We start from the raw sequence: 72,089 nt of genomic DNA on the forward strand, positions 1-72,089 counted from the left end.
CTGCTGGCCAGAAGAAAATGAAGTAAATTCAAATAAGTAAAAAAGTCTGCACTTAGCTGCAACTGAATATAATATTTTGAGAGGGAAAATTTCCCCAGTCAAGAAGCAACGTCCTGCTTTTCAGAGGAATGGAATATCAGACACCTTGTAATGCAGTCCTTTCAAACACAAAGAGCTCCAAGGGGCAGTGAAGAATGAGTATGTTGCTATTGAAGACTGAATTAATATACTACAGTGAAACAGCAAGGCCAGTGTGAAATGAGAAAACTCCAGATTTCCCTTTTGACTGGTAATTTAAGAGATAAATAAGGGAAACAAGGATTAGAACACAGACCTCCTTTCTCCCAGTGGAGTATTGGAAGCATTAGGCTTCCAAATTATGTTTTCTTTTTTATGCTCTTTCTCTATGAATATTGATGAACCAGTGCATAGCCAGGAATGCCTCAACAAGAGTAATGAATTTACTTATATTTGGGGATAATGTCCATCCTTGGTTAATAGAAATTGTAGAATTAAACCCACTCAGGCTCAGGAAGCTGATTATTAAGAAAGGGCTTTAAGTACTAAGTTATACAGAAGGAAAGATGAAAACCAGGAATAAATCAAGAAAATTGCAGAAAATTTTATGTCTTCTTTCATAAAAAAATTCCCAGACCTACATGGTATTCATCTTTCTAAGTTTGGGTTTAAACAATGAAATGTGACATGTAATGTCCCTGTAAAGATCCTTTATATATAAAAATTGAATACACCATAATATTAAATTTGCTCACTAAATATCCAGGAATCTGGGTGGCAAATATTTATTCTGATCTAACATGAATTTTAGAAATAAAACAAAGTGGAAATATGAATGTATATGTCAAACCACTAAAACAAATAAAAACAAAACAAAACAACATCTGCAAAAAAGTATTAAAAAATTGTAAACTTACAGTACAGTAACAGTACAGAATAGTACAGAAAAAAATAAAAAGGCCATAATATTTTAAAGAAAAGAAGATGAGTACAAGTCACAGATGAGCCTTTTATGAATCAACATATCCAATATACATTTCAGGGAAAAATAAAATAAAATGAAACAGTAAGACTATTATTCAAAAAGAAGATTCTTTGCCCCCGGGCTGCAGCTCAGGCTGGGGCTCATCAACCCTTGCTCCCTGCTGACTTAAAGAGCAGAATTTCAAATAAGAGTGCACAAAGAACAAAAGATAGGAATCTCAAAGCAACTAATGAAAGAAAGCTCCGCCTCCCATCCTGAGCTATGACAAGAAATAGCAAAAATGTATGAGCACAGAAAATCCTTTTCTTCCATTTCTTTTGCAAATACTGGAGGAGAAAGAAAAATGGCAAGTCAAAGCAAGGCAAAGGCAAGAGAAGGCAAGGTAAGGAAGGCAAAGGCAAGAGAAGGCAAGGTAAGGAAGACAAAAGCAAGGCAAAGTAAGGAAAAGAAGGGAAAAGCAAGGCAAAAGCAAAGCAAGGAAAAAGATTCCTGAATGGAAACTTCAAAGAAATCAAAATTAAAGAAAATTAGGCAGAGAAAGTTTCCTTGAGTCTTCTATGCATGAATGTTGCAAGCCCTTCTCTTCTTTGTCTCTAAAGATATTTCAAAACATATTCTGAATAAGGAAATATCAGTTAAAAAGAAAAAAAAAAAAAAAAGTCTGATTGGAATCACGTTCCTGTTTCTTCTTGATTTTAAACAATGAAAGAAAAATAACAACAATAAAAAAATAAAGAACAACAAGAACCAAAATATACAGAACAAATAGCATGCAAAACTCTAAAGAGACAGGGGTCAAATCAACTCCTGTCAATACTGTGCTTACTTTTGTCAAACCATAGAATTTGACAACATGATAACCGCATTACTTTGATTTTAGAAGGAGAACATGGAAAATGAAAAAAAGTTGTTTCTGAATTCCCTGTAGTTTCATATTTGATCAAAGAGCTACAGATAAAAGACTGAAATAAAATAAAATAAAATATATAATAAAAACCCTCTGTATTTCAACTACCATATTCCGACCAAAGTTATTACTGAAAGGAAGATAGCAACTTTTTCCAATTGATAAAAGTTTTCTGAAACTGCAAGGTGTTTTTTTATTTGATTGTCACCTCTAAAAGGAGACGAGGTATATTTTTGTTTTAAATTTTATTGCCAGCTAATAGATCAGAGAAAGTCTGTGAATGACTAAACTTGAGATTTATTCAGTGTATTCAACCAATGAATTATTCAAGTTTAAAAAAGAAACATTTTTTTTTTTTTTTTCCCCAAACCCACTCCTATTGAGAATAATTGTAAACAGCATAGTATTATCTATACTTTTTTTTATACAATATGCAGGAACTCAGGTATGTTGCTTATTCTCATGTCATTTTGTCAATGATCAAAACAGAACATTCCTTCCTCATGACTCCAGCAAGACTGCTGGGAATTGAAAGTTAAAAATGCTTGAATAAATAAAATACAGAAGATTTATTCAACAATTGAATTACTTAAATGTATATGAGGAATAAGATCTGTAAGGCAAAACTTCTGTCTGCAGTTCTTCAGACTTTTTAGAACTTATTTGGTACATAATTTCCCTAACTGTTTACTGTAATATTTGATTTTTTATTTTTTTTTTTTCTATTTATTTACTTTTTCTTCTGATTCCTGGAGAAGCAGGTTTTACTGAACACTGTTTCAGTACTGTTTTCTCTTGGCTTCATAAATGTAAATCAGGAGTAACTATTGACTACAACATTTGCAGTTACTCTAGACATAGTGGTGTGAGTGACAATAGAACAGAATCTCTGTTTCTCTTTTACCAGAATTACTTCTATTGAAGTGTGTATGGAAACTACTGAATCACAGCCTGAATCTCTGATTGATCACCTGAGGCAAGCAATGAGTCAGCTGTGGGAGCAGGAGTGAAGGCAATTCACCTGTGCTGCTGGAAGGGGTGGAGTTTGGCTCCACCTCTCCTAGACCCCATTTAAGAGCTGACTTTGAAGGGGGAAGAATCTCTTTCTGGAGATCCCTTCTTTTGGAGTTTTCTAGTGAGCCCAGGATAAGGGTGAGCCTTTATCTGCTCTTTTTTGTGTAGTGATCTGCTTAGCCAAACTATCTTGTTTATATTTCTAAACTATAATATCTGTATATTCATTGATTATACAGTGTCAAATGGATGTATGCTAGTGCTTGAATTCTATTATTTAACATTGTCTTTCTGAGTAATTTCAAAACTTGTGAATGTTGCTCTTCTTAAGGAGAGTAAAATAACTGATAAAATGGCTTCAAATAGAAATTAGATTGGCTATAGCTTTTCCTCACTTTTTTCTCTTTTATTAATTGCACGTTTTTTTAATCTGCATATGAATACTGTAAAAAAAAAAAATCATGAATCAGATAACTTGAAATTCAACGGAGTAAGTCTGTGAAGTATCTCTGACAGCGATTCACCACATTACACTTACTTTCAATTTGTTTTCCTATCTTAGTTTCTTAATCTAAATAATAATAAAATATATTGGGATGAACAAAATCCTTATCAGAATTTAAGTTGATGATTATTTAAATCTGCATTGTGAGGATGCTGTTCTTGTGAGAAGTTCAGAATATGCAATTTCTGTTTTTCGGAAGACTATCTACTTTATAATGAGTTGGGTTGTTAAAGCTGTTCTTTTTTTTTTTTTTAAAAAAAAAAAAAAAAGCATAGATTTATACTTATTCTAACTCAAATGATAAGCTGATAGAATCACAGAAATACAGAATGACTTTGATTGGAAGGGACCCCAAGGATCATGAAGTTTCAACTCCCCTTCCATAGGCAGGGTCACTAATCTCCACATCTGGTAGTGGACCAGGTTGCCCAGAGCCCTGTCCAACCTGGTCATGAACAACTCCATGGACAGAGCATTCACAGCTTCTTTGGGAAGCCTGTTTCAGTACATCATCATTGTCTCTGTAAAGACCTTCCCTCTGCAAGTTCATCTGTATGACCACCTGTAAGTAATAAGCATTAGGAACAAGATTGTTAAATAATATAGTATATTGTTAAATACATATACTATATAATAGTAATTTTGTGGTCAACTTCTGAATTTCTTTCCATGGGAGTGAATGCTGGGTATTTCCTGGGGTGAGATGGTATGTCCAGTTTCCTGTAGTTATCCTTACTCAAGGTATTTATGAAGATGACAGCAGACCCATAGGAAAGTCTACCTGTTATTTTCTATATATACATTTATATGAACCAGTAATACAGCAAGAAACTCATGCATAAGTTGCTTGAAAGTAATGCTTCTGATTTATTTCCAGGGAAACTACATCAGATACAAAGAACACAATAACTCTATTTGAAAGAGCAAGTTTTCAGATATGAAACTCTATTTTTCTTGATGTAGTCATCACCACTAGATGTATATTTTCACTAGCAATGAACAAGAGCCTGCATGCAGCATACATTACAGGTGACCCTGTGGTCATAGTTTCCACTGCTGAAATGCACTAACAACCACTTCAATCTGTTGGTATCTACTGCAAATACTGTAGACTAGACATTCAGCAAATGCTGATGAATGTCAATGGGTATAATTTCTTCTACTTGAAGAACTGAAATCCACACCTTTCCATCATAAATATTTCCATGTTAGCAATCATATTTTCAGACTGCTTCTCTGCTGCCATCTGTCATGTGATGACAAATCCTAAAGGAATATTGTTTGGAAGGTTTGGCTTCTACTGCCACACCATCAATGTCTACTTCTGACATTGTGGATCAACATAATAAAATATGAGGCATTACTTTTGGAGCATCCTTCATGCTTCTTACCTACTTAATTGGGAAGGAGACATTTCAGAAAAAAAAAAAATAAAAGTTATATAGGTTTCAAGAGATCTTGAAAAAGGAACTTCAGCTGTGTGAACTTGAATAAGTTAATATTAACATAATTTCTAACATCATATGCAGACAAAATGCCACTGTGTTACATTTGATGCTACCATTTAACTATACGCAGAGTGTAAAGTCAGCTAAAAATAACAGGGAAATTAGAGATCTCAACAAGACTTTAAGTAAGATTTTTTTTTTTATGGTAGACCAGTACAGTTTACATGTACAGTGCAAACTGTTAAATTTGTTGTGTATAATGCTTCAAAGGAATGTTAAGACAACAAGTTTCACTAGAATAAGATAAAATTATCCATTTTCCCTAGGAGAATGGATGCAGTTCCAGTAGCTTGAATAGTATAATGAAGTTTGTAACCAGTCTGAAAAACTGATTGCATCTAATCTACAGTTAATCTGCATCAAACATATTTAGAAGTATTTGGATTATTTCTGAATTTTCTAATCATTGTTGCCTTCTATTGTTGTTTCAAAGAGGAAGAGGGAGATTTAAGGAAGCAACAAAGGCCATTCCTTTACTGCTACTTCTGCCTGGCTGAAATCTATGAATATAATTCAGCTTTCAAAAGGAATTAAAACATACACTGTGTTTTCTATTTGCCTTTTTACACCAGGGTTTGCATACATTGTTAAATCCAAACAAAAACATTTACAGGAAACACTTGGAAAACTTTTTGACCATGGCTTCTGTCTGCCATTACTTTCGTTTGTGACTCATCTTCTGCAAATAAATCATTCAGTCCCAACCTTAAATTCAACATAGAAGCAAATGCATTGTGCATAAATGTATCTTTGCAGTAGCCTTCTTGTAGAAGAGCTCTGCAAACTGACCTAAATAACTGTACACATGTATATTATAGATGTTTTTAAAAACTAAGCAGCTTTGTGCACAGGAAAAATACTTATTTTGAAAAAAACTATGAAGTTTTCTTAAATTCAGGATGAAAATTTGATTTCAGAATGTCATGCTGACTTAATAACTCATATGTTAGAACATGCACGTGGAAGATGAGATAAAGCAAACAAAACACCAAAGATACTGCAAACAAATACTGAGATCAGTGACCTCTAAGAGTTTCTCCTTTTTTCAACTAGAAACTAAGTAATCAGACTCTTGATAGTACATCAGAATAAATCCTAATGTTGAAACAATATTTTTAAAATAAATTTAAAATGTTTTCCAGGCAGCCCTAATAAGTTGACCTGATAACAGCAAGTCATGTGCTCATGAGATTTCCTACACAACATTGTAAAGTAAAAAGTTTCATATCAAATTCAAGAAAGCTTCTTAAGTTTGGACATTCATTGAAATTGCCTAACTTCATATTAGTTGAATTTTTCAAAATTTCTAAGATATCAGTGAAGTAGGAATAAGGCATTATTTTTCCAATGCTCATTCATTTCAAGCAATCCAGAATAAAACACAGAATGACAGAATCACAGGAGTTGGAAGGGACTTCAAGAGATCATCAAGCCCAACCCCCCTGCTAAAGTAGGTTCCCTACAATAGGTGGCAAAAGTACAGACAGTTCTTGAATATCTCCATTGAAGGAGACTCCACAACCTCTCTGTCTAGAGTAAAAACTAAAAAAGCATCATGTAAAACTATTAAGTGACTATTTCCCCAATAGGCTTTATTGTTTTATAAAATGATTTGTTTCTGTTGTACTGTTGTAACATAAGGATTGCAATATCTTTAATTAGGACACTCTTCACCTGTAGAAGGGAAGAATTTAACTCATGTAATATTAGATACCAGTCAACATCCACTGTTTATTTAAATCTTAATTATAATTATCTACTGTGTTAAGTGAAAAGAAGAAAAAAGTTTTTATTTTAATAATGCAAATTGTTTTACTACTCTTCAGTCTTTACTCATAGCAAACTGGACTTGAGTCAACTTTTGATTTCAACAAACAGTGCTTAAATTCATAGAACAATGGGGAAACAATCAGCCTTTCTAACAATTTAACATTTGTGTCCCTAAAATTTTGAAAGGCAGGAAAATAGGAATTTAGAAAGGAGATATAAATGGTACAATGAGAAATAAATCATATATCAGTGGAAGAAAAACAAAATGAAATAGAAAAACAATCTAGACGAAGTGAAAGCAATACAACAAAGAGGAAAAACTAAGTTTGTGTAAGTGTGATGGAGGAACATAACTTGTAAGAGAATTAAACCTTCAAGAATCTTATTTTCTTAAACAATTTTGAAAAACTGAGATATAAATCATTTTGTAATTAACTTACTAAGGTAGCACTCAGGAAACTTCAGTTTATTCATTACCTCTTGTCAGATTCTTAAAGCAATTAGGAGGGAAAAAAAAAAAATCTCATAGATGCTGGGATATAAAGGCCCTTTAGGCAAAATGATGACAGCAGTATTTCACTTTCTATCTCCTTTTTCTAGACCTTCAGATTCTGTTCATGTATGAAGAGCGGATTCAGTACCTCCATGATCTAACATAGGAATATTGGCAAGTTCTCTTTACTGTGAGGATGATGAGTTACTGGACTAGGTTGTCCAGTGAAGCTGTGGACACTCTCACCCTGAAGGTATTCATGGTTGGAGGAGCCCACGAAGGCTAGATGGGGCTTTGAAAAACTTGGCGTAGAGGGAGGCATCTCTGAGTATAGCAGGAAGACTGGAACTAAATGATCTTAAAGGTCCCTTCCAATCCAACCCATTCCATGATTGTGTGATTCCCGTAATGTGAAGTGGAATTATAATCACTGTGATATTCCTCTGGATTACTGATTTATTAAGTAGTGGATTAAATTCTCATTACTCAGGAAGACTGAACTGGTTGAATTTACAAGACTGTGGGATGATGAACTAAGACAAAATTTAGAAATGGTTAATTTTGCATGTCAATGAAATATGCTATCAGTTTTGTTAAAATATTAATATAGTATAATTAGTAGTATATATCTAGTTACACATCTAGATAAATGTAAAGTGTTATTAAAAAAATTTCCTGAACAATATGATGCAAGCTTGAACCAGGCTTCCCACTAAATCTCTAAGCAGAGAGTCATAATAAATATGACATACAGAGCTAGCCTTCAGACAAAAATTCTGCAGTTTTATTAATAAGCTGCTCTTGGTATATCAGCAGAATGGTTATTTAAATACTAATTAAAGAAATGTAAGTTTAAAATGCCTTTGAGTCCAGCAAAAATTTGGAGATCATTCTAATGAACAAATTGATTTGCAGAGCAAGAAAGTCATTTCCAGCTCAGCATTACAGCACAATTGTAGATCCACATCCATATGCAACTGTACAAAGCTTATTTCTTGTCTCTTTTCAGGAAATGAATGTGTGGCTCTTAGCTGCCAAAAAAATGAATACTGTTTTTATGTGAACACTGATTCTTACTTGCTGGAAACTGAGAAGCACCTCCAATAGAACACAGCTGTGTGAAAATCAAAAACAGATATTTGTTTTGTTTTGCCGGCTGCAGTAAAATACAAATTTGGCAGAAATAATAAGATTGCTCATAAATAAATAGCAACTTAAAGACAGTTGGGCAGTAATTGTTTTTGTGTTTTCAGTTGCTTCCATTTCAAGCTTTGTCATTGACTTTATCAATACATATTCTGTGTTGGATAAGATTTTGGTTAGACATGCCAAGAAATACAATTTGAATTTTACAGTTGATCACAATACTATTATACCATTTTTCAAGTGATTTTTTGAGGCCATAGTCATTGGAGGCCTGAATTTTGTACTCATGTTGAATATTTCCTTCCTGTATACTGTAAGTCAAAAGGCTAGTTAGTCTAGGTAGTAAATAAAAGATGGGAAGAGAAAACCAAGAATATCAGAACTGGAATACAAAACTTACTCCTGACACTGGCATTTGGACATAATATCACATATCTAAAACTTTATGAATGCAATGATAGTGTAATGAATTGAAATGTTCTAGTTAGTTCATTGGGTCACACTCACAGTAAGTAAGTTTGGTGGGATGAGTGTCACACAAAGGACAGACTAGTTGCTACCAAATCCTCATGTGCAGCAGAGCATAATCTTCATGAATAATGAGAGCATATATAGTAACAATAGATGAGATTTACCTCTGCTTTTAGCTGTTGTTGATTGTCTAAATTAAGCTATTCCTTAAAGTTCTCATTGCTAATAGAGAGACATAACTAAGATAAATAACTTCCTGTAGATCTCTCTCTTAAATATGTATGTATCATAAAAAAAAAGGATAAACTGAACTCCAGAATCGCACATCTCCACCACTGTCTGTAGAGCATACACTGTTGTCCAGATCACTCTAAACACTAAATCTGTCCTGAGATTCTGCTGTGTTTCCATGAGACAGCTAGTTGTTCTTTCAGATGATACAATTCAAGAATGAGAACCAAATCCTAGAATCATAAAATCTTAAGAGTGGCTTGGTTTGGAAGGAATCTTAGAGATGTCCTAGATTGAACTCCACTGCTGTATATGGGGTTGCTATCTCCAAGATCGAGTTGTTCAAAGCCCCATCCAATCTGGCATTGAATACTTCCAAGGACAGGGCAATCAACACCTCCTTTGAGCAACCAGTTTCAGTGCTTCACTACTGTCTAAGTGAAAAATTTATTTTTAAGATCTAATCTAGATCTTCCCTCCTTTAGTTTCAAGCCATTACTTTTGGTCCTATAGTCACCTTTTACAGTGAACATGCTATGTAAAAATTCACTCTCCCTTCTGCTCGCAAGTACTTTTCAAGGACTAGTAGGCTGGAATGAGATTTCCGCAGAATCTTCTCTTCTTCAGGCTGCACAATCCCAGCTCCTTCAGCCTGCCTTTGTAAGATTGGTTCTCCAGCCCTCAGAACAGGTTTGTGGCCCTCCTCTGGACTTGCTCAAACAGTTCCATGGTTTTCTTGAGGTCAGTTCCCTAGGCATGGATACAGTACTCCAGATGGGACTTCAAGAGGGCAGACTGGAACAATCATCTTCCTATTTCTGCTGCCACTTCTCCTTTGATGAAACCAAAAGGTTCATAGAATCACAAGGTAGGACAGGACCTACAAGATCATCCAATCCAGCTGTCCTTCCCCTACCATTGCTACCACAAGCCTCTAAACCATATCTCGTAGCTCCTCATCCAGATGCCTCTTGAATACTGCCAGAGATGGCAACTCCACCATCTCTCTGGGCAGGCCATTCCAGTGCCTGACCACTCTCTGAGAGAAAAAGTTTTACCTTTAAGTCTAACCTAAACCTCCCCTGGTACAACTTGTGGCCATTTCTTCAGGTCCTGTTCCTTACCTGGGATAAGAGACCAAACCCCTCCTCATCACAACCTCCCTTCAGGAAGTTGTGCCTCCTCTTCTCCAGAATAAACAATCCTAGCCCCCTCAGCCGCTCCTCATAAGATTTGTTCTCCAGACCCCTCACCAGTTTTGTTGCCCTTCTCTGGACACATTCCTGGGTTTCAATGTCTTTCTTGTAGTGAGGGGCCTAAAATGAACACAATATTTGAGGTGCAGCCTCACCAGTGCTGAGTACCGGGGCATGATTACCTCCCTGCTCCTCCTGGCCACGCTATTTCTAATGCAGGCCAGGATGCCATTGGCCTCTTGGCCACCTGGGCACACTGTCAGCTCATGTTCAGCCGAGCATCAACCAACACCCCCAGGTCCCTTTCCTCTTCACTTATCCTGTCATCCAGCCACTCATCCTGAAGCCTATAGCGCTGCATGGGGTTATTGTGGCTAAAGTTCAGGACCCGGCACTTGGCCTTGTTGAACCTCATCCCATTCACCTCAGCTTATCTAGATCCCTCTGAAGTGCCTCCCTATCCTCAGGCTGATCAACACCACCTTCCAACTTGGTGTCATCTGCAAACTTACTGAGGGTACACTCAATCTTCTCATCTAGGTCATCAATAAAGATAGTGAAGAAGATGGGCCCCAGTACCAACCCCTGGAGGACACCACTTGTAATGGGTCACCAGCTGGACTTAACTCCATTAACTACTATCCATTGTGCACAGCCTTCTAACCAGTTCCTTATCCAAAGAAGGGTATACCTGTCAAGGCCATGGGCAACCACTTTCCCCAGGGGAATACTGTGAGAGACCGCGTAAAAGGCTTTGCTGGAGTCTAGGTTGATTACATCAACAGCCTTTCATAGAATCACAGAATGACCCGGGTTGGAAGGGACCCCAAAGATCATGAATCTCCAAGCCCCCTGCCACAGGCAGGGCCACTAACCTCCACAATTAATACTAGACCAGGCTGCCCAGGGCTCCATCCAATCTGACTTTGAACACCTCTAGGGACAGGGCATCCACAACCTCTCTGGGCAGTGCCTCACCACTTGTTCTGTAAGGAATTTCCCCCTGACATCCAACCTAAATCTCCCCTCCCTCAACTTAAAACCATTTTCCCTCATCCTGCAGTTATCTACCCTTTCAAAGAGTTGATTCATCTCCCCTCAAGATATGTTAAGATTTGCAGGCAGAAAATTAGGCCAAGCTTGAACTCTTCAGGATACTTCACTCCTTGACCTGAAAGTCTGGGATAGGGAACAGAATAAACCCCCACAGTTCAGGTAGAAACAGTTAGAAACCTACTACTCCAGACTAGATCCAGCCAAGGGTACTGAGGGAGCTGGTGGAGATGAGACCCAAGCTGCTTTCCAACATCTAGCATCAATCCTGATCAACTGGGGAGGTCCCAGAAGATTGGGTGCTTGCCAGTGTGCCTCCGATCCACAAGAAGGATTGTAAGGAGAATGTGGGGAACTACAGCCCTGTCAGTCTGACCTTGGTGCCAGGGAAGGTTATGGAGCAGTTCATTTTCATAGAATCATAAAATGGCTTGTGTTGGAAGGGGCCTCAAGGATCATCAAGCTCCTTCCCCTTTGCCACAGGCAGGGCTGCTGACTTCCATATCTAATGCTAGACCAGGCTGCCCAGGGCTCCATCCAACCTGGCCTTGAACATCTCCAGGGATGGGGTATCAATAACCTCTCTGGGCCCCAGACCTGGACACAGTACTCCAGATGGGCCCTCATGAGAGTTGAGAAGGACAGTCACCTCCCTGTTCCTGCTGACCACCCCGTTTCTGATGGAACCTAGGATACCATTTGCTTTCTGAGCTGCAAAAGCACACAGCTGGCTCATGTTAAGTTTTTCATCTACCAGAACCCCCAGGTTCTTCTCTGCAGGGCTACTCTCAAGGGTTGCTCCTCTCAGTCTTTATACATGTGAGGGCTTCCTCCAGCCCAAGTGCATTGCACTTTGCACAAAACATTGCACTTGCTATATTGAACCTCATTAGATTGACATTTTGAGTGAGATCACAGGGCTTGTGTGAGACAACCAAGGGATCAGGTCCATCCAGCAGGGATTCATGAAAGGCAGATCTTGACACCAGCCTGATCTGGAATGGGATGCCCATGGAGGTGGCCAAATCACTGTTGCTAGGGGTGTTCATGCAACATTTAGATATTTTACAGAGGGAGATGGTTTAGTGGGGAAATCTTGCTTGTAGGTGGTTGGTTGGACCGTGTGATCTTGGAGATCTTTTCCAACTTTAGTGATTCTACAATTCTACTCTCTGGACTGCAAGCACACACTGCTGATTACATCTGTTGGTAGCTTTATTTTTTACATCCTTTTTATTTTCAATTGCACAAATGAAAGAAGTGTCTTTAACAGTCATCCAGAAAACCCGTTTTCCTACCAACCCGTCTTTCAGGAGCACAGCATACTTCTGAAAGGGACCTTAGTACCAGGTTTAGGAACACTGGCTTGCTTCACAGACACTTGAGGGAAAGACTCTTTGAACAGACTTTTCAAACTGACTTACCAAAGTGTTTTTATATAACCTCTTAATTTAAGAGGTCAAATAAATAAGGGATTGGGCATAAGTATCTGTTTAGAAATAATCTTAAAAAGCAAACATACAAAACCAATACTATTTTAAAATTCAATTGCTGGAAGATTTATATAAAGATGAGAAAGTAGATATTAAATCTAAATTCCATATTTTTCTGATCTTCAAATGGTTGTACATTTTAAACTGAATTGATTCAGGCTCATTAAAAAGAGATTGCATTTGTTTCCAGATTTAAAATGAGAGAAGATACCTCTACTCATACATTGCATGTTTGTCAAAGGATACACCTAAGAAGTTGGCTGAGAACAATTCATTGAATGTGTATTTCCTCCAAAGCCAGAGAATGTAAATGTAGCCAGAAAACTGTACTAGATCTCAACTCCTTTGAAGTGATCCTAGCGGTAACATGTCCATCTTACTGATTTCACTTTGTTTATTTTCCATAACCTTCCTGGAATGCCTTCCTCTATAATAATGTAACATATATAAATGATGATATCTCTGTGTAACTCACACTTCTCATGTGATGGATATCCCATCCCTGGAGACATTCAGGTCAGGCTGGACTAGTCTCTAAGCAACCTGATCTAGTTGCACATCTCCCTGTTCACTGCAGAGTAGTTTGACTAGATGAACTTTAAGGTCCCTTCTAACTCTTAGGATTCTGTGATCCTACACTTCTAAGATCCATTTTAAGTTCTCTTCTATTTGCGAGCTCCTTTCCTTTGAGAAGACTTATATTGCTGATTTTGGGAACCAGCAAGAATAGAAAAAAATGATAATTTAAATCTTTAATTAAAACTAAAACTTAAATTAAACAACAAAATATACATCCAAAAAGCTTCTATGTGATATGTAATTCACATGTTTTATGCTTCTATGCAGATTAATGAATGAGTCACTTCAGTAATCTTATTTCTCTCATGGAAGTAAGGAGATTTCCTCACTTTGCTCTGACAGGATTTTTCACTTTCTCCATAATTAAGAAATATTTTATCATGTCCAGTCTACAGAATTCTCTGTTTAATTTCATCATCTTAATTTGAATCAGTCTCTTTAGAATGCCCTAAATAAAGCCAGTCCCTCTTTGGTGTTTATTTCATTGAATGAATTACAAGCAACGATCATATAATCTCAAAGCTGTCATTTGTTCAATATATATTTAGTTTTTAGGATTCACAGAGAAAGCCCTTGTGGATAAAGGGTTCATCATCTGAGGGTTATCCTCTATTTGTTCTTTTTAGTGAGTAGCATGGCAGGAATGCGTTCCAGATTTTATCAAAGGTATCTAGTATCTTACTCTTTTCACAGGATGTTCATTCATATTTTACAGTTTCAAGAACAGCATTGATCCAGCAATCAATATGAGATGTTAGGATACTTTTTTTTTTTATCCTTATATATAGTTGCTTGAAGGGAACATTTATGTGTATAAACTGTCACCACAGATGATATTAAAAAATAATAATAATAATAATAATAATAATAATAATATATAATTAGGCCAGCGAATATGGAAATTTAAACCTAAAGAGGAATCTTTGAAGGAGTTGTTGTTGTCATTGTAGACTATGAAAGATGGCTTTATATACGAAGCTAACCCTGTGGACTATAACAAAAAAAGACAGAAAAAACAAACAAACCAAAAAGAAAGAAAGAAAGAAACAAACAACAACAACAAAACTTCAACATTGGAATCCTAGAAACAAACAAACAAACAAACAAACAAACAAACAAACAAACAAAAAAACCATGAATGCAGAGGTAAAAAAAACCTCTGCTACAACTTTCATAAATGTGTTCAACAATATTTAGAGTATCCTACGGCATCTAGAATGTTGTACTATTTACTATTTCATACCATATATACTCGAGTTCTTTTGAAAACTACCATGTTTTTTTTTTTTTTTTTTTTTTTTTTTTTTTAATGCCTGGAATTCTCCTATCTCAGAGTATCAGAATTCTCTGTTACATAAATGAATGCTAAAATGCTAATTCATAATATGTTGTTGTTGTTGTTGTTTTTAAAAAACATAATCTATCAATTAAAATAATGAGTGTTTTCTTTTGTTCATTTAGGTTTTACTTTCCCAGGGATAAATAACTTTTGCTCAAGAGATCTACTAATCTATTTATTGTGATGACTGTAAAAAGTAGAAATCTTAAAGGCAAAACACTCTGAATACCTCAGAATGATTTTAGGGAATGCAGAAGGTAGAAATCTGAGATGTTAAGGTAAATGAGCTGTATCATATATGGGGTCTCCCTTTGCATCTCAGCATGTAAGGAGGAAAATGCACTGTATGCATTTAAACTCTGTTTATAAGTAATGCAATATTTACTGGACCAGATTGAATAAACTTTTTTTTTTTTTTTTTTTTTTTTTTTTTTTTCACAGCCCTGGAGCTAAAGCACTCCTTGGAGTGGAAGCAGATGCTATTTACTGTGTTGAACTCAGTACAGGAATTTGAATTCAAGTTTCTTGTACCTGAGAAAAGTAGACTACAGTTTTACGAGTTACTTGTGTGTCTGTGACTGTTAGAGTATGATACTTTCTTCTTCTTATCTCCTATTTCAAAAAATAAGTTACAGGAACAGTAATTTAAGCTTGCTGAATAGACCATTTTAATGTCTCTGATACTGTATGTACAACTAGATAGTTGATACTATTTCTTATTTATTTATTTATTTATTACTGGTGCATATAAATGAAGTAGCATTGATCAATGATGAGATTTATTTTGTTTTTCTAAATGAAGTTATATAGTTGTAAATTGTGTCACAATCGAAGATGGGGATGAGCATCACACTTCCTCCTTCGGCCTGGCCATTATTCTAAAAATCTAGCTCAGGCAGAAAGACAGTGAGACTCCCAAAGCCTTGCTCAGAACTGTCTCACAAAACAGATAATGACCACAGATCTATATTATCTAGGGTGCTGAAAGAACTGACAGCTGAAATTTGGTTCAATAAGTGAAGACCAATTACTGACTATGAGTCAATTACCTTACTCCATAAGCAGTAAGCATTTCTACAGCCCCTTCATCTCTCCTGCATGACACTGGACTGCATGACAAGATCTTTTGATTACGGATGCCACTCGGGCTTACACCTGTTGCAGAGATCGCTTACCCCTCGTTGTCACTTAACTTAGCAAGCAGCTAAATGGCACACATTTTCTCACTCTCAGATATGGGTGTAAGAGAGAAATAGAAATGAACGTAAGTTGAGATAAAACCTATTTACTTGTCATGGTATTGTATTTTTTTTTGTTTGTTTGTTTTTGGTATTCCACATCATAACATCATGTAGTGCACTGGGAGTTAAAGTTTAATGCTCCGGTTCCAGGTACCTGTCCCTGTACATCATGGAAGTCATGGGATCTGGCCCTTCCAGGTGGGGTGGTCTCTTACTGCCTTGCAATGGATGTTGGAGAGTGCTTTCCTAGCCATAGCAAGCTTTTCAGGTTTGACTTGGTCTCAGGAACTCTCTCTCTCCTATTTTATTTGATTTATTAGTCTCAATTTCAATTAGATTGTATTATACTGTGTTATCTTGCATTCTAATTTCATAGTTAGTAAAATAAGTTTTCCTCCACAGATAGGTTTTTTTTTTTTTTTTTTTTTTTTTCCCCCTTCCTTGAGCCCAGCTACCATCTCTGTTGTGATTTTTTGTGGTTAGTATTCCACATCAGAACATCATGTGGACCAGTGGATGTTAATGAGTTAATGTTCTAGTTCTCTTTACTGCCTGTTATGGGCACTTTGAGTATCCTGATGGGAGGGGAGTGGGCAGCATCCCAAGAGGACCTGGCAGGAAGAGGGCGTGGGGTGGAATTCCAGATTGGCGGAGTGTCTGCCTCTCTCCCTCTGTCCCTTGCTCAGCCATCTCAGCTCACCACGGAGCAAAGCACGTGCTTTCTCTCATACTATTGTGGTTTGATTCGCATTTTGCACAATCTTGTCCCTCTCATTATCTTTGATTTAGTTAAAATCAGTAAATTACCGTTCCTCTTCAGATCATTGCCACTGTGTCTTCTCTTGGTTAAAGCTATCTGCTAGCTCTCTGCCCTTCCCCCTCTTCCAGAGCGCATGCGGCCCAGGGTTGGCCAGGTTGCAGCAAACCGTTAGTATCCATTCCTTTTTTTTTTTCTTCTTTTTCTTGGGGCCTGTGCCACCTCTCATGGACTTACATCTAAGGATAACCCTGTGACAATCTCCCTATCCCTTTTCCTTCCCATTTTGTGGGTTGGGAGGGGAGGGGGGGTGAGGGGCCTACTGATCCTCTCTCACAGACATTGATTGATCTAATTAACTCTGTGACATTATTAAGTCAAAAGAGGAAAATGGAAACAAATATGCAATGATAACAGAAAATATTAATGGTGCAATCACCTGCCAACCTGTACCCAGCTATAGTTGAGCAGTAGTTGACTCAATGCTGACTCAATCCAACTCCTCACAGAATCAGAGAATCACAGAATTGCCAGTGTTGGAAGGGACCTCAAGGATCATGAATCTCCAACCCCAACCCCCATGTCACAGGCAGGGCCACTAACCTCCTCATTTAATGCTAGACCAGGCTGCCCAGGGCTCCATCCAATCTGGCCTTGAACACTTCCAGGGACAGGGCATCCACAACATCTCTCGCGGGCAGCTTTTTCCAGTACCTCACCACTTGTTCTGTGAAGAATTTCCCCCTGACGTCCAACCAAAATCTCCCCTCCCTCAACTTAAAACCATTTCCCCTCATCCTGCAGTTATCTACCCTTTCAAAGAGTTGATTCCCCTGCCCTCTGTAGGCTCCATTTAGGTACTGAAAGGCTGCAATGAGGTCACCCTACAGCCTTCTTTTCTCCAAGCTGAACAAGACCAGCTCCCTCAGCCTGTCCTCATAGGAGAGGTGCTCCAGTCTCCTGATCATCTTTGTGGCCCTCCTCTGGACCCTCTCCAACAACTCCCTGTCTTTCTTGTACTGGGGGCTCCACACTTGGACACAGTATTCCAGATGGGGCCTCACAAGAGCAGAGTAGAGGGGAACAATCATCTCCCTGTCCCTGCTGGCCACCCTTCTTTTGATGTAGCCCAGGATACCATTTGCCTTCCGAGCTGCAAGGGCACACTGCTGGCTCATGTTAAGTTTTTCATCTATCAAGACCCCCAGGTCCTTCTCCACAGGGCTGCTCTCAAGGACCGCTCCTTCCAGTCCGTATGGATGCCTGGGATTCCTCCAGCCCAAGTGCAGAACTCTGCACTTTGCCGTGTTGAACGTCATCAGGTTCACTCGGGCCCACCTTTCTAGCTTCTCAAAGTCCCTCTGAATGACATCCTTTCCTTCAACTGTGCCATCCGCACCACTCAGCTTGGTGTCATCAGCAAACTTGCTGAGGGTGCACTCAATTCCATCATCGATGTCATTGATAAAGATGTTAAAGAGCACCGGTCCCAAGACAGACCCCTGGGGGACGCCGCTCGTTACCAGCCTCCACTTGGACATAGAGCCATTGATGACCACCCTCTGTCTGTGGCCTTTCAACCAGTTTCTTATCCATCGAGCGGTCCACCCATCAAATCCACATCTCTCCAATTTGGAGATAAGGATGTGGTGGGGGACCATGTCAAAGGCCTTGCTCAAGTCCAGGTAAATGACATCGGTCGCCTTTCCCTTGTCTACCAATGCCGACTCCATCACAGAAGGCCACCAGATTGGTCAAGCATGACCTTCCCATGGTGCAGCCATGCTGGCTGTCATGGATCACATGGCTATTCCTCATGTGATCAAGCATGTCATCCAGGATGATCCGTTCCATGATTTTCCCAGGCACAGAGGTGAGACTCACCAGCCTGTAGTTCCCGGGGTCCTCCTTACTCCCTTTCTTGTAAATGGGAGTGACATGACCCTTCCTCCAGTTATCCAGGACCTCACCTGACAGCCACGACTTTTCAAATATGATGGAGAGTGGCTCAGCAACCACCTCAGCCATCTCTTTCAGAAGCCTGGGATGCATGCCATCCAGCCCCATAGACTTGTACACATTCAGTGTCATGAGGAGGTCTCAGACCTGCTCTTTCCCCACAGTGGGGAGGGATCTACCACCCCAGTCCCCACCCAGAGGTTTAGGGATGCAGGGCTCAATGACATGAGAAGTACTGGAATCCTGGCCGCCAGTGAAGACCGAGGCAAAGAACTCATTCAGTACCTCAGCCTTCTTCTTCAGCTAAAGATCTGTCTAGGTACATACAGCTGTCCCTGATCCTTGTGAGGTGTTCATAAATAATTTATGAACATTTACTTTATTCTATGTAAAACAGATTCTTCCTCATTACTTAGGTATAGTTGGCAACTTCTAGTCATGCATTAAGATAATTTCATCTAAATATAGCCATCTGGAAACCAGGCATCCTGTTTCAAATAATCATCTAAGTTCCTTCTGCAGTCAGCAGAAAGAGACTTGAGTTCCAGACAACAGTTTATCCTGGTGCAATATAAATGACAGATATTTGGGATTAATTCCTCTCTAGATATACCTCTTTTTGGCTGAATAGGAAGCCCAGATAAATAACTTGGATATCCTGTTCTCATATTACTTGCTTTATGAAGAATTTCACCATGACTGAGAGGAGCAACTTATGGCAGGCAATACTTTCTCTCCTCATTTTATTAATGTGACACTAGCGATAAAAGTTAACAAGCACCTTGCTTTGTTTTTAACACATTAGCAGTTAATTACTATAGTTAAGGTCATAAATAAAGTAAAACATGAACCACTTGCAGATCTTGCAAATTCATCCTAAGTTGTGCTCGCATACATTAATTCCTATTTCAGAGCAAATCAAATGTTTGTTGGATTTTTTCATTGGCCACCAGCCCACAATTATACAAACTCAGTGTCAGAATGTGGTCTGAAAGCAATAGATAGAGTAAGCTGAAACTCACCTGACTATTTAGTAGAATGAATGATTGCATAACTTTTTTTTTTCTTTTTCTTTTTTTTTTTTCTTTTTTTTTTTCTTTTTCTTTTTCTTTTTCTTTTTCTTTTTCTTTTTCTTTTTCTTTTTCTTTTTCTTTTTCTTTTTCTTTTTCTTTTTCTTTTTCTTTTTCTTTTTCTTTTTCTTTTTCTTTTTCTTTTTCTTTTTCTTTTTCTTTACTTTGGTCTCTCTCTTCTGGCCAATTACCTGTAGAAAGTCTTCCTATTGTTTTTCATGTCCCTCACAAGTTCAGTTCCGCCTGCGCCTTGGCTTTCCTCATCCCACATCTGCAAGTCTGGACAGAATCCCTGTCTTCTTCCCAGGTGACACACCCTTGTTTCCAGAGCTTGTACGCACCTTTCTTCACCCTCAGCACACCCAGCAGGTCCTTATCGAGCCACACCGGCTTCCTACTTCCTCTGCCCACTTTCTTGTTCAGAGGGACGGAGAGTTCTTGCTCTCTCAGGAAGGCATTCTTGAAGAGTAACCAGGTCTCTCTCCTCAACATTTTTGTTTTTAAGGACAGCATCCCAGGGGATCTTGGCCAACAGTCCATTGAACAGCTTAAAGTTTGCTCTTCCAAAGTTCAGGGTCCTGACGCCACTCTTCACCAGGCCCACATCCTTCGAGATCACAAACTTGACCAGGGCGTGGTCACTGCAACCCAGGCTGCCTCCAACCTTAACACCTCCAACCTTAAATGGTTAATACTCCAACCTTAAATGATTTCCTCCGCGTTGGTGAGCAGCAGGTCCAGCAACGCTTCACCTCTGGTGATTTCACCTCTGCTGTGACCTCTTCACCTCACACCTTTATATGGCCTCCTACATAATATCACGTTGTATCAAATAACTCCTAGCCTAACCAGATCACCTGTCCTGGCTCCACCATGCCCTATGCTGTGGTACCATTAATGCTTTACTGAAAACTAAGCAGATTACATCTAAAGCCTTTCCCTCATTTACTAGACTGTTCAGAAGGAGATGTGGCTGGTCAAGAAGGACCTGACTTTCATGAACCTATATTGTCTACGCCTCATCCCCTGTTATTTCTTACATATCATGTGATCACACTCAAGATAATCTTCTCTGATACTGAAGTGAAGGTGGCAGTTCAGTAGATCCCTACTTCTGACCCTTTCTGTAGATGGGAATCACTTTAGCAAATCTCCAGTTTCATTAGACCTCTCTGGCTGACCAGAACTTCTGATAAATGATGGAAAGGAGTATACAATCACTTTTGCTGGCTCCCTCAGTACCCTTGACAGCCCAGACAAAATAGCATGTCACTATCTCTTTCCTATTGAGTTTTGGGGATTTATTCTGCTCCCCATCCCTATCTTCCAGTTCTGGGGACTGAGTATTCAGCCCTCAAAGGATAACTGATCTAACAATGAAAGATACAAAGAAAGAAGGCATTCAGTACCTCTGCCTTTTCCTCAGCCTTAGTAATAATGTTCACTGCACCCAAATAAAGATGTAGGCTCTCTGTATTTTTGGTAAGAATGTAGTTCTTTTGTTATCTTGTTAAGTTTTTGAAACTTGTTAAGCCACTGTTCTATTTACAATCATTCTTTTAAAATCACTTTTATATCAGTAAGTATACCGGTGCTTCTCTTTCATGAATGAAGGATGTGGTACCCTTCTCTGACAATGTGTTTCGGCATCAGGCTGATAGATGCTCAGGTGCTGCACTTACAATAGTGATATCAGATAGTGTATGAAAAGAGCAGATTTCTTTCATAAACAGCTCCTGGAATCAGTTTTAGCACATATCTGTACTACTGCCATATACTGAAAAATAAATGAATGAATAAATAAATAAATAAATATCAGGTTATTCCTGTTCAGGAGCATCAGTAATTCAACAATCTGTGTGTTTGGTTATTGGTATTACAAATTTTATCTCAGATGCAGCATGTGTGATGTCATCCAATTGTGTGGTATGTAGACAGTGAGCCTAGAACCTTCGAGTAATTGCTAGTAGTAACCAGATAAGAAAGTAGTGACGCAAGTGCTTACGCACGATAAGAGGGGCGTAGACGAAGTTGTACAAGGCTATATAAGTTCTTGCCACGAGTTAATAAACGCCATTTTACCACCCACCACATTGGTGTGCACCGAGGTAGATGGACAGACCGAGGAGTCCCTAACGATTGCGAACACCTGTATGAAGCTGAAGCGGGCTTCCGGCTTCATATGGTGACCCCGACGTGACGTTAGGGAATAGTGGTCGGCCACAGGCGGCGTGGCGGGTTCCTGCTCTCGTTCCACCTCCCTTGGGGAAGGAGGTGATGACCCTAGAAGAGGGGGCTGCGGCTTAGGAGAGTGGAAGCTGGGTAGCGTCGGAGGGGGCTCTGCGGCCGAGAGCCTGCTTAACCTGCCGAGGACCCAGGAGACCATCGGAAGAGGTGCCCGGTGGTCGCTTGTTCCGTCGGGGAGATTACGCCCGGCGATGGAAGCCGTCATAAAGGTGATTTCGTCCGCGTGTAAGACCTATTGCGGGAAAAATTCTCCTTCTAAGAAGGAAATAGGTACAGTGTTATCACTGTTATTGAAGGAGGGATTGCTTACATCACCCTCGGATTTATATACCCCGGGATCCTGGGATCCCATCACCGCGGCGCTTGCCCAGCGGGCGATGGTACTCGGGAAGGCAGGGGAGTTGAAAACCTGGGGACTGGTATTGGGGGCGTTGAAGGCAGCGCAAGAAGAGCAGGTTACATCTGAGCAAGCGAAGTTTTGGCTGGGCTTGGGGGGAGGGAAGGTCTCTCCCACAGATCTTACAGGGAAGCCAGCCGCGGAGCCTCAGGACGGCGGAGAGATAAAGATAACGGCTGCGCAGCAAGAAGCGAAGTTGGCGCCGGGGGAGGCGACCGCGTCTAAAACAACATCCTGTTATCATTGCAAAATGGGTACTGGCTGCAGTTGCGCCACAGCTGCCCCCTCGGCCCCCCCTCCTTACGTGGGGAGTGGCTTGTATCCTTCTTTGGAGGGGCTGGGAGGGCCGGAGGGGGAGGGCGTAGCCACGTCACCGGCGGGGAGGGACGATCCGCCCCGGTGGGCGGAGCGAAGGGCGGAGCCGGGATGCCCCGACTCGGCCCCCGGGCCAGCTTTGACTGATTGGGCAAGGATCAGGGAGGAGCGGAGCGTGACGGGGTTGCCGGGAGCGGGTCTTTACTTTCTCATAGATCCGGCGAGGCCAAGATGGCGGCGACGGCAGAGAGCAGAGGCGGAGAGACGGAGAAGAAGGAGTCGCCGAGTCAGTCATGTGAGCCGACAGCTCCGCCCCCGCCTTACCCTGTCCCGTCTTTATGCCCTTCTTTGGACAAAACGTCTCAGCCAGAACCGCCCCTTGAAGAACGCGATAGGGCGGTGGGCGGAGCGGGGCGGGGAAGCCCGCGGCCGGGAGGGAGCCCGCGCCGGGAGGGGGGGCCTGGTTACTGACTGGGCTAAAGTTAAAGAGAAAGCGAAAGAAAAGGGCCTAGCGAATCCAGCCGCGTTTATGGTCAGCCCTGCAAACACGGGCGCTTTCTCTATCGCATCGGGTTATTGCGGAATCCGATTGGCCCTCTACATGGCCTACAGGGGCGGCACAGATGATAGCGGGAGTGGGAGGAACAACGCCCACCCGGAGGTCCGCCCAGATGGTTGAGATTATCGTAATCAGCAGGGATGGTTCCCTGGAAAGGCCTGTTCTGCTACAGCAGAACAGGGGCAGCAGGCATAACAAATTTATAGTGGGGGCCACGATCTGTCAATTGTCAGCGCAGTATGCGATCCCACTGCGCTGGAGACAGGAAGTGCGACCTGTCTGGGTGGATCAGTGGTCCTTACCGACAGAAAAGCTTGTAGCGCTTCACGCATTAGTACAGCAAGAGCTTCGCTTAGGTCATATAGAACCCTCTCTTAGTCAATGGAACACTCCTGTATTTGTGATAAAGAAGCGGTCAGGATCCTATCGCTTGCTGCACGACTTGTGCGCAGTTAACGCTCAGTTAGTGCCTTTTGGTGTAGTTCAGCAGGGTGCGCCCGTACTATCCGCCGTGCCTGCAGGCTGGGGGGTTGTTGTTATCGATTTGAAGGATTGCTTTTTCTCCATACCCCTGGCTGAGCAAGACAGGGAGGCTTTTGCCTTTACGGTTCCTGTCCGTAATAACCAAGGCCCGGCTCGTCGGTATCACTGGCGAGTGCTCCCACAAGGGATGGCGTGCTCTCCCACGATCTGTCAGATAGTGATTGACAGAGTCCTGAGTCCGGTCCGGCAGTCCCCTAGGCAGCTCCTCCTGCTGCACTATATGGATGATCTACTGCTATCATCCCCGACCCCATCGGGGCTCCAGTCATTAGAAGCCCAAGTGGTGACGCTCCTGACATCAGCCGGCTTCACTATTTCTGCTGAAAAGATCCAGAGAGGATCGGGGGTCCAGTTTTTAGGATATCGGCTGGGAGACAAAACTGTCCACCCAGTCGGGGTTGACATCAAACCAGATCTGATGAAAGAGAACAGTAACGAGGGACTCTGAGTTTTGCAGGTATGGCTCCTGTGAACGCCGAAGAAGGAGACAGCCCAGGAACCCCGAAAGAAGGCCGGGAGAAGCGTGGAGGAAACTCAGCCCTTGCTGCCAGCGAGAGTTAATGGAATTACAGTGTTTGTCTGTTTATTGATTCTATGTGGGGTCACGGGGACGGGCGCTGATATACACCTTGTAGAACAGCCAGGGAACCTTTGGGTCACTTGGGCCAACCGTACCGGCCAGACAGACTTTTGTCTCTCCACACAGTCGGCCACCTCGCCATTTAAAACGTGCTTAATTGGTGTCCCATTAGGGATTCGAGAACAGGATTTTAAAGGCTATGTCTCTAATACTACTTGCGGGGACTTAGGACAAGACCGACTCTTTGTGTCAGAGGAAATCAAGGATGGCCCTAACACAAGTGTCACCCTTGCTTATCGGAATGTATCTTGCTTGCTGGCAAGGTTGAATGTCTCCCTCTGGGACGAGCCACTAGAGCTGCATCTATTAGGCTCACAAGCCCTCCCAAACGTCACCTATAGCACTCACCCTACAACTGACCCTACGGCGGGGGGATGTATAGGGTTCGCCCCATATTCAAAGCCGGCCGGCATCTACGGGTGGGACCGCAAGGGAATGGCGCATAACTTCCTGATAGCCCCATGGTCTAATCCCTTTTTTAACCGTGAAACCAACTCCTCAGACCCATTCACTATAGTAACAGCTGATAGGTACCAACTCTTCAAGGGAGGGGGATATTGTGGCAGGTATAAACATAAATATTGGAAGACGGTCAATTGTACACACTCTACACACTCTACACGCAGCAAACAAATCGGCGTCTACACGTGCACAACAGGGAAGTCTACTACACAAAGCTCAACACCTCCCTGGGTCAACTGCGGGAGAGGGGGTGAGTGGGCCAATAGTTCCCAGCCCTTTAATGTGAGTGATACCACGGTATACTGTTCTGGTGGTCAGCTTGGTAACGCTAGCGGGTGCTGTGGATGGGCTGCTACAGTCTTCCCACCAGGGGCATGGCTTGATTGTAAAAGCAGTACCTTTACCAAGCCAAAAGCGTTACCACCAAACATCTTCCTCATCTGCGGAGATCGCGCGTGGCAAGGAATTCCAAGCCGTCCGGTAGGGGGTCCTTGCTATCTGGGGAAGCTCACCATGTTAACACCCAATCACGCGGAAATCATTAAAACCCTTAAAATGCTCAGTAATGCAACACGAACACCCAGCAGAATAAAACGAAGCATAGGGCATTTGGACGAGACGTGCTCAGATGGCGTGCAGCTTTGGAGTGCCACGGCGAGAATCTTCGCGTCTATCCTAGCTCCGGGAGTAGCAGCGGCACAGGCTTTAAGGGAAATTGAGAGACTGGCTTGTTGGTCCGTTAAGCAGGCCAATGTAACGACGTCGCTCCTCAACAATCTGTTAATGGATGTCACGAGTATCAGACACGCGGTCCTACAGAACCGAGCAGCTATTGATTTCCTGCTTTTGGCTCATGGTCATGGTTGTGAGGACATTGCAGGGATGTGCTGTTTCAATCTCAGCGATCACAGTGAATCCATGCATAAGAAGCTCCAGTATCTGAAGGAACATGTCAACAAGATCGGCGTGGAAACGGACCCCATCGGGGACTGGCTGAGAAGTGTGTTCGGAGGCATCGGAGAATGGGGTGTGCACTTATTGAAGGGTCTGCTTTTAGGGCTTGTAGTTATCCTGCTTTTGGTAGTATGTGTACCGTGCTTTCTACAAATTATGCTAGGTTGTATTCAAAGGATGATTGACCGCACAGTTAACTATCGCGTAGAATATAGTAAAATGCAAAAGGCTTGTAGGCAGTCAGGAAACGCGGCGGTATAAGGGTAGCGCGGGATTACTTTGCGATTCGGGATGTAACGGGGCAAGGCTTAACTGAGAGGACAATGGCATGTATAGGCGCAAAGCGGGGCTTCGGTTGTACGCGATTAGGGTCCTCTCAGAATAGGGTAATTACGCTTGTGCATAGGGAGGGGGAAATGTAGACAGTGAGCCTAGAACCTTCGAGTAATTGCTAGTAGTAACCAGATAAGAAAGTAGTGACGCAAGTGCTTACGCACGATAAGAGGGGCGTAGACGAAGTTGTACAAGGCTATATAAGTTCTTGCCACGAGTTAATAAACGCCATTTTACCACCCACCACATTGGTGTGCACCGAGGTAGATGGACAGACCGAGGAGTCCCTAACGATTGCGAACACCTGTATGAAGCTGAAGCGGGCTTCCGGCTTCAGTGGTAGTAGTCACTTTTTATGAAGTGAGCCCAGCAAATACTTTCTCAGAGATACTACTATGCAGTCATCAAGTGAAGCTCAACAGGTGACAGTGCCTCAGCATCTGCCTCTGGGAGAATCTGAAATTATAGGAGTTTATTGCATACCATTTATTATGTCGTGCTTGTTAGCATGCTGTTTTATAGGCACATTGCTCCAGAGTGTAACCATTTTAGTGTGCAAACTCTATGTTTTTAGTTTAATTTGCAACAGATATGATATAAAGATAAATGAGATGGTGTTTCTTACCGACCAACTGGAATTGTCCCCAGCAGTTTGCCAGACATCAATCACAACAGAGATGGAAGATCTTCTGCAGTACATTCCTTATTGACAAAGATAGAAATCACCACTATAGTTCCATTCATCTCTACATATTATGGATCACAAGTATGCACAAATTTTACATCAAAGAAAATGATCATGGAGACAACAACAATAATAAAAGCAAACAAAACACACAAAATAAAATAAAATAAAATAAAATAAAATAAAATAAAATAAAATAAAATAAAATAAAATAAAATAAAATAAACAGATTAAATGAACACTATATGTTTCTCAAATATCAGTTTTAAAGCTGCACCTTAGGATTTTAATAATGATGTATTGATATTGTTTGAGCAAGTTATGGATTCATTTAATCTAAATTTTGACACAGTTGAAATTATGTTGATGATAACATTTTTCATTTATCATTATTGGCTTTTTTTTCTTTTTCACACTAGAAATTTCACATCAAAAGAAAAAAGCCTGGGGACTTGACTAGACCAGGCACATGCAGCGCATATGCTCCTCTAAGGTGCTTCATCAAGATTTATAAAAGTACAAGGAATTAAAAAGCCTCAGGCCAACAGATTGCATAGAAAAATATAATTGTGAAAATCTGCTTTTTTTGTTTGTTTGTTTGTTTGTTTGTTTGTTTGTTTGTTTCCAAACCAATCATTTTTTCACCTCAGTAGTATGAGAAATATTTTCACTAACTGCTGGCCTTCTCTATTTCAAATGAGTTCTTCAGAAAAAGTGTTATCTCCTATTGCAAATAGACAAGTATCATGCCTGAGGTAATGTAAGCCATACTTTTATTTCGGACTTTTTGCTCACATCATGTATCATTTATAAAATGTCCACTGTCCCCTCCTACATACAGATTAACACTGATTATTTACTCACTTAAATTGAATATTAAACAAGTTCCTTCTGAATGTGACAGCTTTCAGGTCTTAATCGAATGCTTATCAATTAAGGGCAAGCAAAAACCAGTTGATTTTCAGTACTTATGATGAATGATACTAACAAATTAAGAGAGCTGGTAGTTTTCAGAGTCTTAGAAAACTATTAGTTCTCATAAGCTAATTGTTAGTAATAATGAAAGAGGTTTTCACACAACCACAAAGAAGTCCTTCTGGAGATTATGTCATTGTATCGAATTTGGACTTCTAGTTTGCAAATCCATTACTGAAATTGAATAAACTGCCTGGTCAAAGGTACTGATTTGCTAATTCTAGTGTAATCTTCCTAACTCCAGGCAGACAAGATAAATTTATAAAAATGGCAAAAATCTTCATCATGCCCTGTTGCCTGTTCCATGAGAGCATTTGGGAATATTTTGCTCCACTCAGTACCCAGTATTTAAGAGCTTTCTATGTGTCTGAAAAGCTTGTATTCTAGTTCTTTGTTTTTGTTGTTGCTGTTTGTTTGTTTTCGTTGGAGTATTCAGCTATTTTTATTAAACCCCATTAGTCTTCTATTTGACATACTTTTCTCAGATTTCTCACCCAGAAAATAGTTGTTGATTACAAGTTCATTAATGATGGCTAATATGAAATATCTCACACAATACTAAAATAAAAAAAGATGTAATTGAAACATGCCTCATTAACAAAAGACTTGTCTCTAATGTAAACATCTGGAGCAGATAAGAGTATCAGACCAGGCTAGTCCAGAAAGTTGAGTCTTCTCAGTGGGTTGGTCACGAATGGAAGCAAAATACAATTAAAAATGTTGAGAAACACAGGCCACTTCTTCCACTCAATAACTCTACTAAGTAGTAGAACCTATGACTTAAATAGTATATATTTGGAATTTTTATTTGTTAACATCACATGGAGTCCTTGTCCTTGGAAACAAAACAGCAATAACAAAAAGCAGTAATAATGACACAATATGATTTGAAAAAGATGGAAAAAAAAAAAGAAAAAGAAAGGAAAAAAAAAAAAAGCCTTACACAACCTCTATATTTCTATCAGTACATATACATACATGCATAAACATATAAATGGTAAGGGCATTTGTAACCAACCAGGAAAGATAAAATTACTAAGGATTCTTAGCAGAATTTGTCCTCAGAGGGAACGTGTTAAGTCCCCACATTTCATCTGAAGCATCTTCAATTTTATCTGAAATACCGTTCAAATATCTTGATGACAAACTATTAAGTATTTAGAAAGACAGTCTAAATGATCTATTCTTTCATCCTTTCATTAGGTTTTTATGTCATGAAATCACTGGAAAGGGGGACATTTTCCAAACAGTAAAAAAAAAGAGCTAATTCCTGACATGACTCTCATCTTTACCATTCAAAGAGTAGCAATAATTTATACATACAATATTTGACACAACAGTTCTGATCTCCACTTTCTTACTTTAAAATGAAGGCAGGAAAAGAAGAAAAAAAAAGGTCCTTGAAATACAACTGCAATTATCTTTATAAAATAAAGTTAGTTCAGCAGAAGTATACATATAGATACCCTGAAAATGAGACTATGTAAACCCAAGTCAAACAAGGCAAGGAAAATAAAAAAACAAAATGAACTAAATTCGACACAATATAGAAAAGGTTCTCTACTTGCTTAATTTGACCATTTTAATGGAGCATGTTGTGTTTATGTTCTGGTTGTTTATGTGAGGAACTAATGAAGCTGTTTTTCCTTTTAAGGGGCCAGAGGGATTTGAGGAGTCATTGAGAGGTTAGTGCTCAGGCTAGTGGTCTGTTCAGCCAGAGAAGCTGTCAGGGCAATGCCTGCAGCTCATGCTGTGCTGCAAGACTCTGCCCAACTGCATTTCCAAAGGGATATGTGTGTTTTATGTATGCAACAGCTGTTCCATTACCTCCCTTAAAATGACTACATAAAGCAGAGAACCTTTTCCCAATTTATTTTAGTTGCTCTTACTGAACAGCTTATCTGGGGCTTGATCCAAATCCCATGGAATTCAATGGAGAGACTTTTCATTAACTTTTTAAAGCAGGCTTCAGATTCATTAGAGAAAAAGACTTTGGATTATTTCTTGACAAAAGTCCCCACTGTCTTCTTCATTGAATAGACGCTATTTTATTTATTTATTTTTTTAAGATATAATGAAATATTAAAGGAGAAATTCCCAAGGATTCAGAGCTTCTCATGCATGCATTGTGATTTTTATCCAAAATTTAGCCTGATTCTTTCTTATTGATTGAGGTTAAAATCTTTAAATAATACTGACTTTTTTTTTTTTTTTTTTCCTTTGTGCTGACATTTTACAGACTCTACCTGACATAAGAACTTAAATAGGTAAGAAAAAGAAGGCTGTAGGTCTAGAGAAGTATCATTCACTTGTAGTTTCCAGCAATTGTTTTTTTTTTTTTTTTTTTTCCACATAAGTTAGAAGATAAAAAAAAATAAGTATTTAAAAAATAGAAAAAAAAAAACTAAAAAGATGAACATTTTTAACTTAAAGCTTCTGCAACAAAAGTTATGAGATTGCATTTTTTTCTATATTTCCCTTAACATAAGTTTATAAACTTATTTTTATTTGTATTTTGTAATAGAAACAAATAGAAATTAAATAATAATAATAATATTCATGAAATAATGAATACAATTCTTACTTTTCTGATTATAACTTTCCTTATCTAATGCTGGACTACGTAGATGATGGGAAGAGTATAAATTGAAATGAAGTCATAGATTGCAGGTGGTTTGTTTTGTTTGTTTTGTTTTTCACAGTAGCTGTGCTGTGATGTCTGATGAGCCAAATTGAGGCCACCTACCAGGATACTTAAAAAGCTTTTCAAAAGTTGATTTCCAGTGGCAGAAAAATCAAATTTTGTTTGTTTAATTGGCAATGAAGTGGAAAGTTAAACAGCTGCTACTTAGAGTGTTCAAACAAAAGATAACAAATAAAACTAAGCAGTTTTTCTTAATGTAGGATATTCCTATCCTACCTTGTTGAAGCTAATGAAGAAAAGTCTTGCTTGCCCTACAGGGGCAGTCATATTAGTGTTGGGTTAAACCTAAATGATCATATGTAAACGTATGTATATTTATGAAAATTGTATTTGATACTAAACAAAAAAAAAAAAAAAAAAAAAAAAGTCTGTGAAAAACTAACCTACTAGTCTTTTATTTTATTTTATTTTATTTTATTTTATTTTATTTTATTTTATTTTATTTTATTTTATTTTATTTTATTTTATTTTATTTTAAATTATAATAGGTTGTGGAGACCTAAAAATAAGTACAAAAACAGAGTAAGCTATCATGAACTTTCCTTAACAATCTGTAGGTCTGCATGTTTACAGGCCTCCTAAAGCAGAGATGGTGCATTTGTGTTTATTAGATTTTGAATGCATCCCATCGTTGCTTGTACCACATGCTAACAAAACTTGTGTTAAATTCATTTTTGTGGCTTCCTGATTAAAGCTGGTTCACATCTTGGCAGCTGGGCCATAAGCATTCTTTATGATGCTTTGTTCCCATTGAATTTTATGAGAATTTCTTCAGAGATTTAGGGCTTTAAAAAAATGCTAATCTAAGCTTAAACTTTCCTAAAGGAAAGTGGTCATTCTTCAAGTGTTTTCTCCCTCTCTATACAGACAGATATTTTCTGAAAAGCTTGAGCAAAAGAGATGTCCTGAGAGACTGTGAAGTACAGACTCTAACTGATGGCATAGTGGGAAAACTGTGTGGTTTTGCCTTGGAAAGTGCTAGGAAATAAAAATCTGAGAGGGTACAGAGTCACAAAATGTTTGAGAATAAAACTAGGATTTGTGGGGGGAACAGTAAAAGAGAAAGAATTCAGAAAAAGATCTGATGGTGTACATTAGTGTTCGATATCACTCAGAGAGGCATTTTCATTTAAATTGGCTTAATTATTCCATTAAGCACTTGAGGCCATTTGCCCACTGTGTTGTTCTGCCCCCTTCTCTTTGGCTTTTCTCTATCTTTCTCTACCTTCCCTCTTATCAAAACTCTCTCTAGTTCACTAGAATATAACTATAGGAGAGCTCTTATCCTCATTATGTGGCTGAGTCTTGCAGTCCTTCTTTGTACAAAATTGTCATTGTACACATGTGGGACTTACACCTGAAAGCAGACATAAGGATTTTCTTCTGTCACAATAGTGAATATGTTACTAGAAAGGTTACTAGATGAACCATAAGTGAGGACCATGATGTACCAAAGGCTATATGTGCCTATTGGGAACTATGCCCTTCAGGTCTGTTAACAATCTGAACACTGCTATTTTCCTCTGAAGATGAAAAGGTGAGACATACTAAACCAGATGAATATCAAGAAATATGGAAGTGGAGAGATGTTACTCTCATCTCCACAGGGCAAGCCCTCTTTCTCATTCCTCCTCTGAAATTAAATTAATCCTGCCCTGGACATGCTCACAGTAAAAGGAGTCAGATGTAGTCGCTTAGACTGCAGATACCTAATGTATTGACATTTGAGACAAGGTAGACACATTCCTTCATGAACATGGGAAGCTACCAGAACCATTAGTTTCTAATGAATGACCCAGTACTGGGATAGCGGCATGAGTATTTGAATTTCCAGAAAGATCAGTTATAATTATATATGATTTATGCCTTATAAGAACTTATTGTAAAAATTGTTGAAAAAAAATAAATAAATAAAATAAGAATCTAAAATACGAAAGGCCATTATGAGAAAGAGATGGACATAAAAACAAACAAACAAAGAAACAAACAAAAAAAACAAATACCCAACACATTGTGGGCATAAGATGACTACACAATATTGTTTCATTGTCTTCCATTCCATTTTGTTTTTTCTTAAAAATTGTATATTAAATACATGTTGTGTCTGTTAAGTAGCTAATCATCAGACTTCTTTATGGAAAGATCGTGGAGTAATATGAGAGAAAAAGAGAGAAAGAGAGAAAGAAGGAAAGAAGGAAAGACATAGAAAGTGACAGTGAACCACTGGGGCAGACAAAGAAAGTTTCTCATGAGGCCTTTGAATTAATTTGTGTAATCCATTGAGAAAGTCACAGACACCCGCCCTCCCCCCCCCCCCCCCCACACACAGATGTGAAGAAGAGAGGGTCAGTTGGAAACAACTGTCAAAAAAGCAGTCCATATTCTTTTCAGTGAGAGGATGAAAACCCTGAGAAAAGCACCTTACATCCTTAGTAGTTTTTGACTTCCACAAAAGATCATGGAAGTATAAAGGATATCACATGTCCATTACAGTGCCAGATTCCAGTCAAAGTTATGAGCTTGGTGCCAATCTTGTTTGAAATTCTACATAAGTACAACTGGAAGATGAATAAATATACATTTGCATTATTTGTCTATTTATTTATTTATTTATTATTTTCTTGCATGTTAAATAACTAATGCTATATCTGAAATAAATAGAAGCACACTGCTGTAAACCATCTGCAAAATGAACACCAATTGCATTCATATTTCTATCAACACTATTAACACAGGAGGCCATAGATATGAACCATGCCAAGAAGATTATCTGCCTTTCTAAAATGAATTCATACCATAGAATTTCAGTAACTGCATGGTCTGAGCAACGGGGAAAAAGAAAAAAAAAAAAAAAAAAAAAGTGTAAAATTAATTTCTGATTGATAGTTTATGTTGTGTGAGTAGACAATTTTAAAATTACTTTTAAAATTTGGGATTCCTCCTCTGTAAATGTTATTCTGGAGGAAATTTTGTAATACAATGTTGTTAACAGGAAAAAAATGAGACAAAATACTGAACAAGCTCAAAATTTCTCCTTCCCAAAGTCTGCTGTACGTTTATTCTCTAAGTCACATGTCTGCCAGCAGCAAAACAAAGTATAATCATCTTTATTCTCTTCTATCCAATAGATATCTTGGATATCTATTGGCTATCATCAGTGATTAAATATCAGCAAAATAAAACATGGATGTGATGTGTTAAACTAGTTTTCTTCTACATCCTTACAATGAACATGCAGAAATGCTATTATTCCTATTCTACAGGAGAGAGAGAGACCAAATATAGAAAATGCCTCACTGAACATCACACAGTATGTAATCTGCTTTACATGGAAGGGGACTTTGTGTTATATTCTAGGATCAACAGTTCACATTACCTGCCTTTGCTTTCTTTATCTAGAGTAAAATTTATGTTCTTCAGAGAGAATTCCAGATGTAAGACAGAAAGGACAACTTTCATTGTCCATTAGGGGTTCTTTCCAACTCAAATGACTGTATGATTCTATAAGAAGCAACCACAGAAGGAGCACAGAAGCACCATTTGACATCCAACTCAATCAACCCCTACTGGGGTGTAGGGAACCTGCTTTGACAGGCAGGTTGTTTTTCAGCCTAATTCTCTGCATGAAGAAACTAAAGAATGTTAGAATGTTACTTGTGTGAGAAAGTAAGTTTAAATCTTTTTTTTTTTTTTTTTTTTTTTTTTTCAAATCAGAAGAATAAAAGGTGTAGATTTTTTTGTTTCCTTGTTTCTTTAATGCACTTGCTGACTGTAGACTATGAGAAAGTAATTTATTTCTGAGAAGTTTTAAAAGTAGCAAAGGTTAGATGTATATATCCTTTCTGATATCACTGTCACAAGTAAACATCAGTGAGCTTTACAGTTTTAAATTATTCACTCAGGTTATAAAAGTTATAACAAGCACAGAACAAACAACCAAAAGGGTAAAAATGAATATTGAGATTACAAAACAAAACAAAACAAAACAAAACAACAACAACAAAAAAAGCACCACTGATCAAGAGCAAGCACATCACTCTGTTTGGGAATGTTACCCTACCACTGAAGTTTAAACCTCAAACAGAGATTAAAATGGGAAAAGTAAACAGCAACCAGCACTGAAAAGAGCTTGTGAAAGTCCTCTCTTGCACTGAGTATGGATTATTTAGTCTTCCATATGGTGACGTGTTTCTGCATTTTTCTTAAGATGAAACACAATTATAATTGTACAGCTTTCTAAAAAGTGTTTGTTGAGGTACACGTCTTGTGCTTCAGTGTTTTGACAAACATTGAAAAGTTGGTGAAGACTGTCTGTGAAAGAGCAGTGTCTGAGTAATGAATTATGTTTGTCATCCTGTTTGTCTTCACATTATCAGGTAATTGATATTTGTGTGTGTATATACATAGCCAAAAATCATTACTCAGTAGGCCTGGAGCATAAAATTTCCACCTGTCCTGCCGGAAGGGAACATTTTCCTACTTTACACTGTTTAATTGAAGTGACCGTCTAAGAGAAGAACTTCCCCCAGTCTAGGAGAAAAGGAATATAACTGCTGCAGCACTAGATGTCTCTTTGAATGTCCAAATACCATTTTCCATAGGATTAATATCTGAGGGGAAAACTTAAAGCCATGAAAGCTAGGAAATTTGGCATCTGGACTCCCAGCCTCTAGCTCACTTTTCTACATGAGAAAGAGAAGGATGTGATGTTATTTTCCATATGTAATGTTATATCCTAATCTGGTAAACAGAATATAGACTTGCAGAGAGAACCTACTTAATTCTGTACATTTAAATCAGATCTATAATGTTGGTCTAACAGTCAGAATTTTTATCCATGTACAGCTTGGTTTGATGTGAGATTCTTTATCTGTGAGTTGTTGCTATGGGAGACTATAACAACTTCTACAGAGAGCGTAGAAAGGATTATCTTTGTACATTTAAAAATATACACAGATTAGGTGTGTGCATATGCAAACATATACATGCACATATGCACACACACATACATACATAGACATTTAAGTCTACTTTTATATTTACATTTATATAAACTGTCCAAAAACAATGCATAGTTAGGCTACAGCTACCTATGCATTCTTATAAACGAGAACAAAGTGAGTGTGTTGAGGTTTTGTTCAGTTCAAACAGTGAATCCTCGTGGACAGTGCATTAAAAGTAAGCCGTAACCGAGACAGTAAAGTAGTCACTTTATTTTATTTTATTTTATTTTATTTTATTTTATTTTATTTTATTTTATTTTATTTTATTTATTTATTTTCCTTATCCACAACAGGAGTGGCTTTGAAAAGAGCTCAGTATATCGGCTGCTGAGGACTTTGGAAATCAAAGTCTATCTGCTCAGTGTTATGCAAGATGAAAAATACATATAGTCCGAGGCATAGAGAGCATATGATATGATCTGATCTAGGTAGATACTTCACTGACTATCCATTTGACACATGTTGTGACCAGACTGGGCGTAGAAATATAGTATTTACATGAATTTCCTGGCATACGATATGATGATGAGTTCCAAAACTCGTGAGCATACCTCTGCTGAATTTTCTCTTTGATTGCTGGACTACATTAACCTCTCCTGGCATCAAAAAATCAGCTATTGTATAACAGATAAATGCTACTAAAGCAATGGCTTCTTTTTCTTCTTTTTTCTTTTTCCATTCTGTGATGGAAACCCATGCTTGTTTCATATTGCTGTCTGAAAATAGACTGTTAATGAAGAAAAATAAAAACAAAAAAGCATCTCTTAATTGTATATTTTCAAACACTGTTTGAAAGTTGTTGACAACAAACTGACTTTGACCGGCTATTTTATGAAAACACTGTGTTTATGTAAGCAGAAGCATAATGCATACATAGACAGATAGGCAGACTATTCTTTTTAATTTAATAGATTAGTAAAAGCATTAATACACTGAAGTCTTTATTGTCAGATAATTGTAACTGTAGTAGATTCATTACATTAAATGAAACTGTACCTGTTTATGCCAAGAATCAGACCCATCTTTTTTTTCCCCCTTCTGAAATAAATGATGTTTGAAAGATTAATAAGGTGGGTTTTTTTATTGCTATTGTTACTGTTGATTTTTTTGTTGTTTTTATTGAAGAGTGAAGAAATTACCCTTCCACTGCCTCTCTTCATCTTAATGGTTTCTCTTTGTAACAGAGCCTTCCTTCATGAACTGTTGCTTCAAATGTTTCCCAGGCTAGGAAAACTTGGAAAGTCTTGCTCTATAGAGTCATGCTTATCAACTTATCTCAAAACAGACAAATGTATACTTCAGAGTTTTATTCAGGGTTTACATTTGCCAGCATCAGTGAGACATGCAACCTTCTGAAATATTCCTTTCAGGCAACAGCGTCACAAATCCTGACATTCAGAAAAAAAAAGAATATATATATATATATATACATAAAGATAAAAACAAGTCTGATTTAATGGAAATATAGTTACATTTAAATTATTCTCAATATCTGTTTTGGACAACAAAGTCTGCTGAGGTTACAGAATGAAAATGTATCTTAAAATATAACATAAAATTTGATATGAAGTATCATCAGGTAAAGTAATAAAATGTAACAGCATAACATACCATATTGTAATGTAAGGTAACAATACAATAATATTAAGACAAACCCCTAGCCATTCCAGGAATGAATAATATTTTTATAAGTTAAAAATACTTTGTACTCCAAATGCCAGAAGCATTTTATACCAAGCATGATAAAGCAAAGACATACTGTGAATAGTGTGAATAGCAGCCCAGAAAAAAATAGCTACCTTTAGCCTTAACAATGATCTTTGAATTGTCTACTCATCTCTTTTGTGTGTGTGATTTGATGTTATTATTTTTATCAATTTTTTTCTTAACAGTATGAAAGACACAGACACTCAGATTCTTCATAGCAGAGGCTATATATGTACTGAGATTAAGGTTGCGTAATCTTCAGAAGTTCTATTTATTTATTTATGTCATCAAAAATAAGAATATTTTATCCCCACTGACATTATCTATAGGTAACATGCACAATGGTCGAGTGTTACAAATGATATACTCCCGAAGTTAAAAGATGTGCTTCATTCTACAATTGCGGTTGGACTCAATAATCTCTAGAGATCCCTGCCAACCCCTACAATTCCATGATTCTGTGATTCTGTGTTTCATTCTTTGGTAAGCTATTGATTCATTTAATTCATATTGGCTACAGTGATTTCTTTTTGTTTGTGTGTTTGTTTTTGTTTGTTTGTTTTTCTCTAAGCTCAGAAATATTTAGTTCCTCCTTAATTTCAGAGGATGTGAGCATTAAAATCATAGAGGGAAAGTTCCTTCGCAGATAAACCACTCAAATCTGGGGACAGTTGGCATTATGGTGGTTTATTCAATTGCATGCTATGTATATCAGCAACTAAATCTCTATAATACTATGCATTAAGACAGTATGATTTAAATAAAAAAAAATGAACGGGGCAATTTACTCTGCGCCTGGCATGATGGCTGCAGATGTAAGTAGCCTTTCTCCAAGGGGTAAGAGGATCCTAGCCCAGGAACTGGCAGGGCTCATTGAAAGGTGTTTAAACTAGGTATGAAGGGGGAAGGGGACAGAATGAGGGCCACTGGGGTTGAGCGGGTAGTTCGTGGCTCAAAATGGAGTTCGATGGGTGAAAAGGGTGGAGTTCAAAGGGATGGAGAGAGGCAGGGGGGTGCTGCTTCCCTAAAGTGTCTATACACTAATGCACGCAGCATGGGAAATAAACAGGAAGAGTTGGAGATCTGTGTGCGGTCGCAAGGCCATGATCTCATTGCCACCACGGAGACGTGGTGGGACAGCTCGCATGACTGGAATGTTGTCATGGAGGGCTATGTGCTTTTTAGGAAAGATCGGCTGGCGAGGCAGGGTGGTGGAGTTGCTCTTTATGTGAGAGAGCAGCTAGAATGTATTGAAATCCACCTGGGGGAGGGTGAAGTAGCAGTAGAGAGCTTGTGGGTGAGAATCAAGGGGCAGGCTGGTATGGGTGACACTGCTGTGGGTGTGTACTACAGGCCCCCTGATCAGGAGGAGGAGGTTGACGAGGCCTTCCACAAGCAACTGAAAGTAGCGTCGCAATCCCAGGCGCTAGTGCTTATGGGGGACTTCAATTGTCCAGATATTTGCTGGAAAAGCAACGTGGCCAGGCACGCACGGTCCAGACGGTTTCTGCAATGTGTCGAAGACAACTTTCTGATGCAGATGGTGGAGGAACCGACGAGGGGAGGGGTGTTACTGGACCTTATTCTCACAAATAAGGACGGGTTTGTTAAGGAAGTAAAAGTTGGGGGTAGCTTGGGTTGTAGTGACCACGAGATGGTGGAGTTCAAGATCTTGAGTGGAAGGAGCAAAGCAAAAAGTAGGATTGCTACCCTGGACTTTAGGAGAGCCAACTTTGATCTCTTCCGGGACCTACTTGGAGCTATCCCGTGGGTTAGGGTGTTAGAAGGTAAGGGGGCCTGTGAGAGCTGGTTGGCATTTAAACAGCTCTTCTTCCAAGCCCAGGATCGGTGTGTCCCTGTGAGCAAGAAATCAGGAAAGGGTGGCAGGAGACCTGTGTGGATGAGCAAGGAGCTCATGCGCAAACTCAAAGGGAAAAAGAAGGTCCATGAAATGTGGAAAAAGGGTCTGACCACTCGGGAAGAATATAGAAATGTTGTCAGGGCCTGCAGGGATGCGACGAGGAAGGCTAAAGCCCGCCTGGAATTGAATCTAGCAAAGGTGGTAAAGGATAATAAAAAAGGCTTTTTTAAGTATGTTAACAGTAAAAGGAAGACTAGGGAGAATGTAGGTCCCCTACTAAGTGAGGGGGGTGTTCTGGTAACAGGGGATGCTGAGAAGGCGGAGATACTGAACGCCTTCTTTGCTTCTGTCTTCAGTGAAAAAGCTCCCCCTCGGGAATCCCAGGCCCTGGTGGTTAGTGAGAAGGTCTGGGGAATGGAAGACTTCCCTTTAGTCAGGGAAGAGGTGGTCCGAGAGCGCCTAGGCAACACCAATGTTCATAAATCCATGGGACCCGATGGGGTGCATCCACGGGTGCTGAGGGAGCTGGCAGAGGTGATTGCTGAACCGCTCTCTATCATCTTTGAGAGGTCTTGGAGAATGGGGGAGGTGCCTGAAGACTGGAGGATAGCCAATGTCACTCCGGTCTTCAAAAAGGGCAAGAAGGAAGATCCAGGTAATTACAGGCCAGTCAGCCTCACCTCTGTCCCTGGAAAGGTGATGGAACAGATTGTGCTGGATGCCATCTCCAGACAACTGGAAGAAAAGGAGGTTTTCAGGAGTAGTCAGCACGGGTTCACCAGGGGGAGGTCGTGCTTGACCAACCTGGTAGCCTTCTATGATGTTGTCACTGGCTGGGTGGATGGGGGGAGAGCAGTGGATGTAGTCTACCTTGATTTCAGCAAGGCATTTGACACTGTCTCCCACGACATCCTTATAACAAAGCTGAGGAAGTGCGGGATAGATGAGTGGACAGTGAGGTGGGTTGAGAACTGGCTGACTGGCAGAGCACAGAGGGTTGTCATTGGCGGTGCAGAGTCTGGTTGGAGACCTGTAACCAGCGGTGTTCCCCAGGGGTCGGTGTTGGGTCCGGTCCTGTTCAACATCTTCATCAATGACCTTGATGAGGGGATAGTGGCCACCCTCAGCAAGTTTGCTGATGATACGAAGTTGGGAGGATTGGCTGACACGCCCGAAGGCTGTGCTGCCATTCAGCGAGACCTGGACAGGCTGGAGAGCTGGGCAGTAAGAAACCAGATGAGGTTTAACAAAAGCAAGTGTAGAGTCTTGCACCTAGGGAGGAATAATTGCATGCACCGGTACAAGTTGGGGGATGACCTGCTGGAGAGGAGCTCTGCGGAGAGGGACCTGGGTGTCCTGGTGGACGACAGGTTGGCCATGAGCCAGCAGTGTGCACTTGTGGCCAAAAAGGCCAATGGCATTCTGGGGTGCATTAAAAAGGATATGGCCAGCAGGTCGAGGGAGGTGATCCTCCCCCTCTACTCTGCCCTGGTAAGGCCTCATCTGGAGTACTGTGTCCAGTTCTGGGCCCCTCAATACAAAAAAGACAGGGATCTCTTGGAAAGAGTCCAGCGGAAAGCCACAAAGATGGTGAAGGGCCTGGAGCATCTCCCCTATGAAGAAAGGCTGAGTGAACTGGGTCTGTTTAGCCTTGAGAAGAGAAGACTGAGAGGGGACCTGATCCAGGTCTATAAATATCTAAGGTGTGGGGGGCAAAGTGGCGAGGCCAGACTGTTTTCAGCAGTGTGCGGAGACAGGACAAGGGGAAATGGCCAGAAGCTGGAGCATAGGAAGTTCTTCACAAATGTGCGCAAGAACTTCTTTACGGTGAGGGTGACGGAGCACTGGAACAGGCTGCCCAGGGAGGTTGTGGAGTCTCCTTCTCTGGAGATATTCAAGACCCGCCTGGACGCCTACCTGTGCGACCTGGTGTAGGGATCCTGCTTTGGCAGGGGGGTTGGACTCGATGATCTCTGGAGGTCCCTTCCAACCCCTACGATTCTGTGATTCTGTGATTCTGTGATCCTTGAGGTCCATTCCAACCCAAGGCATTCTATGATTCTGTGATTCTATGATCCAAAATTGTATAATCATTTGAAGAGAATACATTTCATCCATCCTTCTATAGCTCTAATATGAAGATACAGACTTTAGTAATGTCTGTATCTTCATAACTACTGTATAGATTTATGAATGACATGATCATTCAGGAGAATGGTTTTGCAAATACCTCCATCTGTGATTCCAACTTATCTCACCTTGAGATTTACAAGCCTTCATTTTTAGAGAAACAGATACAACTGTGCCTGCATTCAGGTCACTGACAAAAGAAAGTAACCAGGATTAATATGTTGGAATGCAGAACATTGATAGTCAGTCTCCATCACATCACTTTCTCATTCTTTCTTCTCAGAACAGAGACAAAATATGATGAAAAAAGAAAATATGATGAAATGGTTTGAGGTGAAGAAAGGAAGATCACTCATCATTTTCTGCCATGAGCAAAACAGGCGCATCATAGGGAGAACAGTATAATGTTCTGCCTACTACTAAGTCTAGAGCAGTGAGAAACTAAAAGCAGACTAAAACCACCTTCCAACCATACACTCTACCCTATGTCCTCCACCCCATGCAGCTCAGAGATGATGTTGGGAGCTGTGATCAGACTATAATGCTTCATCTCTATCACTGCTTTGTGGTCATTCTCTGCCCCTACTCAAATATGGGATCAAAGAATGGGATGTCATTCTTCTGACCTGATCCTGTGTGGGCTTTCCACAGGCTGCAGTTCTTCAAGCACTGCTCTGTACCAGGCGATTTATCCTTCAGCAGTGAACTACTCCAACACAAGTCCCCACAGGGACACAGTCCTATTGACTACACTGTCTCATATAAGCCAGGATTCCATTGGCCTCCTTGACTGCCTTGGCATGCTTCTGGCTCATGTTTAGTTGTCAGCTAACACCCTAAGGTCCTTTTCACCTCCTCAGCTTTCCAGTCACTGCGCCTCAAGCCCTGTACCAATACATGGGATTACTGTGACTGAAGTGTGGGATCTGGTACTTGGTCTTTTTAAAGCTCATACAATTGACCTCAGCCCATACAGCCAGCTTATCTAAATCTCTCTGTAAGACCTTTCTACCCTCAAGCAGATCAAAATGTCCTCTCAATCAGTGTCACCTGCAGACTTTTTGAGGATGCACTCAATTCCCTCATCTGGATCATCAATAAAGATATTAAAAAGGACAAGTCCCAATACTGTCTCTTGAGGAGCATCACTAGTGACCAGCTGCCACATGATTGCACTGAAAATCTGTTCCATGACCTTCCCTGATACTGAGTTCAGGCTAACAGGCCTATAGTTCCCCAGATCCTCTTTCTGACCTTTTTTGTAGATAGGCATCACATTAGAAAGTCTCCAGTTATCTGGGATGTCCTGAGTTGATCAGAACTGTTGAAAAACGATGGCAATCACTCCAGCCAGCATCCTCAGGGAGAACTCCTGTTTGCATGGATTTGAACAAACCTGTCTACCTGACAGTCCAGGTAGATTAGCAGATCACTAAATGTTTCCTCCTGAGTTGTGAGTGGTTTATTCTGTTCCCCATCCCTTCTTCCAGCTCAGAGAACTGTGCTCAAAAGTATCTGACCTGACTATTGAAGAAAAACTTAAAGAAGGCTTTGAGAATCTCAGCCTTTTACTCATCCTCAATGACAATATTCCCTGCCATGACCAATAAAAGTAGGAGATTCTCCTTGACCCTTCTCTTGCTTTTAATATACCTATAAAAACATGTTTTATTATCTTTAACAGAGGTGGCTAGAGTAAGTTCTTTTTGCCTTTTGCCTTTCGAATTTTCCCATTGCATTTCCTGGGGCCTGCTTCTGTAGAGACTTTGAATGGCCGCACATTCCTTCAGGCCCCATCTACCTGATCCAAAATGGCCTCCTCCATGAGCTACAGGAGAACAGCATTGTGTCTGGAGAAACTTGTGCCCTCCTTTCTCACTGACTTTGATGTCTGCTAAGCTTTACATTTTATCACTTATCTCCCAGATTATTTGTACAGCATTCTTTTTCCCTTTGTTAAATCTTCTCTTTTAGAGAATAAACCACTATTACTCAATATCAGCTTTCACCAGATCTCAGGCCATCCTGGAAGCTCCTTCTTTCTTTCCTCTTCTTCCCCCCAGCTACCAAAACCTTACAACATAAAATGAATACAATATGAAAGATTCGCTTATTTCCTCTTGTATTCCCATCATTTCTCTTCCCTCTTCACCACAATCATCTAGGATTTTGAGAAATGCCTTAAGTAAGGTTGCAGATTTGAGAATGAGGAGTTCAGAAAAGCTGTAATTGTGAAAATAAAAATGAAGAGCAGATGTAACTTCAGTTTGGCATTGAGAATTGTCTTAAAAGAAGCTTTATAAGGTCAAACTAATTATCTTGGGGGCTGCTCAAGGGGGAAACCAACTTCTGGAGCTGTGACACACTTTTAACAGTTATCATAAAACAGGGCAAGTACCCCACTAGAGGAAAACTAAAATCATAATTACGAACATAGTTGAATCTAAATCAGTGAAAATTATGAAATAAATATTTGACCTTGGACTCACAAAAAAGTATCAAGGAAAGGATTAGGACTATAATTCTTAATTGAATGTAGACTTACTCATTACTATAAGATTCAGTGGCAATGTAATACACTCATTTGCTCATAGCTGATCTATGTTGGCTTCTTTGTAAGGATTATAGATATTTCAAGGTACTACTTTTAACATCTATACAAAATGAAATCTGAAATCTTATTTGGTACATCATGGGTTTGCTTATTTGTCTGTATGAGTTTCTGATTCTTGTTTTGTAGACTTGTCAGCTACCTATTTGCCTGATATCACTTCTTTTCATAAGCTGCCATTCAATCAGATGATAATGATTTACTGTTTGTGTCCAAATACTTATTGCATCGTCCAAACAGATGGATCAGACTCTATTTGGTCTGAAGAATTTTTTTCTAATACCCAGTGTTAGTTTCCCTGATATGCTGTTCTCTTGAGTCCTGTTGCTTTCACCAGAGAGTAGAAATCATCAATCATCTTCTCCCCCTTTTCTTCCACTCAGAAGAAAGCTGTACACCATCATGAGTCCTCCCAAGCCCCCTGTTCTCTAGGCTGAAAAATCTAAGGGACATCAGCCACTACTCATTCATCTTGTTCTCTACACTATTTGCCATTTTTTTTGTAGCCCTCTTTTGGACTCTCTATAATAGTTTTATGTCTTTCTTATATTGCATTACTTAAAACTGCACACAACATTTGAAGTGTGGTTGCACCATGCAGAGTAGAATGGAACAACTTCTCTCACCTGGCTATCAATGGTGAGCATGATGCACCTCAGGGTATAGTTGGCCTTTTTGCCTGCAGGAGCATAGTACTACTCATATTCAACTTGCTGTTAGCCAGAAACCCCAGATCTCTTTTTGGAGGCTGCTCTTCAGACTCTCATTCCTCAGTTTGTACACATAGCTAGAGTTGCACAATCCCAGGTGCAAAAATCTGGTACATCCTCCTGTTGAACTTGTGGTTGGTGATGACTTCTCAGCTTCCTAATTTGTCAAGATCTCTCTGCAAAATTCTCTCTGCACTTTAAGCTGTCAACAGCTCCTCCTATTTTGATATCATCTGCAAACTCATTTGATATGTAGTTGAATAGTTACGTCTTCAGAATGTCTATTGCAAAATTGGTGTTTAGAAGGTACGAGAGAAACTGAATGAAGAAGTTATGTATGCATCAACACTTCCTAGTGCCCCTCACTTTGAATCTAGCCTGCTTGTACGTAGGCAAGATTTTAGATCATAAGTGTTACTGAATGTGAACAAAAAATCATGATAAACCAAAATGTTTTATGGCAGGCTAGATTCAAAGTTACATTCAGTAACACTTATGATCTAAAATCTTGCCTACATACAAGCATTTACAGCACACGTATGAATTAAATTCACCTCTGTCAGAATTTGTTTTAAATGAAAGATTATCCAAACAATACATGGGACATAGAAGGACTCTTTCTTCACATATTCTGTTAAAAATCACATGTATTTTTGTTTAAAAACATTGTTAATAGCCAGTACCGTTGTCTGAATCAAGCCTTGCTATTCCTGGAAAAAAAAAAAAAAAAAAGTATTATTTTCATGAATAAATTTTATACATCTCTGAAAACCACACAAGACATAATGCTGACTATTCTTCTTCCAACCTGTCTCTCCACAGTGATACATTCAATATGTTACTACTAGAACAGGATGAACAAGGCAGTTTGATTCTTTGATTCATACAAGGAGGCTTGTTAATTGAAGCCTTCAAGTTTTTATTTTGGCAGGAACTAGGATCTAGTTTTCTCCTGTATTTTCTCTCAGAGTTTTGTGTTTCACTTAATCCTCAGCCCTGAAAATTCTGTTTCTTTTCAAACCTTGTTATAGTTTGGGGAAATTTGTCAAAAAACAGTATAAAACAAGATCACAGCTAAGAGACTTTGAGAATAACAAACCTAAATTTGATTTTTAAATAACCCAGATTATTGAAGATCACACATTAGTTTAAGGATCTTTGTGATAACATTAACATGGCCATGACATCTTAGACCAAAGATCCATCTGTCCTAGGAACCACTATAATAGTAATTACCCTGATGAGACTACAAGAACTGTATCTGTACATAATAACACCTTCTCCTTATCTTCCGTATTTCAGCAACTTGCAGATCAAAGTATTTCCAACTCAGAGATGGTATCTTTAATTTTCTAAATATGAGATTGTGAATTGGTTCTTGTTTCCATCGTTCTGTGCAAAGTAGAAATAAAATGCTGTCATTCTGATCAAGCTGCAGTTTACTCCCATTTCCCACTGATGCAAATGACAACATCAGATGTAAGGAAATGGCAAAAGGGGCACTCAGCCTGAATATGCTGCTCCGTTCTCCATTTGATTACACTTTTGATAAACACGTCTTGTAGGCAATTTGTGTTAAAGAAATTTTTGGAAGGGGAGGGATTGCATAGCAGGGAGATGGAATTATTATTATTATTTCAATTTTTTACTTTTCAGTGTAAAGTGCGGTGTAAGGTTTTTGCAAAGCTCTAGCAAGAATTTTCTGCATGCAAACAAGAGACAATATTTGTAATGCTTCTGTTTATCTGTGTATCTCCCAACAGACCTGTTTGTAAGTCTGCTTCTGTGCACACTGCTTTGTGCATATCAGTTTGTTTCTCTTCCTGCTGCTACTCTCTCCCTCTTTTGTTATGTATGTGCTGTCTCCTTTCCAAATCCCTTATGCTTATTTTCCAGACGCATTTATTTATGTTCCCTCGTTAATTGAAAATCTCATATTTGAAGTTATTATTCTGATTGATGTCTGTCATTTTGATCAAGCAGTTGCTCAAACATCAACAGATGCTTTGTTAGAACAATTTTCTTGTTAGTTTATCACCATACATCTCCCGTCTGACCTTCTGTGATGTTTGATAAAAAGCCATTAAATATCTCCCACAAAAAGAGAGTCAATTGACTAGCCTCTCAAGTGCATATGGATGTTAGCTACAACTGTATAAACCTGTATATTTAGCTAGGTGAGCAGATTCCATCCCAGACTGTAATGGAAATTTCTGTCTAGACATTGGAACAGGGAAAAATACATGCTGAGGTACAGTAATGTGTTGTTCTTCCTTTTAGTTACATTATTTGTACACATAAGGTGTCACAAAGAGGTCATATATTTTACCAGATTAGTAGCTGGCACTCAGTAAATCCCTCTTGTCCCCCTCCTCCTCCCACACACACACAATCTTTATGTGTATTTTGAGAAAAAGAGTTAATAAAAATAACCAAAAATAAGATCAGTACTTAGGATTATGCCTACAAAGACCTCAGATTCTCATATTAAAACTCCTACTAACAAAGCTTCTTCTGTGTATACTCTTGAATATTTCAGACAATGAGGTTCCCTTAGTATCTAAAGTTCTGTTCTGAGCATGCCAAGAACTCCAGTCTTGACAGAGTGAGATATCTATTTTATGCCTCCTGAGATTCACAAAACATTTATGTCTCTACCTGTCTTGTGTGGACTTACTCCCTAAGATATACACTGCTCTGTATTAAGTATTTATTGGAGCGGGGACCAGAACCCGTGTGTTCTTCTCCCATATGGCTGCCCAACCCAACAGACAAAGAAATCTTGCTTATTCATTCTTTCTGTCTGGCTTGATGAATATTTCATTTTATCTTGCAAAATGAAATAACTTCAAGAAAAGACTCAGAATACATACCAAGAAAACTAAGTAATACAGTCATTAGAATGATCTCTTGGGAAAGAAGACATGAATTCAAGCCTCTGATGTAGAGAAGAGATAGAAGAACCTTTCTCCTCCCATTTTCATTTTGCTGAAAAAACTATTCCTATGGTGTGTTACATGCAAGTCAGTCTCGTGGGTATGTTTCTAGAGACCCTTTCAGGAGTTTTTGGGCTGAGTACTTCATAACTTCCCTTAAAACCATGAAGTTTGTTTACATGCTAATAGCAGTTTATATTATGATTTCTACTATAATAGCACTATTTTGTATAACATTTCCTTTAAGCAAAACAGTTAAGTCACAGAGGGCCAACTGGAATCAAGACTACTCCTTGCTATATTGAAAGCTCTGTCTTCTGAAACACTGTTCTGAGTGAATCCTTTCCATTTTCAAAACAATCCATAGCCTAATGTTTAGGATATGCTTTCAATGAGATTGCCTTGAATCCCTTCAGCAGGATGGAAGAAACTTTGAGCCATTCCGTCTAATTCTTTAATCTAAGCACCAAAATCTAGACTATTCATGAAAGCAAACAGGTGCTGTGCAAGTTAAATTTTTACTTTATGCATCTTTCACTTGAGGAGAAAAAAAAAAAAAAAAAAAAAGAAGTTTAGGAAATCCAGAGTAGAAAACAGAAATAACCTGTAGTCACAAAGTAAATTCTTTTACTTTCCCTAAATACCTGTTTCATCATATCTCTATTTCAAATGGCCACCTTTCTCAGAAATGTGTCTGTCATATTTGAGAAGTCGTGGATGTCTGGTGTGGTCCTGGATGACTGGAGGAAGGGTCACGTCACTCCCATTTACAAGAAAGGGAGCAAGGAGGACCCCGGGAACTACAGGCTGGTGAGTCTCACCTCTGTGCCTGGGAAGATCATGGAACAGATCATCCTGGATGACATGCTTGATCACATGAGGAAAGGGCGTGTGATCCGTGACAGCCAGCACGGCTTCACCAGAGGAAGGTCATGCTTAACCAATCTGGTGGCCTTTTATGATGGAGTGACGGCATCGGTGGACAAGGGAAAGGCGACCGATGTCATTTACCTGGACTTGAGCAAGGCCTTTGACATGGTTTCCCACCACATCCTTATCTCCAAAATGGAGGGATGTGGATTTGATGGGTGGACCACTCGATGGATAAGAAACTGGTTGAAAGGCCACAGACAGAGGGTGGTCATCAATGGCTCTATGTCCAAGTGGAGGCTGGTAACGAGCGGCGTCCCCCAGGGGTCTGTCTTGGGACCGGTGCTCTTTAACATCTTTATCAATGACATCGATGATGGAATTGAGTGCACCCTCAGCAAGTTTGCTGATGACACCAAGCTGAGTGGTGTGGTTGACACGGTTGAAGGACGGGATGCCATTCAGAGGGACCTCGAGAGGCTAGAAAGGTGGGCCCGGGTGAACCTGATGACGTTCAACACGGCAAAGTGCAGAGTTTTGCACTTGGGCTGGAGGAATCCCAAGCATCCCTACAGACTGGAAGGAGCGGTCCTTGAGAGCAGCCCTGTGGAGAAGGACCTGGGGGTCTTGGTAGACGAAGAACTTAACATGAGCCAGCAGTGTGCCCTTGCGGCTCGGAAAGTAAATGGGATCCTGGGCTCCATCAGAAGAGGGGTGGCCAGCAGGGACAGGGAGATGATTGTTCCTCTCTACTCTGCTCTTGTGAGGCCCCATCTGGAATACTGTGTCCAAGTGTGAAGCCCCCAGTACAAAAAAGACAGGGAGCTGTTGGAGAGGGTCCAGAGGAGGGCCACGAAGATGATCAGGGGACTGGAGCACCTCCCCTATGAGGACAGGCTGAAAGAGCTGGGCTTGTTCAGCCTGGAGAAAAGAAGGCTGTGGGGTGACCTCATTGCAGCCTTTCAGTACCTAAAGGGAGCCTACAAACAGGAGGGGAATCAACTCTTTGAAAGGGTGAGTGACAGCAGGACAAGGGGAAATGGTTTTAAGCTGCGGAAAGGGAGATTTAGGTTGGACGTCAGGGGGAAATTCTTTACGGAGAGAATGGTGAGGTACTGGAACAGGCTGCCCAGGGAGGTTGTGGATGCCCCGTCCCTGGAGGTGTTCAAGGCCAGATTGGATGGGGCCCTGGGCAGTCTGGTCTAGCATTAGGTGGAATGGTTGGTGGCCCTGCGTGTGGCAGGGGGGTTGGAGATTCATGATCCTTGAGGTCCTTTCCAACCCTGGCAATTCTGTGATTCTGTGATTAGCTTTATGAGAGCTCTCCTTCTTATAGCTGCTGTGGATTTGTTTTTGTCAGGTAACTTCGTTCACAGATGCAATGAAGGGGGAAAAAGAATTACTGAGACATGAAAAGGAGAAAGGCTGAAGGAAATACACAAAACTCAACAGAAAAAAAAGAAGTTAAAAATGAAAGTTTTTTTTTTTTTTTCTGGAAATATTGTTCAAAATACTTCTTCACTGGTTTACAATACTAGAATGTTATCAGAAAAAAAGAAATGTAATGTTCTTATAGTTAATATATATATATATATTAAAATATATATATATATATTGAAAGGGTAGAAATACCTTTTGCATGCTGTTGACTTTGATTTGTTTTGTTATATATTTACATTTTCTATAAAACTCAAAATTTCTGCAAGTGGCAGTAAATAAACAATCTTTATATATATATATAATTTATTTTACAAGAAGGCAGCAGTTTAAATTGTCTTTTCTAATATTTTATTTAAAATTTTACAGAAGAAAAAAAGTTTCCTTGAAATATCCTATAACAAAGCACCACAATTTTCTGACAGCAAGCTAGCAGTTCAACTCAAGCTCTGCCCATCACTTTCAGAAGTAATAATGATTTCTTCTTGAAAACAAAAGTCCATGAGGATGCTCCTTTTTCCATATCATGGCTGACATATATTTCCCTATACAGTGGCTGAAAAATAATTTGTAATATTGTTATGTATTTATGTCTTGTACACATTATATGCTCTACATTTTCATATACAGTTGTAATGCTACTTTTCATCCTGCTATCTCTGCCATTCTGCACGTTACACTCATATTTAGCTATCTCTGTAGAAATTTGTATATCTAGTATAAACAATTTTTTTTCCAGGTTCTAGACACAAATTCTAAATTTGAACATGGTGCTATCATGCTTTTGACATACCTTGTGAGAAAACCTTCTTCCTGTGTCACCATAATTAAACTTTCACTTACTCTTTCAAGCTGTTCTTTGACAGAGTCTTATAATTTGCCATCTTCTGATGAGATTCTTTTGTCAATTCAAAAACTCACATATATTTACTTTTCTATTTCTGTAACATATCTTTTATTTTCATCTGACTACCCCTTCTCAGAAGGAAAATATTTCTCATTCAAATTTGGAATTTGATCCAGTAAGTCCAGTTTCCTTCCCTCATTTACTGCATATAAATACTGAAGGAGCACAGTAATACATAGATGACCCCAGGCACATGGAGCAGAGGCAATCAAGGAATTGTACTAAAACTAGTGCCACCAAAAAAGGGCATAGAGTCTTAGTAATTGAGGACTTGTTGCTGGAGGCATTGAGGCCCCCATTAAACACCCAGATAATCGCTTCTGAGAGGTTTGCTGTTTTCTGGGTATTAAAGATGTTAAAAGACCCTACTGCATCTGATAAAACAAGAAGACTACTACCTTCTTGTTATCTTTCAAGTATGGTCAAAAAAGGCTGCAATGAGGAAATTACAGAACATTAAAAAGAAATTTGTATCCCTTGGAAAAACACTGAAAGAACTGGGAGAACAAGTAGTGTTTTCCACTGTCCTCCTTTCTGATGGCTGGGACACAGAAAGGAGAATAATAGGTCAGGTAAATTACAGGCTGAGGGGATGGTGTCAAGATGAATGTTTTGCATACTGTGATCTTGGCCTTTGAGAGACTGGTATGTATGTATCAGATGGATGGAATGCAACTGAGCAGCTAGGGCAAAAGTGTTCTGGGGAGTAAGCTGTTTGGATTGAATACCAGAGCTTTAAATTAAATATGATTTGTGAAGGGGATGGAGTCCTTTGTGACAGAGAAGGGACAGGGAATGTTGTCATTTTAGGAAGCTGTAGGGAAGAACCTCTTAATTTCTCCATAGGATTTAATGAGGGCTTCTCAGACAAGATAACATTGCCAACAACTCAGTTGAAATCTTCTTGCATCCCTTTAGGGATACTTGCACCCTCTGTTTCCCTCAAATGCCTGTAAACCAGTGAATACAGCATGGGAAATAAACAAGAGGAACTAAAGATCCGTGTGCAATCAAAGGGTCATGATATTATTGTAATCACAGAGACATGGCAGGATACCTCATATGACTAGATTGCTGTCATGGATGGCTATGTCCTCTTTAAGAAAGACAGGCTGGTGAGGCAAGCTTCTCTTTACATAAGAGAGCACTTAGAAAGTATTGAGGTCCACCTGAGGATGAATGATGAACAAGTGGAGAACTTTTTGGTATGAAATAAGGAGTTGGGCTAATACACATGACAATTTTATGAATGCATATTACAGGTCACCTGATCAGGAGGAGGAAGTTGATGAGGCTTTCTACTAACATCTGAAAGTAGCCTTGCAATCCCTGGCATTTGTTCTTACACAGGATTTTAATAATACTGATATTTATTGGATAAGCAACATGGCTAGGCACACAAGGTCCAGGCATTTCTTGCAATTAGTTGATAACTTTCTGATGCTGGTGATGGAGAAGATGATGAGGATGATTTGTTTCTTGACATTCTTTTTAGTAACAAGTAAGGCTGGTGAGGGATGTGAAGAGGAGGAGGCAAGTTGGGATGGAGCAACCATGAGATGGTGGAGTTCAGGTTCTTGTGTCGAAGAAGCAAAACAAGTAGAAATGGACTTCAGAAAAGACAACTTTGACCTTGAAGGTACCTCATGGGCTAGATCTTCAGAAGGTAAGGAGGACTCATGAGAGCTGGTTGGCAGTTAAACACCACTTCATCTAAGCTAAAGTTGGGTGCATCCCTGAGATTAAGAAATCAGGGAAAGGTGGCAGGAAACCTGCATGGATGAGCAAGGAACTCATGGATAAACTAAAAGGAAAGAAGGTTCACAAAATGGAAAAAAGGCCTATCCACCTAGGAAGAATATAGGAATGTTGTCAGGGGTAGTAGGGATGCTCTGAGGAAAGATAAGGCCCTCTTGGAATTAAAGGAAAGGAAGTAAAGGATAACGAGAAAGGTTTTCTTTAAATATGTCAACAGTAAAAGGAAGACTGGGGAAAATGTGGGTGGCCTACTGAATGCGGTGGGTACCTTGGTAGCAGAGAACACAGAGAAGGCAAGGATTCTGAATACTTTCTTTGATTCAGCCTTTAATTCTAAGACTAGTCCTCAAGAATCCCAGACCCTGGAGGTAGGAGGGAGAGTCTAGGTAAATGATCAATGAAGCAAAATGAACTCTTGATGACACTTCTGATTGAGTTTAACCAAAACCAATGCACTTAAATCCATGGGCCTTTATGGGAGAAAACTTTGTGTTCTGAGAGAACAGGCAGAGGTGATTGCTGAAATGCTTTCTATCATCTTTGTAAGTCCTGGCAAATGAGAAAAGTGTCTGAAGATTGGAGGATAGCCTATGTCACTCCAGTCTTCTAAAAGGGTAAGAAGGAAGATCCAGAAAACTACAGGCCAGTCTATCTCACCTTCATTTGGAAAGGTGATGGAAAAACTTGTTTTGCAGGACCTGTACAAGTAATTGGAATCAAAGAAGCTTATCAGGAGCAGTCAACATGAATTCACCAAGGGGAAATCATGCTTCACCAACCTGATAGCTTTCTATGTTGTCATCATTGGCTGGATAGATGCAAGGAGAGCAGTGGATGTTGTGTACCTTGATTTCGTCAAGGCATCTGACATCATCTCCCACAACATCCTTGTTACGAAACTTAGAAAGTGTGGGATTGACAAATGGATGATGAGGTGGATTGAGAATTGGTTGAGTGGCAGGACTCAGAGAGTTGTCATCAGTGGCACATTGTGGTCGGAGGTCTGTAACTAGCAGTGTTCCCCGGGGGTCCGTGCTGGGTCCAGCCTTGTTCAGTGTCTTCATCAATGACCTGGATGAAGGGATCAAGTTCACCCTCAGCTATTTTGCTGATGATACAAAGCTAGGAAGTGTAAGTGACACACTAGAAGGCTGTGCTACTATTCTACCTAGGGAGGGACAACAACATGCACATGTTGGAGAGGAGTGAAACTCCACAGAGAAGGATCCAGGTGTTCTGGTGGATATTTGACCATGAGCCAGCAGTGTGCCTCTGTGGTCAAGAAGGCCAGTGGTATCCTGAGGTACATTAAAAAGAGAGTATCCAGCAGTTCAAGGGAGATGATCCTCCTCCTCTGCTTTGCCTGGTGAACCCACTTTGAATGCTGTGTCCAGTTCTGTGTTCCCCAGTTATAAAAAAGACAGGTATCTCCTAGAAGTCCAGCAAAGGATGATTAAGGGTCTGTATCATCTCCTTTTTGAGGAATGGCTGAGAACCCAAGTCTGCTCAGTCTTGGGAAAAGAAGATTGTGGGGGGATCTGATTAATGTTTATAAGTATCTAATGGAAGGTGTTTGACTTCCATGTCAGACACCATGTTGTCAGACAGCTCCTCTTCTGCCATCTCCTGCACAGCAACAAAATATAATGAAATATTAGCAGGAAGGCTCACCTGCTACTGGCACACTGTCAGTATCTGCCTCTGACATTGTAGAATAACATAATAAAGTACAGGCATTACTTTCAGAGCCACACTCTTGCATCAGCATACATTTTCTGGGTTTCATCCAAAAAATCTTGGCTTTTAAGACTGTGCTGATTTATACTGATTTACCTTGAGTCATATTTGCTTTTAGACTTTTTTTTCTGTTAGAAAGAAAATAAAAATATTGAGACAGACCCTATTCAGGCATAATCAATTGATTATGTCACTTATGGCACTACTTCTTATATTTTTCTAATCCCATAAGGTTCAGATTAAGGTGTATTTCAAGATGATGTAGAGCTCCAGGCCTAGTTGTACAGGAATGGATTTTGGCATTGTATTCCAGAAAGAACTCTCTGATTTCCTAGAAGGTTCTTCTACAGATACTTGTTTCTATAAGATGTTAAAATATGTGAAGGTCTGTGACTCTTCAGAATATTTTTGATCATAGTAGCCTCACTACCAGATGTCCATTTAGTGTTCTCAGGGGAAAAAAAAAAAAAAAAAAAAAGTTTCCTGCCTTAAGAGACTTGTAACATTATATTTTATGTAGATTGGATTTAAGGTCATTTCCAACCTTGTGAATCTGTGATTCACTGATTCTCTGATTCTATCTGTTGTTTGAGCAGGATGTGCAATATACTAGACTTGAGTTTAGAAAATAAAAGAATCTAACATTGGAAACAGAACACATTCAGTGACAAACAATTCTACCTGGAAAATATATATATTATTTCAAACAATCCTTTATTTGCCATTGTGATATGATTTATCATCTCCAAATTACAGCTAAATGAAAAGTAAATAATAGACTGTACACAGGTTAGTATAGAATCAAATATGTTTTAATAATATTTACAATTGTTTTTAACTGAAAACTAATGTTTTCTAATGATTAATTCCAAATCTCCTTATTCTTTCTGTTTACTATTTTTCATGGTAGCTTCCGAATGAGCTTTTAAGCCAGTCAAGGGAAAGTATGTTATTTCCATCCCCCTTTTAAATACTCTATAAAGAACTCTATCGTTCATAATAGCTTTGTTTACTGCATAGTACAGCATGTTCTAATTATCACCTCTGCCTCACTAACCATACGGTTTATATTCTCACACTCATCAGTTATTTTTATGCCCCCTGCAGAAATAAAGAGAACATTAATAAGAATAATTTTTTCAGGATAACATTTTGGGTGAAATTACAAGAAGTAATGTGCTAAAGCACTGAAATTCAGTTCTTTTTTTGTTTGTTTTTTTCTGTTTTTTTTTTGTGTGTGTGTGTGTCTGTGTGTGTTTTAGCTACTCTCCTAATATATCAGCCTTTTCCTTTCTTCTTTTCTTCTCTTCTCTTCCATCCTTCTGTCCCTCCCTCCCTAACTCCCTTCTTCCCTTTTTTCTTTCCTTGCTTCCTTACTCCCTCCCTTCTTCCCTCCCTCCCTTACTTCCCTCTTTCCCTCCTTTTTTTCTTCCCTCCTTTTATCCTTTGTCTTCTTTCCTTCCTGCTTCCTTTCTCTTCCTTTCTTTCTTCTCTTCTTTGTTTCCTCACCTTCTCTCTTTTAAAATTTTTCCATTTTAATTAGAATTAAATAATCATAGAATCGTAGAATTGCTTAGGTTGGAAAATAATACCTTAAAGATGTTCAAGTCCATAGAATATCCTAGGATATATCTGAGAGAGTTGTCCAAGTGCTTCTTGAGCTCCGCTATCTTGGTGCTATAAGCTCTTCCCCAGGGAACCTATTCCAGTACCCCACCATTCTCTCAATGAACTTTTTCCTAACAACCACTGTGAAACTTGTCTGACCGCTTGATTCCTTATCCTCAGATCCTATCACTGGTCACCAGACAGACAAGATCATCAACATTCTCATTCTAGTGGTTGGTATTCTTCACTTTCATTAGAGAACAGTGGTGCAAGTATTACATTTGTTGATGTTTAGATTACAAAGACTTCCAAGAACAAAAATGTTTAGTAATCAGGCTCCAAATGTTGTTGAAGGTTGAGGTAAGTATTAATGACTAATTAGAAAATGAATATTACTTTAACTTTTATGTTGGCACCCACACACACATTGTATTTCACTAAGGAAATCTGATGAGCAAAGTTTATTGACTTATCTGTAAAATTAATATTGAATGGCTGCACAGATAACTCATATTCTTTATCCAGTGGTCATACCTATCTAGATTTTTTTTTGAAAATTATGCAAAATTTTATCCATGCTTAACATTAAAGAAGGAATATTTATTATTGTTATTATTATTTGTGTTAGAAAAGAGCATATGAACTGTTAATATAAGATATCTATCTCTCTTTACATATATGTATATAGAATATACATTCATAACACACTGGAGAAGAGGAAGGTGATTGCCACCTATTTGTATGAGCCTTGTGTCTGAGTGCTGCTGAAGGTAGGTGTTGGCTGTCCGAATGCATGACTGGCCATGTCAGTGTCCTTTTTGCCTATCTACATTTGTCTGTCTGGACGACTGCTCACTTTTGTTACTGATTGAATCTACAGAGGCAAAAGTGGCAGTTGTGTTCTCCAGATGGGATAGAGGAACCTAGGTCCCAAGACATGAGCGGGCTGGGCCCCATCAGTCAGACTATGTGCTGGACTAGAGCAGCTGGAGGAAGCAAAGACCTACTGCACCTTTCTTGATGGTAAGAATTAATTCAGTGCCTTCTTTCAGTTTGGTTTGTTAGTGTATCTGCCTTGTACTTTTAAATAAGAAAGATAACCAGATTCAGGAAAAAAAAAATAGTGGAGATAAACTGAACAATACTGATTGTTGTTCTGTAAGAAACAAGTCTGTGTGTAAGGCTATCCATGTAGAAAACTAAAATACTTTTTTTTTCAGACTGATCTGGTTAGCTGTATTGCAGTCCAACTCTAAAGGCTCCTTAGATATGTTAGGGTAATATGATATCCACACCAGTAAGCCTTGTATTTAGGGGAATGTGAGATAGCTCGAAAAACAAACTAATTTTTTGTCTCTGTAACTTTTCTTTAGAGAAGTGAGGATCTGATTTTGGGAGAGCTGGAATTCCATATTCTCATATGGAATTATTTTCCATATGAGAATAAATTTCAGATAAGCATGTTTGACCAGTTATTGATTTCATTATTCAGTCCCATATTTTGGAGAACAGACAAAATAAGGTTGAGTCATCTGACCATATTACTTTCAATTATCTCACTTACAAACAAAAAGAATAGAGTCACATTTTCTCCTTTAAATTAATTAATTAATTGATTGATTAGTTAATTTACAAACTGCTTGAGTCATAAATGCTCTTGTGGATCCAGAATGCTGAGGACAGAAAGTTAATAGTTACAATTATAATACACTTGTATAATCTATTAGTTTCTAATAAGGAATTTACAACAAAGTCTTAGTACAAGAAATTTGATTCCTCAACCATGATAAATAATCTCATAAAACTGTTCCAGTTGTTATACTTGTTTCTCACCCTCTCTACTGTCTGTCCTCTTTTCCTCTTCCTCCACTGATTTCCATAGGACAATAATAGGAGTAAATCAATGTGTAGGGACATAACTATGGGGAAAAATAAATAAATAAATAAATAAATCATTCAGAAAACAACCTTCCATATTTGCAGCATCTTTTCAACAGCTCTGAAAACTGACTGACCGTCAACAACCTAATGAATTGGGCTTGCAGTAAGAGCATTGTTAGATATTTCTTATTCCATCTGAACTAAAAAGAATAGCATTATATCATTGAAGTTTACATATTAAATCTTGTTGGCTTGAGAAAAAAAATTGAAATATGAAATAGCTAACAAAAAAATCTCCAAAGCTAAAACTGAAACCATAGTGACATATGAAAATGAGCAAATAAATGTTGCTGTACTTAAAGAGACAGTGCGGACAGAACATTCATTTAGTTTACAAAAATCTACTGGACAATCTTTTAATCACTTTGTTCATATGCAAAACCAGTCATATACAACTTGTTTTATTTTTCTTCTGGAGAGAAGAATTCAGTTGCTATGGACTTTTTTCTTCCTAACTAGCTGTCAGCTGTTACTGTCAGCAGTGCTTAAACATAAGCATGAATTATGATTCATCAACAACAGATAGAATCATCACGGATGTAAAGTATTCTTCGTTCCAAGGTCAGATCTTATATGAACATAGGACAACTTTATGTGCCAATCCTCATGTTTGGTTTATTTATGGTAATTCAATGACTGCAATATTATTACAGAACAAGGATGAAATTTATGTGCAATTGGAGAAAAGTGCTCAGAAGGAATGGGAAGAACAAAGTGCATGTGCATATAGGTGTGCGTATGTATGAATAACATAATATGCTGTATCTATGGTAGTGAATATGCATTCTGTTGCCTCTAAGATTTTTTATCTATATATAATCTGATGTATCTAGAGATCTCAGAACAGTCTAAGAGTTACAGAAGTTGTCCCCATAGGCAAAGCTTTGGCATGTTTCTTAATCAGTAAATTTTTCAATAAGTGTCACTTACCAACTCTGGACATTTTTAATACCTATTTAATAATAACAATTATAGATAAATGAAATAGAATATAAAGAGATTAAGTGATTTGTTGGACTATTCACAGCAAGAAAATAACTAAGTGAGGAATATGCCCCAGGATTCTGTGTTCCTAATCCTATGTCTCAGCTAGCAAATTAATAATTCCAGAGAAGCTGAGAGTAGGATCTAATCTTTATGTCTCAAGATATCATCTATGCATCACAATCAAATCAAATTAGCCTTAACAAAGGCTAACTGAAATAGCAAAATTTATTTTCTCATTATTAATATGTTTGGATTTTTCTCTGCATATATTTAAGTATTTCACATTCTACTTGCATAGATGGAAAGGAGAGGAAAGTCACAAAGAGAGGGAGATAAAAATAACAACACTATTCATTAACGCATATAAGAAGAAGATATTTGGGACCTTCAAGACTTTTTGAAAACTAAATTAAAATAACAAACAATTCATATCAATTCAGATGTCTAAGGTTCTTGTTTTTGTAGTTGTTTTTCTTTTAAGCCCAAACTAATGGCTTGTTAATTTCCAATTCAAAAGTCTTCATACTTTTATTTATTTATTTATTTATTAAATCTATCAATAGAAGCTTTTTCAAACAAGTAATTGGAGAATTATTGCTTTTCAATTGAATTTCCATATTTCATGATGCATGGAATTTTAGTACTAGAAAAAAACTGAGTAAGAGAAATTTCTTCAGTTTGATTTATAGAGACTATTCTTGATCTGCTGATATTCCAGATCCCTGATAAACCAGCACAAAGGACAGCAGCTGGATAAATTTAAATATAATTGGCTTTCTTCTTCTATTTTTTTTTTTCCTTTTTTTTTCTTTTTTGTTTAACGTCTTAAAAATTAAGATTTTTTTTTTTTTAAAGGGGAAAAAAGGAAAAAAGAAAAAGAAGAATTTCTTCTGCTGAATATCTGCTCTTACAGATATTATTATGTGGAGAATAATCAATGCCTTTAACTAATCATACACCTTAAAATAAGGCAGTGAAAAAGCAAGATGTAGGCAACCAGGACACCAATATTTTTTTCTTCTGTTTTCTCTTCCAAAGAGCCAAATTTTTTTCCTCTAATGTATTCATCAAGTAGTTAAATATAAATGTGTACAACAATAAAGATCATTTTATGCATAATTTGATTTTTTTTAAAAAAAGTTGTATCTTCAGAGAATATTAAGTTCACAAAATAATTTGATAATCTCTAATCAAAAGTCAGGATGAAAGATATACATTACACTATTTTATTTATTTATTTATTTTCAAAAAGCAACTAAAGTCAGAAAAACACTGGCAGAGGAGATAAAGGGCACAAAACAGCTGAAATTGGATAACGAGATGTTGGATTGAGACAGCATATTACTTTCTGGAATTTCAAACCCCTTACCAGCCTTCAATTGACATGACTGTTGAAGAAGGTAAGTATAACTGAAAGTTTTTGAGGGTAATCAAAGTCATAAGCAGAGCATCTGCAACTCACTTTAAGTTTTGTAGAAAGATTTAGCAAACCTAAACAGAGAATCCATTTCTTGGAGTCTTCAGTACCTTCACAGTTACTACGAATGGACTAATAGGTCAGAAATATTTTTTGTTATTATTGTTTGTTTTTCTTTAACAAACTTGTGAATTTATCTTTATGCAATATTAACAAATAAACAAATAAACAATTCTAAAAATCAATAAATAGTGAGTTTATGTTGTCCACAAGGTATTCCTGGAAATGATGTAAAATCATCTTCGTCTGGATGATCAGCAGTATCCCCCTCGTGTCATGATTTCTGTGCATATCATGTGCTCTAATTAAATTATAATTATCTCTTTTATATAATTGCCTTTTCTTTCATATTCCTAACTGTTATTTTCCTTTCTTTAAACACACGGAGTTTTTAACTCCTTATGTTAAAGTGCTATGCCTCTGTTCTATTATTTGTACATAGCTACTTGCCAGATTATAAACCCTCCAGCCAAATATGGCTGGATTATTTTTTTCTTAACTGTCAGCTATCTTAGGGCATTTCACTTGAATAGGGTAGTGAAAAGTACAGTAACTCTTGGTAATCATTCTAATTTCCTCTCCAAGCAAAAAGCACAAGGAATTCACTTCCACCCCTAAGACAATCTACTAAGCAAATGGGATTAACAGGTAAAACAATTCATTCATAATATTTCATTAAAGCCATTTTGAAATCAGCAATATTCTACATGCTGTTGTTCACTCATGAGCTTTCAGTAGGCTTATGAGTATGGCTGCCTGCAGAACAATTTTCATTCTTCACAGTTAATGTTACTCTTCTTCTGTGTGTCATTTGACTCTGATAGTGACCAAAAGACATATATCAGATCTTCAGCATTATCACATTGAGAGTTCCCATGGCACTTAAGTCGCTTAGGCATGATCTATGCTTTCAATAGTTAAAGATAATGACTTCAGGAATAATCTTTCATAGGTTTTATATTAAATGAGACTAAAGTGCAAGTAGGGTATTAAAGCATCTTGTTATTTGCGGAGTGCTTAGTGTAACCTTAAATATGGAGATGATGAAATTTCATGACCTTTATTTTTAATTCTTCCTTTTTTTTTTTTTTTTTCTTTCTTTTTTTTTTTTCCCCCTCTTATGTGTAAAAGTCTAGCATGTATTCATATCTTATCTAGGCAGGTACACAGACATCCATTCCAGGGTGTATGTTCATATATCACACAAGCTGTACATTGTGTAGTATGAGTACCTCTGTCCTTGAAACACTTCATAGAGAGTATTGTAGCCCACACACTCCCTGAGTCCATTTTCTTAACTTCATTTGATATCTGTTTCATACTACAGAGATCTGAGATTCCCACTCAGGCAAGTACACCATTTTTTGGTAAATAAATACAAAGAGACACCTATATACTGCTGCAATGAGCCTCTGTGATCACAAGATTGAGTTTTTCATGTTTCAGTCAGACATCAAACTATTCTCTGCTCCTTCTAATAGCATTGATCTGCACCATTTAACAGTCATTGCATGCCATCACTGACTTCATTTCAGTCATACCAGAACAACTTATTTAAATAAACTTCACTTAAAAATGAATATCTCATTGGGTGTAAGTTTGCATTTATTTACACATACATATAAATATATCACATAGGTGGTAAAGACAACCATGTGATGGACAGTGAAGTGAGGTAGAATTTACATTGTTTATTTCAATTTTCAGAATGTACTTCAAGAAATTTATCAAACAAAAAAGTAATTTCATCTTGCTTCCTATACTTGCTTTGATCTAAAACTATGAAGCGATCTGCATACCCAACTGGTATAATGTCAACAGCAAAGAAACAATGAATTTTGTGGTAGTTTGTACAATTTTTCTCTTTGACTCATTTTAAATAGAAATTTCTGTGAAATTTGTGACTATTTTATATGATAGAAAAATTTCTGGTAAGTATAAAAGTGAGTCAGTCAGAAAAAGCCAAATTAACCTGTGATTTTTCACATGTAGTTTAATAACAAAATGAATATTCCAAGCATAATAGAATATTCAGAACAGTGCCAACACTGTCAACCTTTGCTGCTCTGCTGCTCAAATTTTCCCACACCGTATTTACAGTTTCCTCCCTCTGTGTATAGGGAGGAATACATACACCTTTATGAATACCTACAAAGCCATGTCATCACTTCTTTCAAATTCTTCCTTCAATCTACAAAGCAACGACTTCTTAGAAATACATATAAAGCGCTTATGCAGCCAATTGCACACGCTTGTAAAAAATGTAGTCTCTTTATGTAAGCAACTCATGTCACATAGAATTATCTCACCTGGTATTTCTGCACCCTCTCTCTTTGTCATCTTCACTTCTTGTCTCTCATTTTACACTTAAGTGATAAGCCCCTTTGGGAAAGCTCCATCTGCTAAACTTCAGGTCTGCTGAATGTACAGTGCTGAAGGACCCAGACCTCAAAGCATTGTACACAAATAAATAATAATATCAGTATCAGCAAACTCTTATATATTCTGTCTCCTTAAGGCTGATACTCTTGCCAGTTTAGACTTCAGAAAACTACTAATGTGCGCTGACATAACAAATTAACAACAAGAGAAGTTCACTGAAGGGCAGTCTGGCCAAAGCATGCCAAAAATATTAGCATTCTGTTTGCAACCTTGTCTACAGTTTGTACAAAGTTGATGGTTGGAGGTTATACTTTCATTAAAAGTTGACAGCATTTTAAATGCTAATCAAAACCACTTGTCCTTTCTACCTCTATTTATCTTGGGGCAGGAGGAGGGGAGAATTAAAATGGGGCAGGGGGAGGTGGGAGAGAAAAGAGAAACAAACATAAAAGAAAACTGACTTTGAACTGCAACAAATAGTCTCTCACATCTCTCCCTTCCTCCTTCTGTGCAGGACAGATAAGAGCTATGCAGATTGAGTGTCAGGACCTCAGCGACAAGGGGAAAAGCTCAGTTTCTAGAGCTAAGAATGCTCTTTGCAAGAAGAGAAGGTGAATCAGGGAGGCAGTGGAAATGGAAGAGAAAGCAGCAGAATGGGCTTTTCCTTGGCAATATTGCTGTGGGATGTGTCATTTCCGAGAGAAAAAGACAGTAAATAGAAGGAAAACAAGGAGCCAATAGCAGCAAATTGACCAAAAGTGGCTGGGGGGGTAGGGGAGAGGCTATGGGGAGCGGGGGGGGGGGGGGGGGGGGGAGAGGGGGGGAGAGCAGGGAATAATTGTATGTACTCAAAGAATGTAAAATATTGATTGATTGAAAGTAATCCTCAAGCACAGTGCAATACTTAAGTGGATCCTAAGGGTATTAACTAACTGGGGAATAGTACATTTCTCCTAAAGTTGCAATATACTGGGAGGAGGAAGGAAGATGCTCTAAAGAAAAAGAATCAAAATTCTAAGCAAAAAATACAACTTTAAAAATATTTAAAGCTATGGAATAGACATTTTTGCTGCTTGTTTGTTTCCTGATAAGATATATCTCAGCTTCCCTGAAGCAGCTGTGTTAGCAGTGAATTACAGCAGGACTGCCAGTGACTTGACCATTCCAGTTAACATAACAGCCAGTGTAAAATCAAGCTGTTATCTCATATGTAGCTTCAGAGATAAAAAATGAATTTTTGATTGATTCAAAAGATAAAAATACATAAAAAATACAGGAGAATAATTATGTATAGCTATAGCTATAACTATACATTTGCTTATTTTTCTTTTTACCCAAGTAAAAAGGTGTTTCCAAATCTGTCTTTAACAAGATTTTTAGCTTTTTGGGGGGCTGTTAAATCTCCATTTTGAGCATCCAAACAAGGCGTTAAAAGTGTAACTTTAGGTAACATGTAAGAAAAAAAAAAAACAGGTTCAGCATCTTGTGAACTGATAATTATTATTTACATTCCAATAAACTGCCAGTTTGTAGCACACAGTTCTACAGTTTTACTATACTCATTGCTTAAGGAAAAAAAAAAAAAAAAAAAAAAATCAAAGTATTAGAAAAATATATATGTTCTTTAATATTAATTTGTCACTTTCAAAGCATCCTTTTTTAATGCCTATTTTTCTAGGACTGCATAGAAAACCAAATAAAACAGCAAAAAACCTGTGTATAAAATTACAGTCTTAGCCAAATTCCTCTACAATCAACCTTTTAGAAATTCCCCTTGTACTCTTCCATTCAAGTATTCTTTATATAGTGTGTTGACATACTGTAACATGTTTCTGGATGCTGCTAGATGCTATATTTCATATTCCAGTTGTGACGGATTTTCAACAAGAAGTTCATAAAGTATTTCAAGATTCCACCATGATCCTATTTGAAATAAATATGCTATTATTACAAAATTCTAGACAGCTAAGAAATGAGGGAAATGAGGATCCCAAAGTGGAGATTGAAATAAATATGCTTGTTAGTGATGGATGGGGAGGGGGCAGGGGAAGGGAAGAAAAAACAAAAAAAGATGAAATTAACAATATTTCAAGCATTTTTTCTTTTAAATTAAAATGCATGACTTAGACAATATTTCAATTATCAGTTCAACATTACTATTTAAGCAAATTACTAGAGTTAATGAGAGAGGCACTACATATTGAATACATTGAATTTCTGCTTGGTATAAACTCTAAATAGCCATTTAGAAAGCTGTGAATCAGGATTCAGTGTACCTTAATATACCCAACAATATATTATAAGCTGAAAGCTGTACAAATCTTTGAAGGAGAAATGCATTTTAAGCATTGTGTGAAACCTAAATGCATAAATGTTAACATCAAACCTGCTCTGTCTACCAATTTAAGAAATAGTGCACATTTTGATATGTGTATCAAGCTAATGCAGAAAACTATTGAGCTTAAAGGTATAAAGATACCTTAAATTTACTTATATATATATATATAACTATATATATAACTATATATATAACTATATATAACTATATATATATATATAAAAACACATATATATATATGTTATTGTGAAATAGGTAATGGAACAACTTCTAACAGGTCTAACAGGGAGCTCACAGAGTACTACTTCTTTTGCTATTTTGTATCACCATTACATTTCTTATTCTTAGTAATCTGGCTTTCCATCTGCTTTAATTACCTGTCTATTTGTACTCTTGGTCCTTCATAATAGTTATATCTGTCTAACTAATATATATAATTGTATTACTTTATCTGATTCTTACAAAGAAGTTATCCATCTATCATACACATCCAGTACTACTGTTCTGTCAATCAAAGTCAACATCAGCTTTCCACTTAATATCTAAATTGATGTCTGTTGATAATTTTTTTAATTCCCTGAGACAAGATCTTTTTTTTTTTTTTTTTTTTTTTTTCACTTTGTATGTCCGTATTATTTGTCACTTATTCTGGCTCAAAATCCTGTCATGGAGTTCTTCATTTTCTACAATAGTCTATTAGTAGAAGCTTTTATTTTGGGGACAAATAATTCATTTGTCAAGACCTACTGGCTGTTCTGTGCATCACTCCAATCACCTTCTACAGCTTAAATATTAACAAATGAGAACTAGGGAAGCATTTAATTTTTCTACAGCTGTGATTTCCATCTTTGATAACTTCAGACTTTATAAAGAATGATATTTGAAAAAGCAATATTGTTTTTATTTAATTTATTCAAATACACTTGAAAATTGTGGAACTGCCTTCTCCTAACTTTAAATATCTAATAGTTTGCTTTCCAATTCTCTGTAATATATCTTCACTGAAAAGAGAAGCAATCACTTTCAGAAAATGATTCAGGCAACGTGAAAGACAATGGCTGTTTTTGTTTTGTTTTCTTTTGTTCTGTTTTGTTTTGTTCTACTCTTTTGGCTCAAAGCAAGTTGACTCATGTCTTAATCTCATTGGGGATACATATATTAAAGAATCTCCTCTCTCCTCTCCCTCCACTAATTGGAGCGAGGCAGGCATCAAAGTTAAGGTGAGATTAATTCCTTTTTGGATTTTTTTTTTTTTTTTTTTTTAACCATTTATAGGAAGAAGTTTGTCAACTATCTTAGATATACAATTACATCTAACCAAGTAAGCAGAGTAAGACAGTATTTATTCTCCAAAGACAAAATAGAGGTATGGGTAGCTAATGTTTTACATAAGTGTTTGTTTCTAGCCACAAGAGTTCAAAATCTCAAACTTCTAATGTATATCTTGACAGAAGAAAATTACAATTTTTTTCTTTTTCTTCCTGCTGTGAAATTCACCTAATTTTGAAAATTATTAAGAGTAGTCTGTACTTTGCTATTTTGATATGTTTATATTTGGTTGTTTATTTACAGATTCCCAAGCTAATGGGGATTTTAAGATAACTAAGTTGTGTTTGAGCATCTCCTATCTATAGAAAGCTCAGCTGTCTAACCATGTGACTAAGGTATCATTCTCTCACAGCAGAAATTTAAAAAAAAATAAAAGAAAAAAGAAAGCAATCAGAAAAAAATAAAAAATAAAAAATGCAGAGGCTTTTGTTTGCATCCTCAGTTTGATTCTGTTAGAAACTTATCTATTAATTGTGCATCACTCTTAGGTAGAAGCTCAACATTTCTTTCCCTACAAATTGTAACATAATGTGTTAGAGTTAGCCAGAACTCTTATGCTTCAATGCTTTGTACACCTTGAAAAAAGATTGAAAGAGAAAGCCATAATGGGTGTCTGGAATGTATGTTAGAAATATCTGGCTGAAATGTTAAGGAACTTCTACAAAGTTGTTTTCTCAAAGTAGCAATTAAAGGAAGATGAAGTAGTGAATTAAGTAAGGGATTGGTGAGCCATGTAACTTCTTGTGGTTCAGGTAAATTATCTTACTAGAACTATTTACACTATTTTCTCAGTCTTAGTGCATATATTCTCTTAGTTGCTAGCCTGAATCCCTCTACAAGGATCTTTCTGAATTCTTTTAACATATAATGTATAAATGCTTAGTTTCAGGAACTGAAATGATCCTTTCTCCAAACTCCTCTCTTTTCTTTTCTAGCTCATACCAGCTAATGAAATAAGGTGGTTCTGGCCTACTTCTGGAGCAGTATAAATAAATAAACTGTCATAAGCTTCTGCCAAAATTCTCCTATACTCCATGAATTCAGTTAAATAGGAAAACTGGCCCTGTAAAACCCCTTCTCCCCCTACTCACCCATGTGCCTGGGAAGTTCATGGAGCAAAACTTCCTAGAAACTATGTTAAGGGACATATGAGATAAAGAGGTGATTCGAGACAGCCAGCATGACTTCATCAAGGCCAGATCTTGCATGACCAATCTGGTGGACTTCTATGATGGACAGACAACATTGGTGGATGGGGGAGGGCGACAGATGTCAACTATCTGGACTTCTGCAAAGCCTTTGACACGGTCTCTCATCACATCCTTCTTTCTAAATTGTAAAGGGATGCATCCAAAGGATGGACTGTTCAGTGGATTAAGAATTGGTTGGATGGTCACAGTCAAAGGGTTGTGATCAATGGTTCTGTATCAGAGTGGAGGCCAGTCACAAGTGATGTCCCTCAGGAGTCAGTCTTGGGACCGGTGCTTTTCAACATGTTTATCAGTGACATAGACAATGGCATCTAGTGCACCCTCAGCAAGTTGGATGACACCATGCTGAGCAGTGCAATCAATACACTGGAAGGAAGGGAAGCCACCCTAGGAACTTGGACAGGGGGGGTTGAAACTAGATGATCACTGTGGTCCTTTTCAACCCAGGCCATTCTGTGATTCTACTGAAATCAGCTGCTCCAAAGACAGAGTCTGAGAAAACTACATTCTAACAGCTTCAAGCAAAAGTGCTTCTTTGGATAAAGAAAATGAAAATGAAGGAAAAAAAAAAAAAAAAAAAAAAAAAAGGAGAGAGAAAGAGAGAGAAAGTTGTTTACAAACTGTACCTCTGTGTGAATTCACAGAAGGCAATGATTTAACGTGGTTTAATAATATGTGACCAAGATACAAGTATACAAGTGCATATAACCACTGATGATATACTGGCAGAGTAGTCACAAAATGGATTATCACTATCACTTATTCAATACTGGAGAACAGTACAGTAGTTTTTTTTTTTTGTTTGTTTGTTTTTTTTTTTTTTTTGTGAAGACGAATGCTAAACAAAATCATAATAATAATTTTCAAAAATTAGAAAAAGGTTATAATTGCAAATTTGTGATAAATTATCACATAGCACAATGATTCAATGGGATTATGAATGTTTTAGAAAAAATACCAAACCAGAGCAATAATTGTTCAGCATTGTTTTAAAAGCTATGTAGAATGCCTAATAAAAATGTTTGCAAAAATATATTGCATTAATTCTAAATTTCTGTAATTAAAATATGCTTATTCTAAAAAGAATACAATTAATTTGAACTCTGAAGAGTAAGTTACATAATGAATATTTTTATACTTTTTCTGGAATACTTATTAGAAGGATGAAATACAAATATATTGTAGATCAGCTTCTGCCAAGGCCAAAGGAAGAAATACAAGTTATTTAGTCACATTATATTTCCTCTAAACTGAATTGCACTTATTTCCAATCCAGAAGAACAGGCCTATTATCCAGGTCCAGGATCTATTACATTGCAACTCTGTCCTCCTGGCCATTACAGAAACTTCTTGGAAGCTGTACCTGCTTCAGCATGTAGGTCAGCATGTAGTGTGATGTTACAGAAGCATATCTACAAAGAAAAGCAGTTGATGTGGGAGTCCATACATCCACACCATATGCATTATGGGCAGTTATATCAGACCAAAACTGATATTTCTGTGGGTTGAACTGCTGTTATTTACGTTTGATGCATATTGATCATTCTCGTTCATTTTTATCCTAAAGAAATCTTGTCAGTGTGCTTTGAGACTATTTGCTGACATTAATATCAGTCTGATATGCGGGGATGATGAAAAGATTCAATTAAAAAGTGATTTCCCAATCTGAAGTAAAATGGTGATGCAGGCAGCATTTAAATGCTGACGTAGGTTGAGTAGTTCTTAAATGAGGTAATCAGAGCCATGCCACACCATAGAAGAATACATGTGGAACATCACTTCCAGTTTCCTCAGAAACTGAATGGTAGTGTAAATTGAGAAGGTACATTAAATAATATCTCTCTTTTAATTTATATCAAACCAGGCTGTAATTTGCATACTCAGATGCAAGTTCTGCATTTGGATGATGTATAAAAAAATGAAGTAGCAACCAATGATACTACATCATCCTCTCCTTGTCCTGCTCCAGGACAGAACCCATAACATGCAAATACTGAAAGATTTTTTTTTTTTTTTTTTTTTTTTTCCTAACTGGTATTTAATTGTTTTAGTTTCCATAAGTATTGAAGGACATCTTACCAAATGCAGTGCTAATATAATCTTTATAAAAAGCTTCCTCAATGCATTGAGAAGTGCAGAGTATTTATTAGTGTACTTTTATATAAGGTGAGCCTGCACACCCTTCACACAAGATATGGTTACATTCATGGTGGCAGGTAGCTATAAACATGATTTTTACTTATCCAGATGGAATACGACATATAAATGTAATCTTCTTTTATTTTGTTCCGGCACAACAGGATTTAAAAGAAGGACAAGGGTAGAGTTACATAAAAGATATTCTGAGATGCAACATAACACAGTAAAGAATGAAATCTTTCTGTGGAATTGTTAAACCATTATACAGAATTTTATAGAAAATTGTATCCTTGCAACATACTGCTGTATATTTGTTTTGAAAATCCCACAGCAAATTTGTCATGCTCAGTTAGGTTTTATAAGCTTTCTTCATAAATCCGTGTGTAACAAAGTCAAGACAGAAAACCATTTGGGGGCAGGGGGAAGTGGTGGACAAGATGTACATTGGTAACATTATAAATCTTTCACTTGAAATATAATTAGTCTTTGAAAAATTAGAAATGATTTTGTAAAATTATATCAAAGAACTGTCACTTGTCAGAATATTTTTTCTAAGAGAAGGACATATGATTTTTTTTTTTTCCACTGGTTTCTCAGTCTCCCATCACAGAAAGCTTTCCAGCTAATTTCAACCTAGCCTGATAAAAAAGTTTTATGTTGCAAAAAAGTGTTAAGGACTCGTCATTTTCATGCATATAAGTGGATATTTGTAGTGACAGATTCAAAATGTTTCCTCTTCTGAGAAATGTACAATTTTACTACAACCTCACTGTTACAAATCAGGTAGTTTATGTCACATGCAGCCATAGGAAACCAGACTTTTTCTTTTCACAGAGTCATAGAAAAATGGAAGTTGGAGAGGATTTATGCAAGTTCATCTAGTTCTAACACCCCCCATGGGCAGGTATGCCAGCCACTAGATCACAATACCCAGGATCCCATCTCCAGAGACAGGGCACCTATAGCATCTCTCGGTAACCTGTTCCAGTGCCTCACCACCCTCTGATTGAAAAATTTCTTCCTAACTTCTAAACTGTATCTCCTCTCTTTTATTTTCAAGCCATTCCCATTTGTGCTACCATAATTAGATTGTGTAAAAAGTCAGTTCCCCTCTGGCTTGTAAGCTTCCTTCAAGTACAGGAAGACCACAATGCATTCTCTCTGGAACCTTCTCTTCTCCAAGCTAAACAAGCCCAACTCCCTCGATGTTTCCTTATAGGAAAAGTGCTCCCGTCCTCTGGTAATCTTTGTGGTTCTCTAGTCTCTTCAACGGCTCTGCAACCTTTCTGTACTTGGGGACCCAGTCCTGGGAACAGTAATCCAGGTGGAGCCTCATGAAAGCAGAGTAGAGAAGGACAAGGGGGACAGTCACCATCCTCTCTCTGCTGGCCACCCTTCTTTTAATGCATCCAACGATACTATTGGCCTTCTGGCCTGCAACAGCAAACTTCTGGCACGTGTCCAGTTTTTTGTCCATCAGAATCTCCAAGTTTTTTCTCCACAGCATTGTTCGAAAGGAATTCTTCTCCCAGTCCGTACTTGTATCTGGAATTTGCCTGATCCAAGTGCAACATCTTTTCTCTCTCTCTTGTTAAACCTGATTAGATTCTCTCCTGCTTAGAAGTTCAGCGACACAAGAAGTATGAGAACCATGACTATCCATGAAGAAACAAAGAATTCATGAAGCACCTCAGTCTTCTCCAGATCCACATCCACATCCACATCCACATCCACATCCACAGGAAGTTGAGGATCCTGACTCCACACTTTTCCAGACACTCATTCTTCAAGATAACAAACTCAAAAAGGGCATTGTTGATGCAGTACAAACTGCCTCTAATCTTAGCTCATCTTCAAAGACATATTTGGAAATACCTCATGGGCTAGATCTTCAGAAGGTAAGGGGGGCTCATGAGAGTTGGTTGGCAGTTAAACACCACTAAGCTAAAGTTGGGTGCATCCCTGAGATTAAGAAATCAGGGAAATGTGGCAGGAAACCTGCATGGATAAGCAAGGAATAATCATGGATAAACTTAAAGGAAAGAAGATTCACAAAATGTGGAAAAGGAGCCAGTCCACCTGGGAAGAATATAGGAAAGTTGTCAGGGGCAGTAGGGAAACATTGAGGAAAGATAAGGCCCTCTTGGAATTAAACCTTTTAAAAGACGTAAAGGATAACAAGAAAGGTGTTTGTTTGTTTCTTTAAGCACATCAATGGCAAAAAGGAAGACTGGGGAAAATGTGGGTGGCCTACTGAATGAGGTGGGTGCGTTGGTAGCAGAGGACACTGAGAAGGCAGTGATTCTGAATGCTTTTTCTTTGATTCAGTCAAGTCCTCAAGAATCCCACATCCTGGTGAGGTAAAGGAGGTAAGGAAGACATTCTGAGGAAAGTCTTCCTGGGAAAGGATGAGCATCTAGACAAAATCAGTGCATGCAAATCTATGGGCCTTTGTGGGAGA

General features: G+C 38.4%; 1 protein-coding gene and 1 long non-coding RNA gene across 3 annotated transcripts; both read left to right on the forward strand.

Annotated features, from left to right (window-relative positions):
* The first annotated feature begins 3,024 nt into the window (after window positions 1-3,024).
* On the forward strand, window positions 3,025-8,371 carry LOC149913173 (uncharacterized). Of its 2 annotated transcripts, none has more exons than XR_016461535.1 (3): window positions 3,025-3,062; window positions 7,308-7,453; window positions 8,210-8,371. It is a non-coding gene; the product is annotated as an uncharacterized LOC149913173 (long non-coding RNA). The 2 variants fall into 2 exon arrangements; XR_016461536.1 differs by lacking the exon at window positions 3,025-3,062 and adding an exon at window positions 3,899-3,993.
* A 12,237-nt stretch (window positions 8,372-20,608) lies between these two features.
* On the forward strand, window positions 20,609-26,237 carry LOC149913174 (uncharacterized). The gene is made up of 3 exons (XM_090131899.1): window positions 20,609-20,623; window positions 21,949-22,891; window positions 24,267-26,237. The coding sequence occupies exons 1-3, from the start codon at window positions 20,609-20,611 to the stop codon at window positions 26,111-26,113; spliced, it is 2,805 nt and encodes a 934-aa protein (XP_089988025.1). The 3' UTR covers window positions 26,114-26,237.
* The last annotated feature ends 45,852 nt before the right edge of the window (window positions 26,238-72,089 follow it).

The sequence above is a fragment of the Phasianus colchicus genome, chromosome Z (genome assembly GCF_987193195.1).
Source record: "Phasianus colchicus chromosome Z, bPhaCol1.hap1.1, whole genome shotgun sequence".
Classification (NCBI taxonomy): Eukaryota; Metazoa; Chordata; class Aves; order Galliformes; family Phasianidae; genus Phasianus; species Phasianus colchicus.

Excerpts from the sequence above, each read along its gene's own strand:
- LOC149913174 (XM_090131899.1), top strand. Across the intron at positions 22,892-24,266 it reads GACGGGGTTGCCGGGAGCGG|GAACGCCGAAGAAGGAGACA; the intron begins GTCTTTACTTTC and ends TATGGCTCCTGT.